General features: G+C 39.1%; 3 protein-coding genes across 14 annotated transcripts in view; all 3 read right to left on the reverse strand.

Annotated features, from left to right (window-relative positions):
- The window catches only part of LOC131245430 (protein STICHEL-like 4), a 19,748-nt gene extending 15,698 nt beyond the window's left edge, over window positions 1-4,050 (reverse strand). For 6 of the 7 annotated variants that reach the window (XM_058244894.1, XM_058244893.1, XM_058244892.1 and 3 more), the window contains exons 1-2: window positions 1,382-4,050; window positions 241-460 (exon numbers count right to left, since the gene is read on the reverse strand). In XM_058244894.1, coding sequence (XP_058100877.1) covers window positions 241-460; window positions 1,382-3,235 — 2,074 coding nt within the window. In that variant the 5' untranslated portion in view covers window positions 3,236-4,050. The remainder of the gene's footprint in view (window positions 1-240; window positions 461-1,381) is intronic. The other variant, XM_058244889.1, reaches the window with a different exon arrangement.
- Window positions 4,051-17,364: 13,314 nt separating this feature from the next.
- Window positions 17,365-37,133, reverse strand: LOC131245432 (uncharacterized). Of its 4 annotated transcripts, none has more exons than XM_058244901.1 (4): window positions 36,793-37,133; window positions 19,703-19,825; window positions 17,867-17,986; window positions 17,365-17,775 (listed from the first exon to the last, which is right to left on the reverse strand). In XM_058244901.1, the coding sequence occupies exons 2-4, from the start codon at window positions 19,749-19,751 to the stop codon at window positions 17,711-17,713; spliced, it is 234 nt and encodes a 77-aa protein (XP_058100884.1). In that variant the 5' UTR covers window positions 19,752-19,825; window positions 36,793-37,133; the 3' UTR covers window positions 17,365-17,710. The 4 variants fall into 4 exon arrangements, with proteins under 4 accessions (XP_058100884.1, XP_058100882.1, XP_058100881.1 ...); XM_058244899.1 differs by having other exon boundaries at window positions 36,814-37,131; XM_058244898.1 differs by lacking the exon at window positions 36,793-37,133 and adding an exon at window positions 36,485-36,750.
- Window positions 37,134-40,149: 3,016 nt separating this feature from the next.
- LOC131245431 (uncharacterized) lies at window positions 40,150-48,651 on the reverse strand. Of its 3 annotated transcripts, XR_009170875.1 has the most exons (9): window positions 48,401-48,651; window positions 48,228-48,296; window positions 47,901-48,071; window positions 46,411-46,581; window positions 46,101-46,310; window positions 44,492-44,578; window positions 42,296-42,384; window positions 40,616-41,528; window positions 40,150-40,531 (listed from the first exon to the last, which is right to left on the reverse strand). XR_009170875.1 is itself a non-coding variant. In XM_058244896.1 (8 exons), the coding sequence occupies exons 1-8, from the start codon at window positions 48,483-48,485 to the stop codon at window positions 40,686-40,688; spliced, it is 1,725 nt and encodes a 574-aa protein (XP_058100879.1). In that variant the 5' UTR covers window positions 48,486-48,651; the 3' UTR covers window positions 40,533-40,685. The 3 variants fall into 3 exon arrangements, 2 of the variants coding, with proteins under 2 accessions (XP_058100879.1, XP_058100880.1); XM_058244896.1 differs by lacking the exon at window positions 40,150-40,531 and having other exon boundaries at window positions 40,533-41,528; XM_058244897.1 differs by lacking the exons at window positions 40,150-40,531; window positions 44,492-44,578 and having other exon boundaries at window positions 40,533-41,528; window positions 48,401-48,650.
- Window positions 48,652-72,089: the final 23,438 nt, after the last annotated feature.

Below are 72,089 nucleotides of genomic sequence, written 5' to 3' on the forward strand. Positions count from 1 at the left end.
ATTGGCATCAAATGAGATGTATGGTAATAACACGCTAGATATTATGAACAAACTTCAGATACAGCATTTGTAGAGAAACACTAAGAAACTGTCTACTTTTCGTATGAAATGTACTTTAGAGACACCATAGCAAATAAATGGTATCAGTAACCATGGAAGAACGTATAAAGATGAATTAACATAACATATTGTGGCTAAGGGGGAAAAAAGAGGGTGGAAGAAAGAAATTTTTGGACTCACAAATCGGTCGGCAGAAAAACCTTCTCTGTACTGTTTCTGTGGTGAAGATGTAACTACCAGCAAGAATATTAGTTATTATAGTTGCAAGCTGTGACATCAATTCCAGTGGCTCCACTCCAGCTTCCATAATCTCTCGTATGTTCTTTATAGTGGTAACAGTATCTGCAGATAATGCTGAATCAAGTAGATCTACCAGTTTATCATCAGAGATCAACCCAACCTAGAAAGAAATTTACATGAACTTTTAAAACAGATCCACGTAAAGACTGAAATCATTGCTTTGAATCATAGTATTGGATTTCCTGGAGGTGTGAAGTATTTTTGCATGCATCATCTTTCCAAAATACATTTATAAATGAGATACAAAACTTGAATATACACATTACTTCAAATGGAATCATGGTTTTTAACCTTGGTAATTTAGATCGACTCGTTCAATCTCAAGTCAAGTTGCAGCTCGCCCGAGTTGGGGGTAGAGCTGTACAAAAGTCGAACCGAGTTGAGCTTGGCACAACTCGGCTTGGCTCGGCCAGCAGCCAACCCCAGCTCGAATTCGGCTCGGCTTGGTGCTCGCCGGATCGGAGGGAATGGCTGGTGGGTTAGGGTTCGGCTGCCGGCCGGGCACTAGAGAGAAAGGAGAAAGGGGGTGGGTTCTGGATGCGGGCTGGACAAAGAGAAGCAGGGGCCAGAAATTAGGGTTGTGGATGACCGACTGGGTATTTATACCCGATCAAATGAGTTGAACCCGATCCGAGAGTCAGGTTCAAACCAAGGACCAAGCTGAATTCAGTCAAGCCCGGCCCAGCTCAGACTTGGCTCGAATTTTTTCGAGCTCCTAAAAATTAGCTTGACTCAGCCTAAACCCAGTTTCGAGCCGAGTCGAGTCGAGCTTTATCAAACCAAGTCGAGCAAGTTAATCGAGCTGACTTGGTTCGTGTACAGCTCTAGTTGGGGGTGTATTGGCCCGACTTGCTCAAGTTGAGGGTGACTAAGGGGAGTGACTAATGGTACTGAACTGGATGGAGTGATGCTGAATCTGAGTCAAATCATTCCAAGTCTTAAAAACCATGAATGGCATCCGTATGTCAAACACTTTATCAAAGAAACTTTAGGAACTGACGAGTAAAAAAAATAAACATACAAGCTCCTGAACCAGAGGAGGAGAGATACTCCATCCAAGAAGACTCAGCTGATCAAGAGTCATCAAAGCATCCATTAGCGATCCACCTGACCGTGATGCTATAAGCTTCAGTGCATCCTTACCAATTTCTAAATGTTCTTTCTTCGCAACCCGCTGCAAAGTATAGATGATATCTCTATCCCTCAGTTTCTGAAAAAAGAATTTCTGGCACCTTGATATGATTGCATGAGGTAAACGATCAAGACTCGTACTGACCAGTACAAAAACAACCCATCGGGGTGCTAGGTCAATGACCTTTGAGATGGCACTCCAAGAATCAAGAGGCAAAGTATCACAGTCATCAACAATGAGCACTCTGTACTGAGATCGTAACTTGGACGTAATCATACTCTCGAGAAGACCCATAATGCTCTCAAAGTCAAAATTATGAACTGGATTCACTTCTTGTACATTTTGACTTTTACCCAAATCACGTGCAATGCATGAATCACAGATGCCGCAAGGTTTAGGGTGATCTAGAGATTGGCAATTTAGAGCTCTTGCAAATATGCGAGCACAAGAGGTTTTTCCTGTGCCACGAGGGCCATAGAACACATAAAGAAACCCAATTTTCCTTCTCAAAATAGCATTTGAAAGAGCTTGTATCACAAGATTCTGTCCCATCAGATCCTTGAAGGTCCTAGGCATGTATTTCTGTGTCAAGCTTTGATGTCTTCCATGGCAGTGCTCTCCATAGTTGCATTGGTTGGCTGAACTTGCTTCAGAATCAAGGTCTGAGTCTCGATTGTGTCTCAAATTATTATCGGAGAAAATATCAAGCTCTCCCGAATAGTCATGTGCCGGAAAAGCCATCTGTTCCAGGGATCCTGCTTTTTGAGTTAGTAAAGGAAGTTCCTCAGAATCGGGCATCAGATATGAGCTTGAGCAATCAGACATCACAGGCATATCCAAAACACCTCTTTTGCCTCGTGGAACATGGTCCTTGGCTATCTTTAACCTTGAATTAGAAAACCCACAAGACAAACTCCTTCCTGCCATGTCCATACATGTCTTACCTCTATGGTGAATCCTCAACCAATTCCAAGGAACCCTACACCGATTTCTTGGGGCCCAGCTAGCCTCAGGCTTGTCCCTGTCATATTCTTCTGCCGCACCCTTTATATAACAATTTGGGAATGCTGAACCTTGGACCAATGAATTTGAAGCGATAGACAATTCATTATTAGCTCTTAAATCTCTTGAATCGACAGAAACCCGGGCTCTCCTTGTGCCTCCAAATTTGTGCCTTTTCACCTTATTCAATTCATTGAGATACCCATGGCGATGAAAGCGAGAAGACTCTACATCTTCACTATCAGCTGAGAATTCTTTAAATTGTTCAGAAAGAGTCTTACGGTTTTGACTGTGATTTCCCTCATGTGAAATCATCTTCTCTTTCCCCTCCCTCTTCCTTGAACCCAACTCATCAACCACACCCCAATCACGGCCATATTGAGAAGGTTTCTTCCTGTCACCCGAACGACTGCTTTTGTGGTTCTTTCTAGTTTCTCCTCCCTCGTTGGAACCTGCTCTATCATATTTCTTCCTGATTGCTTCAGTCGAAGCGACTTTTGATGTTGCTCGATTCGCAACAGGCAGGGAACTTCCCATCAACCTCCTAACTTCCCTCAGGCGCTCAATGTTTAAAGATCTCTGCCTGCGATTCAATGCAGTGTACTTCTCAAGTTTCTCGGCGGAAGGAGAATTCCACAATGAAGGACTCATTGAAGGGTCTCTGAGAGATCTCGATCTCTGAAGGACGGTAAGGCCCTTCATGAGAGACCTCTCTGCCGAGACAGGGCGGTGCTTATGCATACGTCTTTTCAAGTGAGCGCAATTCAACAGATTCACATGAACACTGCAAAGATGGTCACTAGCACCACCATTCCGTCTGGGTCACGATCAGACGCCAAATGGACCCACATTAGAAATGGCACCAAATCAACACAAAGAAAGAAACCCAAAATCCACCAGCAGTTGTAACATTACAGAAACATGCTCCTCTAAGCAGTGTAATCGATTCCAACATCATTCACTACATTCAAAACAGCTGCAATTCCTTCTAAACGATATCAAAATGCAAAATATCTTCAAAACCAAACATCTAATTCACCACGATACTTCCACAAAATTAGTAAAATACAGCTCAAACCCCCTTCAACCAAAATCCAAGAAACTCGATTCTTCGACAAGAATCAGTTTCCAAAACCAGCTATTTACCAACTAATAAGATGTTCTAAAACTTCGATTCCGCTTCGAATCCAAAAAAATCAGAAGACAGAACAAAAAGAAATTCAAACCAACTCAGAGATTTTACTTCTCTGGACTTCTGAAAACTGAAACCTGAAAAAAGTAAATCTCGCAACGACCTTGCTTCGTAGTCTCCGCCTCAACTAATCGTAATCAGTCCATCTGGATTTCTACATTATCTTATTCCCTAAAAAGGAAAAAAGCAGAGCAGAAGATCTCTGAAACGTGGAGAAGCTACCGGACTGAAAATCTCTTTGATGAGAGAGCAGTTAAAGTACTGACCTGAATTCAAAGCGAATTGTCTTTCCCAGAGAGGGAGAGGTATTCGTCTCGGTTCGAACGGGGCGAAATATTCTTCCTGTGTATCGGCCGAAACGGAAAGGGACGGCACTTGGTTCTTAGAAATGGAGTTCGTTTGCCGCGACTAAGGTTCGTGCGTGTATCGTCGCCCACTGGGGCCCACAGTCTTCGTGTCCTGATGATCGAAACCGTTCATGCTGTGAGATCTATTCTTTTCTCGGAATTCGATTAAAATTATATTCAACAGGTGATTATGACCATAAATTTCTGAAGATGAATTTAGAACGATGAAAAGAACATTTCAACGGCCTTTCATTTGACTCTAAAAATTGAAGGTGAAGATCATTGCAAAGGCCTAACTAGAGGGAAATAGCTTATATGCTGTAGTAATGACAATAAGGACAGTCCAAGTCGTCAAACCATCTCAGCATGTGGGCCCCATTTGATGGCGAGACACGCTCGACCTGAGTCGCGACAGAGTCAGAACGGAATCCTGAGGAATTATATGATACGTGGAACACATCTTTGCAAAAGTATACACGTGTTCCTATTTCTGACAATTGGAAACAATGTTTTGGTAATCAAGACCGTTGTTCTGGTGAGGCCCACAGAAAAATTTGAAATACAGGATTTTGAGTACTAATGTTGGGAACATTTTGATTTGGATGTGAACTGCTATATAGATATATATATATTTCTCGTCCGTCAATATTTAGGCAATGAAATGAAGATTAAGGTTTATTTATTAGGTATATTTTTGAGTCATATTACGTTTACGGTCTAGATTAGCGATCCATTGGTTGAAATTGTCAGAATTGAAAATACGTGTATGCTGTCCAAAAATGAGGAGCCATGTACCATAAAATTACTCCTTGCTTCTTCCGGGGGAGACCGTAGAGACGGTGGGATTCATATGGGGTCGAGGAAGTTAATTATACTGGTATTTTCAGTATTGCTCGGATCCGTACGCTATGCAACGATGTAACGTACACGGATACATCCGATATATTGAAATCTGGTACATCCGGACTTTATCTTTTAAATCTGAGCCGTGTTTCAGTAATCTAAACCGTTTATATGATGTATCTCATCTTTTGCGGTGAATGAAAACATATAAAACCTGAGCTCTTTAGTTTAGAAAATAGACGGTCAAGATAAAATTTGTATAATCAAAATTTTGAAAGATTCAATCTGAGAAAATTTTGGCTCATCTCCTATCCACGAGAACCTCTATCACATAAATGGTCTGATTCATTGAAAAAAGAACCAATTCTATTAATAAATTACCGACGTATCATATTGTAATAGGTGGGGATGTAATAGAGCAAACCTGATTGTGTTATCCGAACGAGGATTGGCGAGTGTATTCGCTCGAGTCAGATGAACATGCCTATGGGATAAATGTGCCGAGTTGGGACACGTGTGATATATTTTAGCCCTTTATCAGAGCACGATTTAAGTATACTCGGCACTAATCGATCCTGTACATTCATCAGGCAGGATACGCTTGTATGAGAAGATTGAACGGTTAGATAAATAAGCAACGGATTCAACTCAATGTACCGAAGTGAGCTAGCAGACGAGTAGACAGGAGTGTTAGCTGGACAAAGCCATCTAGTTAATGAATGCGTCGATCTAAAATGTGTTTCGTATTCGCACACGTGCGGCGAAGTCTTCGATCGATATGAGGCGAGCGTGTGCGTTTAATATCTTTGAGTAAAAGCGAACAGTCTCACTCACCGACGGTTGCAATCGGTGGGCCACAGGTGCCATGACGTGAAAAGATCGTTCGTTTTGACTCCGTCGCCACTCAGGACCCGCTTATGAGATGGTACATGATTTGGACCGTCCATGTTCTTATCACTACAGGAATAGTAGATTATGGGAGGAGGAGGAGGAGGTAATGATATTAATCTTCTTTCATTGTTTTAAATTTTATCTAAAGATAGTAACGGGCACAATCATTCGTTCAGCTTCTCACCATTACTACTGTAGCACGGTCGGGAACACAGACGGTTCAGATCATAGGACAATCTGGCATGTTGGGTATTTGTGGGTGGGCGGCAATAGAATCCGAATTCTAAGTCAGAGTGGAAGCATAATGAGCTCACGTGATTGGATTTGATTGTTCTGTCAAATTTGATTAGCCCATATAAGTCATGTTGGAGATGACCCTACATATAGAGTTGGGCATAGTCGGACCAACTTAGAGTTGACTCAACTCTATCCGGTTTTGAAATAGGCCTGATTTGAACTCCAACTCGATTCGACTCGACTCGTTGCCAAGTCCAACATGCTTGAACCGATCCGAGTCCAGGTCTAGCAGACCTAGACTAATCATGACTGATTCTAACCCAGTCAAAAATACCGAGTTAATTTGAGTTGGCACTGATTTGGATCGAGAGATGAGGGAAGGAAGGAGTGGAGAGGAGAGGGGAGAGAGAGGAGGGATGGCGGTGGGTGGCTGTCAGGTTTGGAAGAGGAGGGAGGGAGTGGAGAGGAGAGAGAGGAGATGGATGGTGGTGGTGGTAGGTGGCTGTTGGGTTTGGAAAATGAGGAGGGGAGGGAGTGGAGAGGTGGGAGAGAGAGGAGGAGGGTGATGATGGTGGTTGCTAGGCTTGGAAGAGGAAGATGAAGGAGGGAGGGAGAGAGAGAGTTTGGGATCGGGAGCGGAGTATAAGATTAAAGATACTTAGGATTTTTTTTTTTTAAATTACACACACACACACACACACACACACACACACACACACTTGAATCCGAGTCAAGTTGATTCGGATCGAGTCGAGTCTAACTGGATCGAGTTTCAGGTCAAGTTATTGGGTAACTCGAACTCGACTCAGTTTGAGTTCGAATTGGACGAGGTCTATTCGGTTCGGATTGACTTACCCATTTAGTTTGGGTTGAGTCGGGTCTGAATGAGTCGGACGAGTCGAGTCAGGCAAGTCGAGTCATCTTGTGCCCAACTCTAATCATGCAAAGCTTATTTCAAAGTTGTTAAATTTAATGTACTCCTACGCCCAATCAAATCCCATCACCTTGGTTGGAGGTCCATGGTGGTAGGGTCACCATTAAATCACACCCTGGTCCATGGCTCAAGTGGTAGACTGAGTGAAAGATACCTCATTTCAATACTGAGGTCTTGGTTTGGATTCCCTAGTGGGGGTGGTTAACTGTGAAGTGTGAACTAATAGTGGGTGTACTATCAAGCTAACAAAAAAAAAAAAAAACCAGTGGGTGTACTTGACACCACTGAATTGTTGCAAAAAATATTGATTTTAATAAAATATATTTCAATAATAAAATAATATATGATATAAAAAGTTGTTTTGAAAAATACTTTTTTGTGGATTTTTGGGAATTGTCCCACATGGAAAAGAGAAGAGAAAAAACTGTGGTTTATATGAAGGATGTGGAGTATTATAATATTTACCTACCTAGTCCGTGGACTATGACCTTGCGTGTTCCAGTGCGTAGCACTGGAACACCCGCGTGCGCGCTCGTGCTCGGGCTCGGTCTCGGTCTCGGACTCGGACTCGGACTCGGACTCGGACTCGGGCACGGGCTCGGTGCGAGGGCGTGGGCATGTGAGGCAGTGTGGCTGAAAAGAGTTGTTGTAGCAGAAACTGTAACAGATGAGCCATTAGTGCAGGGTCCAGCTGTAACTGCTGCATTGCTAGCCCAACAGCTAGAAAACGGCTAGCACTTGTCTCACAACAGTCAGCATGCAGCAGCTTAATGGTCCATGCACAACAATCAGAAAACGGCCATAAAACGGCTCATTTTCCAACAGCCAGAAATCACTTAATGGAATTTAAGTCTCTAGACCATAACCCCCTAGCCACCATAGCCTATAAAAGGAGGACCTGGATGGGTTTCCAATCCATCTCAACTCACTCCAGCAAACTCATACGAACTAAGACAGACAGCCTCTCTCCACTCATATATTCTAGTGTTTCCAGCAACGTAGTAAGGCTTAAACCTTAGCTTGAAGAACAGACCAGCGGTGTGGTCTAGGACGGTTCAATTGAACCAGTGGCTGAAGATTTGAACTGACCTGTGCAGAAGTCGAAACTACTTTTTCTCTTATTTTCTTCTTCTCTTGGGATTTTTTCTTTTATACTATAATACTGCCAAAAAGTGTGTAATTGAGTTCTATTTGGTGGGCCTTCGTGTTTGCTGAACGCAGACCCACTCCAGGCTCGTCATATCCTAGAAGCTGTTTGCCTATAACCTATCAGCATACTCAATTCACTTGAGTAGGGGCAAATAACGCTTTAAGGACAACGTTTCAGACGTGCTTCAGCTTGTCCTGATTTCTGATTATTTTGCAATTTTCGGTTTCCACATTATACAGAAATACATTAATCTATATAATTTCCAACAATCTTAAAGCGTTATTTTCTGATGGAAGCCGACAGTGTTTCATCCATCAAGTTGATGAATCAGGACTTGATACGTCTTGATCGGTTTGATGGAACCAATTTTACAAGATGGCAAGACAAGCTGAAATTTCTCCTAACGGCGCTAAACATCTATTACATATTAGATTCAAATTTGTAAGCACTACCTGAAGCATCTGATAAAGACACACCTGAACAAGTAGCTGCTCGCATCAAAAGAGCCGAAGATGAACTCTTGTGTCGAGGACACATTCTGAACACTCTCTTCAACCGCCTGTACGATCTGTACCAACAGATATCATCAGCAAAGGAGATCTGGGCCGCTCTGGAATTCAAATACAAGGCTGAAGAAGAAGGTACCAACAAGTTTCTCATCGCCAGGTATTTTGACTTCATCATGGTAGATAATAAACCATTGCTGCCCCAAATCCAAGAACTACAGCTAATAGTAAACAAAATAAAAGCGATAAAAATCGATCTTCATGAATCATTCCAAGTCGGGGCTATAATCGCCAAATTGCCACCGATATGGAAAGACTATAGAAAGAAGTTGCTGCATAAAACCGAGGACTACACACTGGAACAAATCCAGAAACACCTCAGGATTGAGGAAGAATCCCGTAACCGCGATAGAAAAAATGATAACGGGAATACCTCGTCCAAGGTACATGCTGTAGAAAACACTAATAACAAACATCCCAAGAAGGACGATTCCCTGAAGTCTAATAAAGAAAAATTCAAGAAGAACACCTAAAAGAAGAACGGAAAGTTCAAGGGCCCATGCCATGTCTGTAGAAAAATCGGGCACTATGATCGAGTATGCCGCTATCGCAAATCTAAAAAAGAGGCAAGTGCAGTAGAAGAAGGCGATATCGTGGCTATGATTACTGAGGTGAATACCATCCAAGGTAAAGTTTCAGGTTGGTGGTATGATACTGCCGCTACTGTACATGTGTGCTATAACAAATCAGCCTTCAAAACCTATGAGGAATTGACCGATGGTCAAGAAGTCCAAATGGGTAATGAAGTCCGATCGAAGGTCGTCAGCAAAGGAACTGTCGAACTGATATTCACCTCTGGAAAGAAAATAATTCTAACTAATGTACTGTACATCCCAGACATGAGGCGAAACTTAGTTTCTGGGGATCTTCTGGGAAAACCAGGCATACGAGTGGTTTACGAGTCAGGTAAACTGATTCTGTCCAAAAATAAAAATTTTGTCGGAAAGAGATATGCTTGTAATAGGATAGTTAAGTTTTCTCTGAATGAAAGTAGCACTTCTGCGTATATGGTTGAATTTGCTGGACTGTGGCATGATAGGCTAGCCCATATAGGGTATAGTACCTTAAAGTTCATGGCTAAGAATGGTTTAATCTTATACACAGATAATGAAATCGGAAAATGTAAAGTGTGCATAAGATCCAAAATGACAAAGAAACCTTTTCCAAGTGTTGAAAGATCGTCTCAAGTATTGGATCTTGTGCACAGTGATATCTGTGAGTTAAATGACATTCTTACTCGTGGAGGTAAATGGTACTTCATAACCCTTATAGATGATTGCTCTAGATATGTGTATGTGTACCTATTAAAGAACAAAGATGAAGAATTAAACATGTTTAAAATATATAAAACAGAAGTAGAGAATCAACTGAATAAGAAAATGAAAATTCTCTGTAGCGATAGAGGAGGAGAATACTTCTCCAATGAATTCGATAACTTCTGTGAAAAACATAGACTGATACATCAATGTACAGCGCCATACATACCTCAATAAAACGGAATAGCTGAAAGGAATAATAGAACCTTAGTAGAAATGGTCAACTCAATACTGATAAGAGCAAAGTTGCCACTAAGTCTATGGGGAGAGGCACTGCTTGCAGCATGCCATATAATAAACAGAATTCCGTCTAAAAAATATAAAATATCTCCATATGAAACATGGAGAGGTAGAAAACCTAACTTAAGATATCTAAAAGTGTGGGGGTGTCTTGCATATTGCAGAATCCCTGATCCAAAAAGAACTAAGTTAGGACCAAGAGCTATTAAGTGCGCCTTCGTAGGGTATGCACAAAATAGTAAAGCTTATAGGCTTCTAGACATAAAGTCTAATACAATTATAGAATCAAGAAATGTTGAGTTCTTTGAGAACTCACTATCCTTGGAGTCAAAGGATAATGAAATCCAAACTCCTAATAGAGAACCAGAAAGCACAGCTCCACAGATAGTAGAAGCTCCTATTGAGCCTCGTAGGAGTCAAAGGACAAGAATAGAAAAGAGTCTAGGAGATGACTATATAGACTCACAACGTGTTATTTTTCATATTGTAGAAGGAGATAGAAAAAATGTTATAAGAAACATACCTATAGTAATAACTATAAAAGATGATTCTAAAACATATAAAGAGGCCATATCCTCTAGAGACTCAGCTTTCTGGAAAGAAGCTATAAACGATGAAATGGAATCTATACTATCAAATCAAACATGAGAACTAGTTAACTTACCTCCACGTTCTAGACCCATAGGTTGTAAGTGGGTATTTAGGAAGAAATATCACATTGATGGGACTATCCAAACGTTTAAAGCTCAACTAGTAGCTAAGGATTTTAGACAAAAAGAATGGATAGATTACTTTGACACATACTCTCCTGTAGTTAGGATAACATCCATTAGGATATTATTTGCGCTAGCTTCCATACATCATCTTCACATCCACCAAATTGATGTAAAGACTGCATTCTTGAATGGTGACCTCAACGAGGAGGTATATATGGAACAACCTGAAGGATTCGTTCTACTAGGAAATGAAAACAAAGTATTTAGATTAGTCAAATCATTGTATGGATTAAAACAAGCACCAAAACAATGGCATAAGAAGTTTAATTCCAAAATATTATCTCATGGTTTCATGCATAATGTAGCTGACAAATGCATATATTCTAAAGTAGATGGTAGTTACATCGTTATTATTTGTTTGTATATTGATAACATGTTAATAATAAGTAATAAAATGGAAGGTGTAACTGAAACAAAGAGGTTTTGATCTTCCGTATTTAAAATAAAGGATCTTGGACAAGTTGATACCATTCTTGGTATCAAAGTTAAAAAATATTGTGGGGGTTATGCTTTGTGTCAATCTCATTATATTGAAAAGATACTAAACAAGTTTAACCATCTAAATATAAAAGAAGCAAAAACCCCATTTGATCCAAGTATCAAACTAAAAGAAAATACTGGAAGAATAGTTGCACAATTAGAATATGTGATGCTATAGGGAGTCTTATGTATGCTATGCAATGCATTAGACCTGATATCGCATATGTTATAAGTAAACTTAGTAGGTTTATTAGTAAACCCAATACTGAACATTGGAATGCAATAAGTAGAGTCCTTGGTTACTTAAAAGCAACCAAAGACTTATGACTATTCTATTCAGAGTTTCCTGCCATATTGGAAGGATATACCGATGCGAGCTGGATATCGAGTGCAGGGGACAACAAGTCTACTACAAGGTGGATATTCACCCTAGGAGGTGCAGCTGTATCTTGGGGATCCAAGAAACAGACTTGCATAACGCATTAGACTATGGAGTCTGAATTTATAGCCCTGGTTGCAACAGGCAAAGAGGCGGAGTGGCTAAGGGATCTTCTATTAGAAATTCCTTCTTGTGTAAAGCCTATATCGGCTGTGTCACTACATTGTGATAGTGAAGCCACATTAACTAGAGCCTATAGCGGCACTTATAATGGTAAGTCTAGACATATTAGTCTTCGACATGATTATGTCAGACAATTGATTCATAATGGAATCATTGCTATTTCTTATGTGAAATCAAGCAATAACCTGGCAGATCCTTTCACTAAATCTCTACCGAGAGAGGTAGTAAATGCTACATCTAAAGGGATGAGGTTGAAACTCTTCAACCAAAGTTTCACCAGTGATGGTAACCCAATCTAAAGTCAAAAAATCTCTAATTTTAGGTTTAATGGGTAAGAACAAGTCACTAATATGTGAAAAATTTTCAGTACTAAATTATAAAACCTCATCCATAATAGATAAGTGCTGAGCGTTACGATAGAGGGTTGAGTCTTAGAACTCTTAATGAAATCCAGTCTATAAGGACAAATATCTTATAGTAACGGAGACACTGGAAGGATTTCACTTATATGAACGTAGAGATGGTGCCGTCTCTCATGAGAGTTAGGAGTTTTCTCTCGGGATCGTTCACGAATTAGGATAAGCACATGGCCATTAATTGTGCTGAGAAAGATTGTGAGAACTCTAACAAACACATAGCGAATATGTGTGTGGTATTTCCAATTCTGTTATCTAGGAATAACTGGTTTAAAGCTGCGGCTACTAGTCATTTCGACAGAGTTTTGAAATACTTACACTAAGGAAAGATTAAAATCGAAAGATATCTTTCTTTATGCATATAAGCTGATTATTCTGGCAGTACTGTTTAACCGAGAAAATAATTTTATAAAATCAAGTGGGGGATTGTTGCAAAAAATATTGATTTTAATAAAATATATTTCAATAATAAAATAATATATAATATAAAAAGTTGTTTTGAAAAACACATTTCTGTAGGTTTTTGGGAAGTCCCATATAGAAAAGAGAAAAGAAAAAACTGTGGTTTATATGAAGGATGTGGAGTATTATAATATTTACCTACCTAGTCCGTGGACTATAGACCTTGGTAGCACTGGAACACCCACGCGCGGCACGGGCTCGGGCTCGGTCTCGGACTCGGACTCGGTCTCGGGCACGAGCTCGGTGCGAGGGTGTGGGCATGTGAGGCAGTGTGGCTGTAGAGGCGCTAGTGACGCACTTTGCACTTCGGACGTCCGCATCGTGTCGCAGAGGGTTGCTCCTTCGCGACCTTGAGCGAACCGGAGCGAGACGTGTGCGAGTCGCGGTGCGACTAAGTGGCTATGACGGGTGACTGGTTAGCAGAGAGACTAAAGGACTGAGAGAGAAATCGCTCAGTATAAATAGAGGGACTGAAAAAGAGCTGTTGCAGCAGAAACTGTAACAGCTGAGCCATTAGTGCAGGGTCCAGCTGTAACTGCTGCATTGCTAGCCCAACAGCTAGAAAACGGCTAGTTCTTGTCTCACAACAGTCAGCATGCAGCAACTTAATGGCCCATGCACAACAGTCAGAAAACGGCCATAAAACGGCTAGTTTTCCAACAGCCAGAAATGACTTAATGGAATTTAAGTCTCTGGACCATAACTCCCTAGCCACCATAGCCTATAAAAGGAGGACCTGGATGGGTTTCCAATCTATCTCAACTCACTCCAGCAAATTCATACGAACTAAGACAACCAGCCTCTCTCCACTCATATATTCTAGTGTTTCCAGCAACGTAGCAAGGCTTAAACCTTAGCTTGAAGAACAGACCAGCGGTGTGGTTTAGGACGGTTCAACTGAACCAGTGGCTAAAGATTTGAACTGACCTGTACAGAAGTCGAAACTACTTTTTCTCTTTTTTTCTTCTTCTCTTGGAATTTTTTCTTTTATACTGTAATACTGCCAGAAAGTGTGTAATTGAGTTCTATTTGGTGGGCCTTCGTGTTTGCTGAACGCAGACCCACTCCAGGCTCGTCGTATCCTAGAAGCTGTTTGCCTGTAACCTATCAGCATACTCAATTCACTTGAGTAGGGGCAAATAACGCTTTAAAGACAGCGTTTCAGACGTGCTTCAGCCTGTCCTGATTTCTGATTATTTTGCAATTTTCGGTTTCTACATTATACAGAAATACATTAATCCGTATAATTTCCAACATGAACTCTACAGCGACATGAGGTGAGAGAATTTAATGAGGTCACGCGCTATTATCAGAGCTGGAAGATTTAATATGTAGACCTAATAAATTTCAAATGTACATAAGTTTGAGTACTTGAAATTTTTGATGGGATGACAGACGGCTATTAAAATCAACTCGAATACTTCCAAACATGACTCAGTGTTATGATCCCAGTTGTTTCAAGAGCCTAGCTTTATGCATTCAATGGATGTTAGGGCTTTTGGTATATGTATTAGTTAGGTTCTTAACAATAGGATATTAAAGCTAACACCAAAATGGAAAAGAGCAGGAGAGTGCATATGCCAAGTGAAGAGGGCTATTTGATCAAGCAGGTTAAGCAAAGTGCAGCTGTCATGCCTTGAAAATGACTACCTAAAAAAGAGGTCAAAGTGAGCACCGCTACAAAACAGGACCCCGCAACGATGGCTGTGAAAAGTGGTGAAATGCTGCAATCCTAACCGTTTAAAGAGCCTCCCTTTACACATTCCTCATTCCATCAGTGAGCTTTGAAATGCAGTGTAGCCCACAACACCAATGCCACTATTGTGGTGATGGAAAAGCTGTGGGCCCCACCATTATGTATGTATTTAAGGACGAGCTTTGAAATTTATTAGGTCTACATAATAAATCAAGTCCAACTCTGATAACAGCGCGTGACCTCATTGAATTCTCAAGTGAACCATACCATAGGAAATAGTGTAGATTGAATGCCCGATGTTGAAAAACATTTGGGGGCATGTGTTTCTCTTCATCTAGGTCTATGTGACCAAATCAACAGGTTAGATGCCAAATAATGGGCCCTAAGAAATTTTTAATGACAGGCGTTCAATTACCACTGTTTCCTATGGTGTGCTTCACTTGAGATTTGGGCTTGTGCAATAAAATCAGTTGAGAAAATGGATAAACAATAGGGATAAAACACATACACTATGGTGTAGACCCCTCCCTTTTTCTTGTTTTCTTTTTACATTTTTTTTAAATTTTTTGTTTTTATTTTTTACACGCACACTCATGCACTCATACCACAGTGTTGAAACTTGTGTCTACCACTGAGGCATGAATAAGGATCCCATTCAAATCCTGGGCCCTGCCGTGCATATACAGGCTCAAACAGGCAAGAGCAGTACCCAATCCGTGTCCGTTTCAATTATGATCTGCAGGCGTCATATCTGAAGCAGCACATGGCCCAATTAAAGCAGCACATGTCCTAATCAAAGCTCTACGTCCCATCATTTGCACATATGGAACCACCTAGAGAAACTACCACAAGGATTGCCATAAAAAGATCTGACAGGGAACATGGGTGCAGGGAAGCAGATGGGCAGGTGTACCACACACTACCAACCTAGCTGGTGTGGATACGTGTCGTTGGGGGCATACATCGAGTTGAACCGAGTTGAGCTGGCCTCAGCTCGACTTGGTCCAGTCACTAGCTGACCTCAGCTCAAACTCGGCTTGGCTCGGTCCTCGAGCCTGACTGGCCAGCTCGGCTCAGTTCAGCCAACAGCTCGGGCCAGTTCGAGCCGAGTTCAAGCCAAGATCGAGCCCAGCTCGCCATTGAAGCATTTTCACAAACACCTGGACTGCACTTTCAAAATCTCATTGTATTTGAGACAACAACAATGGTTTCACAGGTATTTTATCAAACACCTTCTAAGCAACATAAAAATTAAAAAAAAAGGGTATTGATTTCATATACATACCTTCCTTGCCACCAGGTACACTTCTTTGAGTTATTTCATCAAACACTTGGTGAGCAACATCAATGTCAAAGTAACCAAGTCACCGAACTGGTTTGATCCGAGTCGAGTCAGGCTGGGGCCAGTTGGAACTCATTTTCGAGCTCAAACAATCAGCTCGAACTCAGCTTCGAACCGAGCTTTTCCGAGTCGAGTCAACTGAGCTAGCTTGGTTCGTGTACACCTCTACATGTCGTGGGCCGAGCTGACGCTCCTCAAGCTCTGAGTAGTACTAACGGTTCAAAGGAGATCAATTGTACCACGACACAAATAACGGGGACAATAATTCTCACAGTTAAAACATTCGTAGGGCCACCATAATGTTTATTTTACATCTAATGTGTTCATAAGGTCAAAGAAAAAAACGTAAATGAAGAGGAAAACAAAATATCATATTGATCCAAAATTTCTATTAACTCCCGATAGGGTTTCAATGGTAGACGTTCAATCCCCCACTGCTTTTTACAGGATGGTCCACTTAATTTTTGGATCTGTGTCATTTTTAGATTGTGCAGGCGTCAGGTACTGTCTAAAGAACTAGATTGGAATGATAATCGGGTGGTCCGCTCTAATAGAATGAAAAGGAATAGGGAAGAAAAATATACCATGTCTCATTCATGTTCCTCGTTCCACCTGTAAATCGAGTGCACTCAAGTTCATGCGTCGCCATTTCTAGAAAGGGCTTTGCTTTCTGCCCCACCAAGTGATGATCCAGACCACTCATCTAAAAGTTCCTCGTACATTACATGGTCTACAAGGAGGGAATCTCAGGGCTTATCATAGTCAATGCTTCAGGTGAGCAAGAAACTGCTTTTCTAGACCTTTGTTTCTAAGACACTGTAAGGATGATGAGATACTTGATGAATGAGGTTTTCTTTATCCCTCCTATGGACACTGGTGGGTCCATCTAGATAAACGGTCTAGATCATCACAAATTCGGCCTTCCTCCTAGGCGAGATCCTTGCTAGCAAAGGCCTTCTTTTCCCAGTTTTGTCATCATATTCTGTGGACGGTTCGTGTCATCAAGTTTTCGCTGCTGTCTTTGGACCGCAGTCAAGCTTATCAGCCAGGTTGTGGACCAAGCTTGGTCCTAGCAAGCAAGGAACCAATCGATTTTCAGGGCAGGCTTGGTCCGGTCCCAATTTCATGTGTATTTATGTGCCCCGTGCTACAAAAATGCAAAAAGACCATTGGTTTTTATTATTATTTTGTGGTCTATTTCTTTATTCATTAGTGGCCCATGCATTCACCTTGTGAGAACCAACAAATGTAGTTTGATCAAGTTTCCGGTCGGGCTGCATCGAGCCCGGGCCCAACCAATTTTTGTGGTGCATACTAATCTAGCCCCCATGCAGGGCTCCGACCTTTTTCTGATGCACACTGCACGGTAGCAAACTCACATTTCATGGCACGCTTTCAAGTAATGTAATTGTGCAATTCATTGCAAACATCAAAAATCATAAATCTGCTTCCGAGGAAGGGTAAAACATTTAAAAAAACAAAAACAAAACAAGCAAAGTTCATTAGCGAGCGCTGCCATCCCTTGAAAGCAGCAAAACTGAATGCTGAGAAAAGCAGAGGAATGCTGTTTTTTCTTTTTTTTTTTCCTTTTCTTTTCTTTTCCTTGTTCTACTAGTGCCTTTGGTGAAACAAAGGAATTCAGATGAAGAAAGTATGAAGCAACAGAAACTCTTAACTTCAGTATAGATGTGAAAGGAGAAGAAAGTGATTTACATGATTTACATTCGTGTCTTTTTTATTGAAGGCTTGGATTCTTCTCATCTTGGTCAACTATCTCGAATCAAATTGGTGGGTTCACTCAGAACGTATTTTGGTAGTTCATATTTTGCACCTGCACCCAAAAGGTTTTGTTAAAGAGATGTTCATAACAAGATTGGATGACATGGAGGAATAAAACAGAAGCATGGCCTGCATGGATTTACCTCTTTCATCATAGCATGTTGTCATGTCAGCACTTGTAACAATGACACCCGCACTGTCCACTATTGCTTGTCCAAGGTTCAAATCTGCTTCAGCCGCAGCTCGAAGTGCATCCCAAATCTCTGAGATACATCACAAAAGGGTTAAGACTTAACCTGCTGCATTTCTTTTTGATTTTCTAGCTAAATCCTTTCAAAACTTGAGATGGGCAGTTTTCATGTGTGAGCATTTGCCCCCCTTAGCTACCAAGTTTGACAGGCTTACGAATCAGTATAACCTAATTCGAAAAATAAAATAAAATAAAAAAATCTCCCTGCTTGGAGACACCTAAAAATGAGTTCATCTCATTTTATTTAACAGTAATTATCTATTAGAGATCTTGGAAATGAGTTCATCTACCAAAAACGGCCTTATAATTTAATCCATAACAATTTTTGCATTGAACCAGTAAATGTCTGTATTTTTATTTATTTATTTATTTTGAAATCATTCGATCTTCCTCTTATATTATATCAAAGAAAAGGTAGGAAACACCTTCATTCACAATGATATCTGTGAGAGAAATAGCCTCTCTAACATAACGTCCTTCAGGTTAAACATTTAATTTGACAAGTATGTCTGTCTCAGCATCGGACTTTTCTATGCCATCACTGTTTCTTCAGACTCAGATGAAAAAGGGAAAAAATAAATAAATAAATAAAAGAGGGCAAAGGTTTCTACAAAAAGAACCCTTTTTCCTTTGATAGTACATAGTTGAAGAAGACGAAGAAGAAGACAAACCAACTAACTAATTTTGATTGTTAAACATCAGCTTGTGACCAGGTGACATGGGTGGTATCATCTAACTGGTATGTGTATTATGAACAAAAGACACTTGATAGCAAATATCAAGACTCATAGGGTGCACCTAAGTCATTGGCTTCAAGCCAACAAGAGCAATGGTTGGAATTGGAAATCCACATCCCTATAGGTTAGGCTTGATGTTTCAGGAATGAAAATCAGCTTGATGTTTCTTGTACCATCTATCTTCCAAAACTATCTTGCAAAAAAAAAAAATCAATTTCATTCCTAATAAACAATCAGCTTGATGTTTCTTGTACCTTTTATCTTCCAAAACACCGTAAAAATTCACAAACTACACAAAAAACTCTCTTGTTTCTGAAAGTTTAGATAATTCATACCACTTGGAAAAAAACAAGGGAACAGTAGAGAATGCAAAGTCTGCAGACACAACTGACAGAAGAAAGCATGAATATAATGCTAGATTTCACCTCAAGCAACCTATGAACTTGAATGATATGAGCATGAGCAAGGCTAGTGTGAAACCTCCTCTTTTTTTCGTTCTTTTTTTTTTTGGCCATAGGCATTGGGAGAAGAAAAAATCACATGCAATTGCACTTCAATATGTAACACACTGCACCGATTCAGTAATGCCTCACTCTAGGCCCATGAATAGTGGGCTTTTGGCTCTGAGCAATATGCACGATACAAGTGTTCCATTTTCCACTACAGAAGACCTAACCTTTATTGCCAATCAAAAAATAAATAAATAAATGAATAAGAAAAATGAAAACAGTGCCTTTATATTTGCCATGCAGTTCATACTATCATATTCGAGGAATGGGTTTTGCGCTTGCACCTGATCTTTTTTGCCTGTGATTCCTAAACTCTTATCTAAAAAATGTTAATACAATAACAGAGGTTTTGATCTCAATTAACACAAATCTTTCATTTTTTTTAACAGTGAAATACATGAATGTATGACATCAATACTGCTAATGATGATTATTATAAAATAGAAAAATAACAGTGTTATGTGCACACAAAGGAAAGAGTACCTTTCTGACCACCATAGTGAGGAGCCGTGTCCCAGAACTCATCACGCATCCGTCTAAGCTCAGTTCTAGTTATTGGTTGAGTATGCTTCCAAGCCTTTGGCTTTCGAAGCTTTTTAGTAGTCTCTGAGAATTTAGAGAGAGAGAGAGAGAGAGAGAGAGAGAGAGAGAGAGAGAGGAAACAATAACAGATTTGTTAAAATATTCATACATCCATAGGACATAAACAGCAAAAAGATAAATGTGTCAAAATATCAATCTCGTTTGCATTCAAGCTTCCAAACTCTAACACTAGAGTTCAACATGCAACAAAGCCAGTGTGCCTTCCACTGGCTCGATTGTAGATGTTATGTGGGTTCCATGCACACCTTTGGATGTGAGCCCAATAATTTCCTGAACACAAATGTGGCACAAAACAACAGCAACATGGATTTCTTCTCTTTCTCCGTCCCTCCCAACACCCTCTTCTCTCCCAAAGTCCCCCCACCCCCTCTCCTCTCTCTTTGGAATTTCAGGAAGGCAACCTTCTCCCTGTGGGTTGCAACTGACAACGTTGAGGTTGGGGTGGGGAGGATGTGTCACGGATGATAACAGGGAGAGCATTGGATGTGGCCATGATGAAGAAGCTGTATAGTCATGAGGCCTACAATCTATATGAGGGAATGCCTCAAAGGGATTGCAGAGACCACTGATATATTGAAATCCTGGCAAATTGGAGAGACCACTGATAAATTGAAATCCCACCATTTGCCGATTTTCTGTGAACAGCCATCCAAACTGGCCCATTGTGTCAATGTTTGGGATCGTTGAACCATGAGCCGCTTTTACAAAATGAGAACTCGAGAGTATTGTCCAAACTCTAGGGGGGAGCATCATACAATACCTCAAGAGATGAGCTTTGATCAGCATCGTGCAATTGTCATAACAAACATTCTGGTTGTTTGTAGTGGGACTGTTGCATGTGGCCAATCAAAGGCACTCTTGATTTTCACTGATGCTTTCCAATGTAATTCCAGCACCATCTGAGAAATGATATAATTAAATAGTTTTATGGGATCAACCATACAATTACTATTGGAGTGATAACGTCCCTTGATTTACATTGATACACCACACTCTGACAGCTTAAGCTTTTAGAGTAAATGGTTGTTTGACATGGTATCAGAGATGAGGAAGAAGAAAGAGGGATGAAACCAATCCTAGAGATGGGAGTTTGGGTTCCATCTGCGACTGTAACATATTGAGTGTGGGGAGAAGGAGAACAAGATGAAAAGAATTGAGACTTACTAGTCATATGGGAGGAAGCTCCATAGTCTTATGACCCAGGAGGTAGGAGAGGATGACGCAAGAAGAGCAGTACCTGACTGGGCTGAAGTTGCGTGAGAAGGCTCAGGAATATCACGAGCGTGAAGCCGCATGAGGGCATCATATGCAGCCTAAGAAATGATGAGAGATTCCCCTGAAGTAGACTGCTCAGCTGCGGGGTGGAAAACTATGTCTCAGGAGCAATTGTGGATGCAACGGAAGTAGTGGTATACATACGACGACCATGGATCTATTAGCAATAATCAGCATTGTGATTAGTTCCACCATAATGCGAACAAATGCGGGAACCATCACGTCCTCGTCCATGTCCACCACGACCACGAAGACTACAACCGCCACGACTGCGATCTCCCTCGCGGCCTCTATCACAACCACCAAAACCAGAAATGTGCCCTAAACTCAAGGATGGTGTCCAAAGGCCAAGAGAAGACTGATCGCAAACAAGATGTGTCGAACGCTCTTGTGGCACAAATGAATGAGGAAGAGTAGAGAAAGTAGCGCGTTGACACATGTTATAGACTGTCGTCAATGGGGGAAGAGGATCCTGCATAACAACCTAATCTCGAACATGAAGATAATCGGAATTCAACCTAGTTAGGAACTGCATGATACGAGTATCATCCCGCTGCTTATGGGCATGTTCATGATCATCTTTATATTTGGAAGGAAGAGGTTGATACAGGTCCAACTCATCCCACATACCCTGAAGCGTCGAATAGTAATCTTTTAATGATCTTAAGTTTTGTTGGAACCCACCAATTTCTTGAATAAGCTGGAATACCTATGAAAAATTCTGAGGTTTCGAGAAATATCATGAAGCGTATCCCAAATGACTTTAGCCGAGTATAAAAACATCATTGAGTGGCTAATCGAGGAATCCATACTATTCAACAGCCATGCAATAACTTGATCATTCTCCTTTGTCTAAGACTTGTAGGTAACATCTGTAGGGCTTGGAGATCATCCAAAATATAAGACAACTTCTTACGGGCTCTTAAAAACACTTTCACAGATTGTGCCCATTGAAGATAGTTGTCACCATTCAACTTAGTGCAGGTAATCTGCGAGGGGTTGGATTCAAGAGACCCCATGCCAAGAGATGAGGGCCCTTTGTCAGCCATAGGAGAGTGATTGATTCAAACAACTATATCTTACTTAATCCTTCAAGGTAATAAGAGATAAACATCAAACAAATAGCAATCATCCGAAATAACACAAAACTCGGTCAAAAACGGCCCAGGCCAGTGAAAATGGCCTAGCCGCACGTCCATTTGAGGTTAAAACCCTCTCAAACATGGATCTTAAGCAAAAAATCCTCCATGAGTAACTTGGGAGGAAGATTTCGGTCCATCTTGAGCAAAGAAACCAAAGAATCGTCATCTTCTTAAAGTTACTCGAACCCTTATGCTTGGTATGCACCTACCTAAACATTTTTGGGGTGATGCTCTACTAATTGCTACTTTTCTTATTAATCGTAGACCCTCATGTATTCTGTCTTACAACTCTTCATTTACTATATTGTATCCTCAGGATAATCCATTTTCTCTACCAACTAAAGTTTTTGGTTGCACATGCTTTGTTCAAATTTTGGATGGAAGTAACGATAAACTTAGCCGCATGGCAATTAAATGTGTTTTTCTAAGGTATACTCGGAGTCAGAAATGGTATAAATGTTTTGACCCATTGACTCGCAAGAAATATGTCTCTGCTGATGTAACCTTTTTTGAGGATATTTCTTTTTCCTCAGCTGCAGGCCGATCCTTCTGTGATCCTCTTGCGAGTCAGGGAGAGTATGACTCTTATCCTCTTCCTCTTTCCACTAGTGATCAAAGGGAAACTCCTCTCCCCTCCATTCAACATCCTGTTTATGGTGTGAGTGACATTGTTACCTTTACGTAAGAGCCCATTTTTGCATATCTTGTGAAGAATAAAATTAAAATATATTCTTTCAAGAAATGTTATGGTTTCCTGGAGGACTATTGTATACTTCTCCACTGCATGTGGCAATGTCACATGCATGTGCATGATTGGAGCTATCATCTGGTGGGAAGCGCCATGTATGTTCGATGGCTCAAAAATCAGCCTGGTCCAGTCATCAGTTGGGCAAAAGGTGTATGAAACAAATGTATGGCTGTAAAAAATTGACCAATGAGTCCGCATTTGATGTGCATGGCTGGCCCACTTGATGATTGTACCAGGATGACTTCACAACAAGGCATGTTGGAGTTGAGGCTAACACCATCCATCGCATGGTTCTTACACAAAAGCACATGTGAAGCATACTTTTATGGATTCGTCTTTACCATAAATTGCATGGAATTTGGGAGTTGTAACCCAAACACCATAATTACAAATCCATGAAACTTTTTTCTTGTCATCTTCACCCCCAAAAAGCTTTCTTGGAATTCTCCTTCTAAAAAAAATTCCACAAAATTAAAATTCCAGTAGAGTTTACAATCCGCACATTTAGACAAAGCCTTAAGAACCATGAGTTCTCTGGCTTCTTTTTTTTCTCCCTTCTTTCTTTTTTTTTTTTTTGAAAGGTTATGATATTTATTTAATAGCAAGGCCAAAAAAATGCCAACAAAAAACAAAAAGAAACTGCACAATAACTATACAAAAAATAGAAGAAAAGAAAGCGAAAACAGCCAACACCCAGAGGTTAAGACCCATGCAATGGAAGAACAGACTATAGAAGTTACAGGCCATTTCACAGTATACTATCAATAGGGCAGTCCTTCAACGTTGGAATGGAGGCTACCCATTCTACAAGATGGCATTTTGCCTCTAAAAGGTTATTCCCCAACCAACGCTGGAATAACCCTTCAGAGGCTGGCTCCCCAATCAAATGTCTTCACAGAATTTAACAAGCTGCCCGTCACCCACGGAAAAGGATAAATTCCCTGAAGCCCCAAACTCAACTATAGCCTTCCACAACCTTGTGGCCTTATATAGAGTTGACCTTTTTGGCCACCACTCCATCTCATTAGACCGCCCACCCCCCGGGGCGACATACATCATTCCATTTTATCAAATGAAATTTCCTCTTTACCTTAGCACCTTTCCATATATAAAAAAATCCCTTCTGAGCTTTTCCAACTTTTTTTTTTTTTTTTTTATAACGGCCATGGGCCATTTGAAAAGGGAAAAGACGTAAAGAGACAAGTTTGATAAAGCCGCGTTAATCAATATTAGCCTTCCACCTAGGGACAAAGGGACAAGTGTCTACACTTCCAAAAGGATAGCTTCTTCTCGAATCTTCCAATTAATTGATCCCACAAATGTTTCGGAGGTTTTCCAATGCAAAGCGGGGGACCCAAGCATGTGGAAGGAAAGGAGCCCAGCTTGCACCCGGCCACTATTGCTGTCCTTTCAACCGTCTCCATGGGGACGTCGATATCCAACATCTCAACGGATTAACCTTCAAACCCAATATTGCTTTGAAGCAACAAATAATCTTCCGCAAGTTATAAACAAAGGACTCATTCGCATCACACATCAACAGTGTATCGTCGGCAAACTATAGGTGCAAGATTTGAAGATAACCGTTATCAAACCCTGAACCCACTTATCACCTCCACTGCAAAGAACCTCTCCAACAATCTACCTAAAGCTTCCTCCATCACCACCACGAAGAGGAGTGGTGACAATGGCTCACCTTGTCTTAAGATTCTCGAAGATTTAAGGAAGTCTTTCAGTGAGTAATTCAAAAGAATCAAGAACCTGGCTGAACTAACACGCCATTTGTCTTCAAATCCAAGTCACCCAAGCATAGTCCAGGAACTTCCAATCCACATGGTTGTATGCCTTTTCCAAGTCAAGTTTGCATACTAGACCACCGCTCCCTTCCTTGAATCATGTATCCAAACACTCATGAGCTATTAAGGCACTATCTAATATTTTTCTACCCTCTACAAAAGCACCTTGAAACTTCAAGATAATCTTCCTAAGAACTTGCTTGAGCCTAGACGATAACATTTTTAATAGTATCTCATAAGGGGCCCCAATCAAGCTAATTGGCCTAAAATCTTTCAAACTATCGGCACCCACCTTGGGAATTAATGCTATAAAATAAGCACCAAATTCCTCTACTAGTCTATCTAATGGGGACATCTCACGCACACGCACGCCCCCGTACGCACGTAAGCAAGGAGTAGGAGGGCCCCATCATTGATTTGGATCGATGACGACACCATGGAGGGCCTCCTAGTTAGAGGATTGTATTTTGGTTCCTTGGATTGGACCCGATCATCATGTGGATACCACCATTGGATCTCATGATCGTGGCCCACTACTCTAGATGATCTAGGATTTTGAGTTTTGCTTATTATTGGTATTAGGAACATCATGAACAATTTAGATTGCATTGATTCGTTATTATTTTTGTTACTTCGTCTCTAAGTAATAAGTGCGCATATGACGCAGCTTTTGGGGTATAGGGTTTTTTTATAAATAGGCAACCCCTTGTAGGTTTTTTTCATTGAAGATTATTAATAAAATTCTGCGTTTTCCTGCTTCTCTAATTATCTTAGTTGTGAAAATCTAACTGGGTGCGAAACCCTCCCTTCTTCGATGGGCTAACTACCATGGTGTGAAGCCATATCCATCTCAAATCGTCCCCACCTCCTACCCTCAATATGCATCTTCTCCCACAGCCATCCCATCTCCAAATCCATCTCTTTTTGCAGCTAATCCTTCCTCTACAGCAGATTTGCAGAATTAAGCCCTGTAGGAGGGCTGAAACTTTGGCGTAGCACCGTGCACTAAACCGGACATCCGATCGGCCCGAAACTTGGCATGAAGGTGGACCTCCCCTGGCCGACCAGACCCAAGTTGGCCGATTTCAGATTCGTGGGCCACACACATGTGCGGCCAAGATCCCACGCACATGCGTCTAGACCCAGTCGCTGTCCACACGTGTGGATCACCTCGAGTTTGTCTCTCTCCTCTATTTCACTCCTCTCTCATCTTATTTCCCTAACCCTAGATAATCTTAAATCTCAAGTTCTATTCCACTTTTGCAAACCCTAGGCTTTTCCGATTTGAAACATGTGAATCCCTTGGATTGGGAAATAATCCTTTATATGTGTGGATGAATCTACTCTCCTTTGAGCATTGTTTAGTCTATAATTTTTAATTGATTCAGCACTAACATGTGTAGGCTTGGACCCTCGTAGATTCCCCTTGTTGAATGCTTGACTTTATGTGGGATGTGAAATTTTTGTGATTGTTTTAAAATTAGTATGATCTAAAGCCTGAAATCTTGCATATCATATTTAATTTTTACGTCCTGCATCACTGTCACTTTAAAAAAACTCCTAAATGAAAGCTATAACATCTGATTTCATTGTTTCCTAGAACACTTGGAAAAATGATAAAGGAAAGCCATTCGAACCCAACAAATTGCCCCTTGATTTCTTCCTCAATTACCTAGCCTTCGAGGTGTGGCATGTCCTCTAAAGGAGATCGGAATGAAAGGTTGTTTAGAGTAGGACTTGCCACCCCCTCCCCTAATAATTGCTTCTTATAAAATTCAACTATGACCTCTCCCACCTTATGCTTCTCTTTTACCCTGACACCATCCACCACCACACTATGGATTTTGTTAACTCTTGCCCTTGCACTAGCAATCCCATGAAAAAACTTGGTACTATTGTCCACATCCTTTAGCCAGATGGCCCTCGCCCTATGCCTCCATTTTATTTCATCTTCCCTTAAGCAACATTTGTATTCTATAAGGAAGGCCTCCCTTCTAGCTAACTCCTCATCCATAGAACCACCCCCTCCTCTTTAATATCCAGTGCTTATATGTCAGATAGTGATACCTCCTTTCTTCTTCTCTTTTCCCGTGGACCTCCGTTTTCCACATCAAAGCTTTCCTTTTAAAAGGCATAGTTTTTTAAATAGAACAAAGTCCGGATGGCCTTGCACCAAGAAAGAGTCCAACCACAGTTTCACCGATTCTTGAAAACAATCCACTTCCAACCATGCTAGTTTAAATCTAAAGGATCCAGGGCCCCAATCTTCCTCCACAACCTCAAGAAGAATCGGGCGATGGTCTGAGATAATTTTTGGAAGGCCTCACTGGTGTGAAAAGGAGAACTTTTCAATCCAAGCCGTCAATATAAGGAACCGGTCTAGCTTAGATTGAATGGGTTCAATTTGCCCATTGGACAATGTGTATTTGACATTGCCCATTGGGAGGTTGATGAACTCAATTTTCTAAATCCATGTGGAGAAGTCACCCATGCTTCGAGAAACACAACCCCCTATAGATTTTCACAGGGGAACCTGACTTTGTTAATGTCTTCACCTACGCACAACAACACTTGCCACTTACTGACAGCCACATCCAACTCAGCCCATAGTAAGCTTCACAGCTTAGGAGAATTTCGTCCATATATATTTGTGAAAGCCCATTGGACACTAATCGCCATGTCCCCTGGTAGAACCAAGACTGAAAATTCGCCACGCCACCAGTCATATTTGGTCTAGTTAGCAGAGTCCCAAATGGTTAGCAAGCTGCCCACCAACCCCTCATCATCCTACCAAACCCATTCCTTTTACTAACCCAACCACGTTTCAGATACTAACTTCTGATTCAAAGAACATAATGTTGTCTCTTGTACTGCAACGACCTGAATTTTAGCCCGCCTGCAGAAGTCACGAACTTGGGCTTGTTTCTAAGGACAACATAGTGCCCTAACATTCCAACATAGGATCTTCATTGGGACACCTTGTCGCTTGTTCCTGCCCTCCCATCAGATATTGCATGCTGATTGTAATTAATTGAGCATTTCAGCCTTTTAAGCTCCTAGAGACCCTCATAAATTTAGAAGCCAAATGCTGTGCTAATGTTGCCTATTTCTTGATGCTTCTTCTGTCCATCAATTGGAACAGTTCCACAGTCCTCTTGACATACCCCAAAAGTCAGCCCAATCATGCGACCCATGCATCTCTAACCCATCTCATACCTCTAGAGACTGAGATGTTACCAGCCTGTACTACCATCACCGGTCCTTAGTCAATCATTGGAGCCATTATCTTCTTCGCCGTAAGCAAAGGGTGGGTGATCGCAACCTGGAGAGGTGGAATGACTACTATTTTTGCTCCCTAGATATAGTCATTGGAAGCTAACTCATCCTGACCAACTGTAGCAATCACGGTCGCATCAATATCCAACAACACCGGTGTATCATAGTGCCAAATGCTATGGTTGAAATTTTCAGATTGTTGAGGGACCATCGGCCAAAGAGGTTGATTGACGTTGCTCTTTAGAGATACCCAAGAATGTTCCTCAATTGCCTTCTGAGAGTCGTCGACCCTAATAAGCGTCAAGCAAACCGAGAGACTCACCCCATACGTGTAATCACTAAAGCAAATTGTCACTCGTGTTGTGACAAGAGATATAATTACAAGAGTACTGACGCAGGACAGCCCTAATTATGATGCATGCTCATGGACATAATTAAACAGCGGAAATAAAAGGAATAAATGATCTAAAATTCTAACAGTAATCATCATAACTGAGAAAATCATAAAGGAAACATACAATGGAGCGGGCCATCACTACAACCATAGATTATGGAATTCAATTACTACTTAGGTTGGATCCGGCGAGGGATGAGACCTCCCGATCTTGCATGGTCACACCCAATCGATCAATGAAGATCACTAGTCCGAAGAACCAAGAAGTTTCTCGGATTAGGGATTTGAGAATTTGGGGGTTTAGGGTTTAGATCGGTTCTCAAGATTTTGATCGAAGAAGGATTAGCCAAAACTAGAAAATAGAAGGAAGAAAATTATTACCTTGAAGAAGTTGGAGGGGCACAAGAAGAAATTAGAAAAAGAAGATCAAGGGAAGAGAAGAAGCACCATTAGAGAGAAGAGAGGAAGGAGGCAACCAAAGGGTTTGCTTTTCATTAATCAATAGTTGAAATTCGAGTTTAGGGCTTTAGCCCACTTAAATAAGCAAATAAAGACATAAAATTACTAAAATACCCCTAGAATAAGCAAATAAAGACATAAAATTACTAAAAGACCCCTAAGTCAAAAATGTGCAAATAACATAAGTACGGGAAAGTTTGGGCGCTCGGTCTTCTTTCTTCAATCTTCCTTCACATGTGTCTTCCCTAAGTGGGGTCTTCTATATGTCCAATCACATGTGCAAGGTCTTCAGCTCCTCAATAGTCGCCTATCCACAAAGACGGCACTTGTGGTTGGCTCTTTCTTCGTTGGTACACCTTGAATGCACTTGTGTCCGCATCAATTCCCCTCGGGTGAGAAAAACTCGACTCTGACGAGTTGAAACTTTTGTAGCGCTCGAGTAGATCTGGATCAATACCCTGCAATGCGTCGCCCGACAGCCACATAGATTCAGACAATGGTTTGTTCTTTCACTTGACAAGATACCTTTGGAAACTCCCATCTCTCGTGGATACTATCTCGTCATCCAAGATTTCCTCAATTGCTTCTTTATGGGTAATGGGTGGAGGAGGGGGTGGAAGGGGTTGGGTAGCAAACTCAGAAAAAGGCCATGAAAGGGACGATGTATCAATAATGGGAGTATGAGCACGGACTAGATCTTCCACATTAAAAGTTGGATTAATGCTCATTTCAGGTGGAAGGTCAACCCGATACGCGTTGGACCCAACCTTTTGTAATATCTTGAATGGTCCAGCACTACGCGCTTGTAATTTCTTTGCAGATCCTTGAGAGAATCGCTCTGGCCTTATTCGCACCATTACAGTCTCCTTCTTGAAATTCTTGCACTCTACGATGAGAATTAGCTGAAACTTTATAATCATCATTGCTCTTATTTAACCGCTGTCTAATATGTGTATGCAAATCATGAATATGGCGTGCGAATGCATCGGCTGACTCAGAAGACCTTTGGGTAACAGACATAGATAAGAGATCTATGGGCATTCTAGGTTTATAACCACTTACAATTTCAAAAGGACTTAACCCTGTAGATCTATTAACTGACCCATTATAAGCAAGTTCAGCAGTTGGTAAAATTAGGTCCCAAGTCTTAACATGTTCACCCACTAGACAACGTAGAAGATTTCCAAGGCTACGGTTTACCACTTCAGTTTGACCATCTGTTTGTGGGTGGTAAGCAGTAGAAAATTGCAAACGAGTTCTCATAATGTGCCACAGTGTCTTTTAAAAATAGCTAGTAAATCGAACATCACGATCAGACACTATGGTTTTAGGTAACCCATGGAGACGCACCACACCATCAAAAAAGAGACGATCAACATGAGACGCATCTGACGTCTTCGAACATGGGAGGAAATGCACCATTTTAGAAAAACGGTCCACAACGACAAAAACAAAGTCGTGCTTTTTTATAGTCTTGGGAAGCCCGAGTACGAAGTCCATACTAATGTCTTGCCACGGAGCATGTGGCACTGGCAATGGCGTGTACAGCCCAGTATTTTGCTTTCTTTGCTTTGCCAGCTGACATGTTCGACACTGCCCTAAAACTTTGGCTACGTCTCGCTTGAGGCTTAGCCAATAGAAACGATCTTCCACGAGGGCAATGGTCTTATCACGACCAAAATGGCCAGCTATCCCTCCTGAATGAAGCTCCCAGATGAGGAATTCACGAAGGGATATACGGGGAATACAAAGTCTGTCTCCCTTGAAAAGAAAGCCATCTTTAAGAACATATTCACCCATAATATGCTGGTCACTAGAGAGCGACGCGTAAGTACCCCCAAAATCAGGACATGTGGGGTATTCATCTTTCAGTTGCTCAAATCCGACTACCTCTACACTCAAGGAGTTGAGCAACGCCACTCTCCTACTAAGGGCATCCGCTGGTTTGTTTTCAACTCCGGCCTTGTGTTTCAAAACAAACGAATATTCCTGAAGAAACGCTTCCCACTTGGCATGCCTTGGGTTGAGTTTCTTCTGAGAATGCAAATATCTCAAAGCCTCATGGTCAGAAAACAAAACGAATTCTTGCAGTAGGAGGTAGTGTCGCCAATGTCTCAGGGATTGCAATACCGCATAAAATTCTTTGTCGTAAGTGGAGTATTTTTATTTTGCCTCATTTAAGCTCCTCCTCCATGGCCATGAGAACGAAAGTAAAATCACTAGCTTCCATGGTGTCCTTCTTCTTTGGGATGATCACCTCTCGTGCCATTCCACAGTTGCAAAATGCCCTTTCAGATGCCATTCATCCCATTCACGTGGGAGGTTTCCAAAATAACAATGATGGAAGTCCTACAGAAATCCTCTCCTGACGCCAAAAACCATCGTTTTTTAAAAATATTTATGTTTGCGAACCTCCGTCCATCCTTCCCCTACCTCCTTATCATCATGTGGGTGTCGTGTTTGATCGGATGGCAATATGTAGATTTTTCCCTGACCTCGACTCAACGAGTTGTTGATCTGCCTTACTCTCGCCTCCTCGACCCTTCGTTAACTGATCAATGCCACTATCTTGAAACATGTCCTCTACTGCTTTTCTGGCTTCTCGACTGAAAGCCACTTGACTAGAAATCCCTAGCACGCTCCACAATCCTCTACTACTTTTCCGGTATGCTTGATATCCCCATATCTTTTTCTCCCTTAATTTTAGCATATTGTTTCCCATACAAGGGAAGTCAAATTGAAAAGAAGGTTGTGCATTCTCCTCTAAAAGAATACGTATTACCTATTTCAATCAATCAAGTTAAGGAAAGTTAACCTACTGCCATGTGACACTTCAAAAGGGGCAAGAGGCACATTGCCCATGAAGGCTACTCTAGTCCAATTTAAAATCATAATTTCGTCGGCATCAGAAAGGAAAGACAATTTTTAGGGGAAGTCTTAGAGAGTAGAGAAAAGACATCAAGAGGATCATTCTGGAAATTTCCTTTCATCCTTTATGATCAATCTTACATGAATATATTGCTATTTCTTTCAGCTTTATCTCACTCAAATAATGTAACCATCAATTTACTGAGAAAACATCGGTATGGCTACATTTGCTCAACACGGCACTTGTCATAAACAAAATTTGCCATTAATCATTGTAAAATTATCAAATCTTTCTCAAAAGTGACTACAATGCCTTTCCTCACATGAAACTCCAATGCTCATGCATTCAATTTTTATTCATATAGGAACTCTTCTCGAGATTTTGTTACAAACATCTAGAAGACACTCACAATCGATTTGGCAATTACAAAAAATTATATGTTATGGCCCAACAGCTCTCAAATACATTTTCACTCTTCCACACTACCTTTCAGTGCCAACACAATCAAATGTCTCAAAGGCAAGACAAGTTAAGAATCTCTTGAAGGTGGCAGTAACTAACACACAACATAAAGTTGTTATCATTATCATGGATTTCCTTCCATTTGTGACCAAAAGGACCCTTAATGGTCATCTCTCATCCTTTGTTGATCCAAACAGTTCCACGGACTAACCCTAAAAAAAAGCACCCTTCTGTTTATGTTTCAAACGATCTAAGAAAAATAAACAATTTTTGGGCGGAAGCGAATGCAATCAAGAGAAGGTAGGATTTCCCATTGCAAGTCAAAGGGAATCTCACCCATTTCTCCCATGAAAAGTTGGTGGTCATACAGTGAATGCTACCATGTGAAGCTCTATTGATTTTATTGACTCAAATAAACACGTCAATATTCCTCTAAATACTAAAAGTTTACTTGGTCAAAAAATCATACAGATTTGTCATGTGCAAACATGATCACTTTCTAATTTTGGTGGATTTGGAGAATCATTTCGAGGGTTTCTACAGCCCATCTTCCCATGTTCAGCTTTGGACCATGTCCTGATTGTGTTGGAGACACCAAGTACCATTCCATTTGATCTCGAAATTGGCACTGGAGATCCTGATGTCCTTTCACTGTCCAGTTTTTAGAATGGTTTTACTATGGAAGGTTGGGCTAGTTTCAAGTAGGTGAAGAAACTTCAAATGATTATGGGCAATCTTAAGGGGTTTAGGGGAATGGAGTTAGGGAAATTTAAAATTCTTTCCAAAATGGCTAGTTGCAATGGGGAAGAGAGGCGGGATGGAGAACCTAAGGTATGAGGATCAATTAATCTTAAGAAGGGAAGGGATGATATAGGGGCAAAAATATAGCCACTTGGCTTAAAGCGGAGTTTTTACCATCCAAAAAGAAAATAAAAATCCATTAGGGGGTTTTAGTTGAAGATCCAAACAAAATAGTGGAGCAGGTTGTAGGCTCAAGTGAAAAGCTATCTCCGAGAGAAGATTTTAGATAGCCCAAGCTCAACGGTCTAGATTCTAGAAGGCTTTTGAAAATTTTAATCAATTTGGCTAGAAAGAGACTTCAACAAAGATGGTGTGAAAGAGGTTATGAAGGTGGGTAAGACAATTTGGGAGATGGAGAAAGACAAAGCCCTGGGTCAAACAGTTTCTCCATCGAACTTTCAAGGTTGTTGGAAGGTCATTAATGAAGACATATTTTAGGGTTCATTAAGGAATTTCATGACAGATAAAGACTAAATCGGAGTCTTAATTCTACCTTCGTCACCCTCATTCTGAAAGTCAAAGGGACATAGGAGATTTAAGAATTCATGCCAATTAGGAGATTAAAAAGAGAAGGCCAAAAAAAAAACTATGACAAAGTGAGGCTACAAAATACAAGATTTTGGAGACTAGAAACCCTTCTCACTAATTCATCTGCTACAACATTTACATTCCTACAGTATTTTCTCCTATTTAAGATGCAGGTGGCGGTGGCAGTGGCTTTTATAAGATCCAGCATCTCCAAAGGAATTCCTCGTGGGAGCGTGAAGGGAAAAGCCATAAATTTCATTTGACCATGTAGAGATGTTCAAAATTCTAAAAAGGAAGGGAGACTCGAAGTGTGTAGGATTCGAGAAAGAAATTTGGTGCTGGTTAGCAAATGGTGGGGGTGCTTAGGGAGGAACCAAACACATTATGGCAACAAGTTATTAAAAGAAAGCAGAGCATTTCAAAGAACGAGCAGTTCCCTGGCGTAGCTTCTAGAGGAGAACTTTTGGCAGTGTGGAACTATCAGCATTGCAAGTAGGAGGAAGTTTTAAATTCTTTGGAAATGGATATTTCTTGTGCGGTGGGCAGCTTCATGAGGGTCTTTGGTACCTTGTTGGAAGTGGTAATAAAGTGCAATTTTGGGAGGAGGTTTGTATTGGAGAGGCAACTCTCACCACCTCTTTTCCTACCCTCAACTCCTTTATCTAGATGTGAAGGGGCCATGTTCATTTGTTTTATGATACTGGGTAAGACCCTACTCTGCGATGTCATCCCCCTATGGTCATAAGTGTTGGGAATCCTCATTCTTTTGAGGCTGGAAGCTTTTACTGGGATGGACTTAGATGGCCAAGGCTAACAAGATTTTCATCATGTATAACTTGCGTAAAAAGAACATTGCTTTCTTGAGTGAGTTTTTTCTTTGATGGAAGAGGAATCAGTTGATTATTTGTTCATCCATTGTAAGTTAGCCAAGGAGGTCCCTCCCGCCCTTAATTCGTTTTTGAAAAATTAATTAAATGAAAGAAAAAAAAAAAGAGAAAACACAAAAGGCTTTTCATTTGTCATTTTTTTTTTTTTTTGGTTTTTTGAAAGGTAGAAAACACAAAAGGTAAGGCACAAAAATTTACCTTTTATCAACCTGTGAAAAAAAGTACAAAACCAAACTAACAAACACATAAAATGGATCTAAGTAAACAAGGATTATGTGGACAAGCCAACCAAAAAATGTAAAGACAAGTCCATGATAAGTCAACAACATAGGTACAAGGAAGATGTGGGACATTCATCTAGTGGATCCCAAAATGTCCCATGGCCTGAAAATAGGCAGGTCTAATCATCAGTCATCACGTGGTCCTCATGCACGTATACAAAATATGGACTCTCGGTTAATTCATTAACTGAACTTTTTTACTTTTTACATGTTTGCCTACCTTCTTCTTTCGCATCATCATATAAATTTTTCCCTATTTGAAATTGGATAACCTACTAATGTTAAGATAATAGGACCCGTCTTTTTTTCTTTTTTCTTTTTTCTTTTTTTGAGATAATAGGACCCCCATCTTTTTATGCCTTCTGAATGTCTATTTCCACTTTTGCCCTTAAAAATACTAGCCATTTTTTAGGGCAAAATACCTGTAAAAATGGGTCAAATGTTAAGTTAGTCTATGACCTGTCATATGGTATGACCCATTTATGCCTTCTAATTTTTATTTCCACTTTTGTCCTTAAAGATATTTGGTATTTTCAAGCCATTATTTATGCTTTATGATTAAAATATATATATTTAAAAAAAAAAAAAATCTTTTTCCCTTAATGTATAGGGTATTTCAAGGGGAAATGCTTGTAAAATGGGTTGTAGCCTTGTAGGTTAATTGATCAATTATCTTCCTATTTATGTTCTCCTTTCCTCCGTTCCTGCCTCACTTGGATTGCTATATATGACACTTGGCTGTGTTGGCATGTGAGTCGTGTTGGTAATGTTGTATCGCTGGGTTCCCTGATTTTTATTTTTTATTTTTTTAATTATTATTTTTCATTTTTTGCAACCAAAGACTCCAGCGTGATCTTTCACATGTGGATGCTTTGTGCTTCATGGTTTGCCCAGCACTCCAAGACCCTAGTTTACTTCCTCAGAGTAAGGCGTCAACGAATAGTCGGGTGGGGGTCGATACCAGGTGAGACTGAGACAATGTTTTTTTTTTTTTTGAAAGGCAAGAATGAGACAATGTTAATGACATCTATGACCCAGCCGGATCTCACTTACACAAGAAAAACTGGTGAGTGGCCTTCAGAAATTTCCTCTTGAAAAAGAAAAAAAAATGCGTCACTCAACATGCATAGAATACCAAGATTCTCTATTATTGAGACCCATGAGCATTACAACATAAGAGGTCCAAAACAAGATGCATTATACAATGATTCGAGCTGAGAGTTTATACACTACGTTTGGGTTGTTAGTTTGCAAGGAGGCCCACAATTCTGTCAGTGATCCAAATCATTGAAATAATAGCTCCTACTGATGAAAAGTACACCAAGACTTCCAGATTGGAAGACCCTGGCTATAGCCTCTTTGGTCTTCTCTTGGTTGAATCATGAATGCAACCCATTGCTGCATTATCTTTCATAACCATCTATTTGGTGGGCCACCTGTTGAAGGATTAGGAATTTCCAATCTGGAAGATTTTCATTGCACAAACCATCCACAATGAGGCCCCATTACATCAATGGTTGATCAATGAACCATGGGCTCCAACCCCACTAGCACAAATGAAAGCCCGAAAAATACTGTCCAATCCAATGTTCTAAAAACCAGACCCAACTGTCCAGATTGACCACATTCAACCAGAACTGTACCATGGATCGGAAATTGAACCAAACCATTTGTTTCTATTAAAAAAAAATAGATATCATTAAATGATGCCACAGCGAAAACCCGTACAATCCAGTAGCCTTACCGAACCAAACCGGCAACTCCACCGGTTGGATCTCCATTGCGGCTTTTAAAACATCGGTATGAACTCTCAGCCCGAGCATTGTATAACATCTCCCAAAATAAATACCGCAGACAGGAAAACCTTCGATTTCAATGCATGCATACATGCGCCGTATTACCATTACGGATGTCGTTAATACCAAAGATTCATCAGATGCCTAATTCCCAAATTCAATTGAAAAACAAAGGAAAGGAAAGATAATTACAGTAAAATAAGCAAAATGGATATCAAGGAAGTGAAAATAACAGCGCTGATTTTCGAGAAAAGACCTAGAATTGGAAATGCCTAACCTTCTCCTTTGCTCCGCGACGATCCGGCGCAGCCCATCGTTATCTTTGTTAATAAATAGCAAAAAGTTAAAAAGAAGAAAACAGGATTAAAGAAATCAGATCCTGTCCATTGGTTGATGATTTTTTGGTGGGGTTGGGAAGGAAAGACGGATGAGGTTTTGGGGGTGGAAATTGCAAAAAATGGGGACTGTGGAGGGGCTGTTGCTGATGGTGTATGTAAATATTTGGAGAGAGAGAGAGAGAGAGAGAGAGCTGAAGGCTCAGCAACAGCTGACAGACTCGGTCGGTTGTTAGATTTTTACAGAGACGTGTAGAGACAGAGAGTCGCAATTCAACTCCACTTCTCTCTCCGTAGAAGAAACATGCGAATTGTCTGTGCCCCGCGACAACAGGAAGTTCCTGTACGCGGAAGCTATGTGGGGTCCACAGAAATCTTAATGTGAAATCCACTCCGTACATCATTTTCTCATGATAATTTTTGGATATGAGGATTAAATTTATGCAGATAAAAAACTCAAATGGGCCACACGATAGGAAACAGTTGGAATGAAATCTCCCATCGTAGAAACCTTTCCCGGCCCACCGTGATGTTTTGATACCATCCAAACTTTCGTAAGTTTATTCCCACTGGGATGAACTGAAATAAAATAAAATAATAAAATACTAGAATTATCTAAAACTTCTGTGCCCCACAGGTTTCAGTGGTGGATGTTCAATCCCCACTATTTCATTTGGTGTGATACAATTGAGTATTGAATCTAAGTCATTTTTGGATTAATGCAATATCTAGAGATGTAGAAACTGATGGGCGGAGTGGATCATACAATGACATTGTGGTGGGCTCCACACAGCTTCGAGCTACAGAAACTTTTGGTGAGGGCACAGTTTGCTGTAATACATACTGACGTATTGTAACACAATACGCAAGGACTTTAAGAGATCGGATTGCGTACTCAGTAACAATGCTTTTTCGTTCCGAGTGAACTCTGTTGGGCCGACCTTGAATTTTTGGTTTATCCACGCCGTCCATCCGTTTTTACAGCTCATTTTAGTTGTTGAATCCAAAATTGAAGCATATCCAAAGCTAAATTAACCCCACACCACATGAAAAAAGTAGAAATAATGATTTCTATCGTTGAAACCTTCCTAGGGCCCACGGTTACGTTTATTTGTTCTGTTTATAAGATCACACAGACATAAATGAAGTAAAAACACCAATAAAAGCTTGATCCAAAACTTTCATGCCCCTAGGAATTTTTCAACGGTAGACATTCAATTCACAATTTTTCATGTGGTGTGGTACACTTGAGCTTTGGATATGATTTTCAACCCTAAAATTATTGGTAAACTATATGGACGGAGTGGATAAAATATATAAATCACGGTGGGCCCCACAGAGTTTACTCAATAGGCAATGTGGTGCGGCACCCACTAGAGGGATATCCCCGTAGCACGATGCTCTGTGGAGCCCACCGTGACGTATGCGTTTTATCCATGCGGTTCATCCGTTTTTCCAGCCTATTTAAGGGCATGAGATAAAAAATGATGCGGATCCAAAGCTCAAGTGGACCACACCACAGAAAACAGCGGGAAATAAATGCCTACCGTTGAAAGCTTATTGAGTGCCGCGTATGTTTTAGATCAGGCTTATATTTATGTTTTACCATCATCCAGCAAACGATTTCTGTGGTGCGGTCCACTTGAACTTAGGAAGTGCTTCAATTTTTTAGATGCCTAAAATTAGCTATGAAAAACAACACCTACATCACGGTGGCCCCACAGAGCCCGGGACATACCGTGCCACAAGGAATCCGCTTTCCGTCTATCCAAACAGTTAATGCTACTATTCTCACATCCAACGGTGGAAAATCAACGAATAAAAGCTCGAACTATAGATTATTTTGAGCCATTGATAATTTGGTTCTCTTGATTTTAACATGACACCATATCCTTCCAATCGAAGGTTTTTCCTACCACAAATGGCTTGCGTCCTTTAAAAGGACCCCAAACAAACGGATAGAATCCCGACGAATCTTATTGCAATACGTCGAGAGGTATTCGCTTGTGGGGAGGCGGCTTCGGTGGATCCGGGGATCCACCAAGGTGGGTGGGATCTGGACTGTGGCCCCACCGTGATGTATTTTCCTTATATCCACGCCGTCCATCCGTTTTGAAAACTCATTTTAGGGTATCATCCAAAAAATGAAGTAGATTAAAATCTAAGGTGGACGATAATATAGGAAACAGTGGTAATCAACCATTAAAAACTTCTCGTGGGCCACAAAAGTTGTGGATCAAGCTGATATTTGTGTGGTATCTTCAAGCCTGTCTTTGTGACCTTATCAACAGGTTGGATTCCAGTCTTTGTGACCTTATCAACAGATTGGATGGCAAATGAACATTCTGGTGGCCCCATCAAGTTTTGAATGGTGGGGATTCAATCACGACTGTTTCCTATGGTATGGTCCACCTAAGAATTGGACCTGCTTCTTTTTCTGGATTTTAGAGCTGTCAAAATGGATGGACGGTGTAGATGGAAGGTACATACATCATAGCGGGCCGACAGTTAGGAATCCACCGACCTGGGTGGAACGGGGATTCACCCAAACCAGCGCCCTCGCTTGCGTTACTTTGCATGGCCACCGATGCCACGTGAGTGTAACTTCCATTATATCCAGTCCGTTCATCAAAAAGACGGCACCATGGGAAACGGTTGGGATGGAACACTCACCATTGTACAGCACATTGGGGTGTCTCTATCTCACCTAATACACTCATCTAAGTGATGGAAGGTGTGGATCTCATCACGTACGAGTCGTTATCGTCACTTAAGGTGTGGATCTCATCACGTAAGAGTCGTTATCCTCACATAGGAGGTAGGCACGCTTCCTGCCTACCTACGAAAGTCAGGCAAGAGTTTTCGAGGAATTACAGGATACACGAATGGAGCTTCGCACACCATACACGGGTTTCAATTCTATCAAGTGGGGCAATGATTGCGTGATCTTAACCGTTTCTCTGGATGGGCATGCCCCAAAAATACCCCAGATTAGAAGATTCTGGCCGCTAACCTTTAACTTCTGTCATTTGAATGTGGACCATTGATGTGTTTCTCATCCTAACCGTCTGTTAGTAGAGCATGAATCGAAGGGTTATGTTTACCCTAACATCGCACGTGGGAATCGACAGACGAGTGCTCCACCTGTATCCTATAATTCCCCTCCCACCTAGGATGCTTTGCTCTTCTTAGTAAGAGTTCTCGTTTTTGGCTTTTGTTCGTATCCTTGAAAAAAAAATAAAAATAATAATAATAATAATTAAAAAAAATAAAAAAAAGAAAGAAAGCTTAGTAAAATTTAAAATTTTCAATATCTTACATTATTATAATTGTTTTTAAATTTATTTTCATTTCTAGATATTTTCACTTACATTCACACTCTACCCAGGTTGAATAGAGTATACATAAGACCTCCGGTTGAAATGGAATTCAAGTCTGGTCCGGTTGAGAGTTGGGTCCTCTTGAGCCCGGGTTGACCATTAACCAAACCCAACCCACACGAGTTGTGCCCTGGATGCAATCTGGTCATTTCCATTATTTTCACTTGTTATTGCAATTCGTGTGCATCCAAACAGAGCCTGAACTCTGTATGTTTAGATGCAACTTAGTTCTTTCAATGCTAAAAGCTGGAAGGTGAGAACAAAAGCAAGGAAGACCATCCTGCAACCATAATTACCGGTGCATATAATAACATTAGTAGAATACACTAAAAATGTCCAGTCCATTTGCCAAGAGCAAACTCACCTCATAGGAGAAAAGGCCAATCCAGCCATGACAGTTATTTCTGGGAAAAGAAGTGCGGCCATGAAAGCATTCAAAAACGGAAGAGATCTTCCGTCCCAAACTTGGTCCTGATGTTGTAGTGATTGAACATTGGATCACCATAGTCCACTGACTTGATCTCAATGGGTTTCGGTTCCACCCCAGTAGCCCCAAAAACCACTTCCCCACTTTTATCACGGTGGCGGTGCCTAGTTCGATCTTTCTGGCTCTTAGAACTGAACTGACCGTACTGAGCTGCCTCACTTGACACTGCTCGATCCTTCTGGCTCTTTGAACTCAAGTGACTGTACTGAGGAGCTTCACTGGACACTGTTCGATCTTTCTGGCTCTTTGAACTCAAGGGGCTGTACTGAGGAGCCTCACTTGACACTGATCGATCCTTCTGGCTCTTTGAACTCAACTGGCTGTATTGAGGAGCCTCACCTGATCCATAGAATTCTGAGAAGTCTTGCCGCTTTGAAGACCTATGCTTACCAGACAAGGAAGGATCCTTCAACGATGCTGATTTAGTCTTCTGGGGCTTCTGCTGGGCATAGATATTACTTGCACTTGGAGCATGCAGCGATTCAGAAAGAGGTGAAGGACTTCTATGTTTTTGCACTAATGGCGGTGATTCCGCTTTGTCCTCAGGCATCACTAGAGAGTCTTTGATTGGAGTTGGGCCTTTCTTCGATCTCCAATGCTTGAGTCTGAGAGGGATGAAGTAAAGAAAGATGTTACCAAGTGCTTCGATTGCTAGTTTAAACAAATCAATGACAAGCCTTCCAAAGGAAGGCCAGCCAGCATCTGGGTCTTCTTTTAGGGTCTCCACGATGAGAGTAGGCTTCTCCATTGTGGGAGATTCGTCTTGAAATTCAATCTCCGAGGCTTCTTTCTGCATCAGTAAAGATACCCAGATTTTGGTTGTCTACTTCTTGATAAAATAAAATTAATGAGAAAAAATGCAGCTTTGGTTAATGAAATATAAAATGTGGTGGTCTCAAGTCCAATCAGTTGACCGACAAGTTACGGTCCACCAAGGAGATAACTTTCAACTTCATTGAATAGGTTGGCAGCAGCATGAGGGTCATCTTGCGCAAAAATCACCCACCATCAGACACTGTTTTCCATGGTGTGGCCTAGACGGTGCTGATTTTTGCACTCGATGATTCTCATGGTGGGGCTAACTTATTGGAAGGGTTGGATGTTACATGCACTTAATATGTTGGAAGTTATATGCTGACTTGATCCTAACTTCTGGTCCAAACAGTTGGACTTGAGACTTCCAAGATGTGCCTGCATTTTTAAATACTACTGAAAATGATATTAAAGGTATTCAATAGATGATAGACCAAACTGCTCGCTAGAACACCAGCAGTGGAGTAATTTAATACATCAATAGAATCATTCACTATGCCGTTATGTACACGTGATTTAGGGAAGCTTTGGGTAATGTTATGATATCTTGTAGGGGTAGTGATAATTGTGAAATGGTGTGACAGGCCTTTGATCAGAAAAACAAAATTCATGTGCCTTCATTGGCACTGTCGGAGGTGCCCGGCACACATGACGTTAGCTGTTTTGGTTACATGTTGGTGGGTTCAGTTAATGAGAGGGCATCTATTTTGTAATATAAGTGAAATTGCAAGGTCAGAGAAGTACCTTCTTTGAGAAAAAGGAAGGTCCAAATCCATGCTGAAGACCACAAGAAATATATCCCACCAAAACTGCACCGACAACCAGAATAATATCTGCTGGGTAGAAACCCAAGTCACATACTGTCAACACGTGGAAATGAAGTGCAATAGAAGTGCCACTATTACTAGGTTAAAACCATTATTAAGAAGAGTGATGATACAAACCAAGGAACAGATTATGCCTAACCACAACTGAAAAAAATTCAAAACAAAAACAGATGACAAAACAATAAATCAAATCCATAAAGATATTTATTTACTTTATTTTGCAATTTTAGTTCTAGACCAGCCAGGTATGAGTTATATGCGGCATGAGAGTTTTTGTAGAAATCCAAAGTTCATCTTTCACTTTCTTTGATTTTTTGACATTGTGACTGCCACTCTTCGAGTCCCTGAACCAGAAGACTCTTGTGGTATGTTCCCTACAGTGAAGCTCACAGGCAGATTTCACCAATGTCCCAGAAAAAACCCAAGTGCCCCATAATCCTTTTTATATTTTCAGAACCCAAAAATGATAATCCATATGCTCCACAATCCTCCCATCTACTTCTCTGCATTTGCAGAAGTCATTCTCACCATTTGAGCGAACCGGTTTGTTCAACCCTACAACCTGGTCGGGACCATTCAACTCTAGCTTGGGCCTAGATCGGTCAAGCAATATATCAATAACTACATGGCCCTTATTTGAATCGATTCAAGCATATATTACTATCCACCCAATATTTTGGGTATGGATTACATAATCTCCACATGAGTGTTGATAGGAATCTCATTGAACTTATTAGAGACATTCTATAGGAAACATCAAAGAAAGAGCAGAAAGATCATGAATCACTTCTAATGCACTTTGGAAGATCAAGCTATCAAAACTAACCCCTCTAATAACATCAAGAATCCCCTTCCACCAAAAGAGGACTGGAGGAGCAAGGAAACAGACAAAGGACCTCAGAAGCGGCCGTGAAGCACCACTTTCCATAAAAGCAACAGTTAACAGACCAGATTGACCCACCTATTCTAAAAGGGGAGTGCTGTAGATAGCGAAGCCCCGTAAGGGCATTTCAGTCACAGGGTGTATTTTATTGCATGTTGCAGTTATGCTGTCATTTGTAAGCCTTTAGTTCTATCTCATTTGTAAGGGGGTTGATCTTACCCAACATTTGTCTGCTATGCGGTGCAAATTCCGAATCGGTCAATCATCTATTTGTTCATTGCCCTTTTGGGACCAAGTTGTGGTGTAGTTTCTTATCCATCCTCAGTGTCTCTTGGGTCATGCTGTGTGCTGTTGGCAAATTGTTGATGACTTGACATGGTGCAGAGGTACGGCAGGAGAAGAAGGCTATGTGGAGACTATGGTTGTCGGCGGGATTTTGGGCAATTCAGGAAGAGAGAAATGGGAGATGTTTTTGTAATGTTAGACACAATGTTGAATGGGTAATAGGGAGGGCAATAGGTGGGAGTAAAAGGGTCTTTTGTCTGTGTATTTTTGTTGGGGCGTTGTAGGTTGTGTTTTGTCTGAATTCTTTGTTGCCTTATGGCGCCTTCTTAATAAAGTTTCAGTTACCTTTCCCAAAAAAAATAAATTTGTCGCTTTGATATAAGCCGATTAGATGACCCATGCCCAAAAGTTTGACCCTTTTTTTTAAAGTGCAGATCACCCACTTTTCTTAGACACGAAATAAAGGCAGGTTGCCGTCGCTCAACAGATAAAAGTTACTCTAGGGATAACAGGTTGATCTTCCCCAAGAGTTCACATTGACAGGAAGGTTTGGCACCTCGATGTCGGCTCTTCACCAGCTGGGGCTGTAGTATGTTCCAAGGGTTGGGCTGTTTGCCCATTAAAGCGATTCATTGGGCTTTCTTTCTTATCCCCAATCCTTGCTGCAAGAAAGAACCTTCCTTCGGATCTTTGGGCAGTGCTTGGACTTCACATAGCCTTCATGAGCTTATTTCGAGTGAAGAATTGAAAAACCCACAAGAGAGCATATAATAATAGCTGATGAAAAAAGAAAAAGCAAGAGGATTATGTAGCTACCTCTACTACAACATCAAAAGTAGAGAAGTAATGGTAGAGATTTTGCAACTAATTGGCATATGATTATGTATGCATTATGCAAGGCAAAAGAAGATTAGTATTAGTTTCTCCAAGCTCTGTGGTCCAAACCTGTGGCAGAAATTGAGCTATTCTCGGAATCACAGTCTTCTTGGTGAAGAGAAATCTGTCGAAGAGCCGCATTGCCTCTATAGGAAGCTTCAAAGAAAGAGCAGAAAGATCATGAATCACTTCTAATGCACTTTGGAAGATCAAGCCATCAAAACTAACCCCTCTAATAACATCGAGAATCCCCTTCCACCAAAAGAGGACTGGAGGAGCAAGGAAACAGACAAAGGAACTCAGAAGCGGCCCAGAAGCACCACTTTCCATAAAAGCAACAGTTAACAGACCAGATTGACCCACCTATTCTTACAGGGGAGTGTTGTAGATAGTGAAGCCCTGTAAGGGCATTTCAGTCACAGCAATTAACAGACCAGATTGACACCCTGATCCATAGCTCAAGTGGTAGACTGAGTGAAAGATACCTCGTTTCAACACTGAGGTCTTGGTATCGATCCCTAGTGGGGGTGGCTAACAGTGAAGTATCAACTGACAGTGGGGTGTACTAACAAGCTAACCAAAAATAAAATAAAATGTTGGAGTTATGTTGTCATTTGTAAGCCTTTAGTTCTATCTCATTTGTAAGGAGGTTGATCTTACCCAACATTTGTCTGCTATGCGGTGCAAATTCCGAATCGGTTAATCATCTGTTTGTTCATTGCCCTTTTGGGACCAAGTGTGGTGTAGTCTCTTATCCACCCTCAGTGTCTCTTGGGTCATGCTGTGTTCTGTTGGCAAATTGTTGATGACTTGACATGGTGCGGAGGTACGGCAGGAGAAGAAGGCTATGTGGAGACTATGGTTGTTGGTGGGATTTTGGGCAATTCAGGAAGAGAGAAATGGGAGATGTTTTCGTAATGTTAGACACAATGTTGAATGGGTAATAGGGAGGACAACAGGTGGGAGTCAAAGGGTCTTTTGTCTTTGTATTTTTGTTGGGGCGTTGTAGGTTGTGTTTTGTCTGAATTCTTTGTTGCCTTATGGCGCCTTCTTAAAAAAGTTTCAGTTACCTTTGAAAAAAAAATAAAAAATTTATCGCATGGATATAAGCCGATTAGATGACCCATACCCAAAAGTTTGACCTTTTTTTTTAAAGTGCAGATCACCCACTTTTCTAGAGTGTAGACACGAAATAAAGGCAGGTTGCTGTCGCTCAACGGATAAAAGTTACTCTAGGGATAACAGGTTGATCTTCCCCAAGAGTTCACATCAACGGGAAGGTTTGGCACCTTGATGTCGGCTCTTCACCACCTGGGGCTGTAGTATGTTCCAAGGGTTGGGCTGTTTGCCCATTAAAGCGATTCATTGGGCTTTCTTTCTTATCCCCAATCCTTGCTGCAAGAAAGAACCTTCCTTCGGATCTTTGGGCAGTGTTTGGACTTCACATAGCCTTCATGAGCTTATTTCGAGTGAAGAATTGAAAAACCCACAAGAGAGCATATAATAATAGCTGATGAAAAAAGAAAAAGCAAGAGGATTACCTAGCTACCTCTACTACAACATCAAAAGTAGAGAAGTAATGGTAGAGATTTTGCAACTAATTGGCATATGATTATATATGCATTATGCAAGGCAGAAGAAGATTAGTATTAGTTTCTCCAAGCTTTGTCGTTCAAACCTGTGGCAGAAATTGAGCTATTCTCGGAATCACAGTCTTCTTGGTGAAGAGAAATCTGTCGAAGAGCCGCATTGCCTCTATCAACAACTAACAAGGAACAGGTACGACCAACATATACAACGTCAAAGTCGTTAGAAAATTTTGCATGCTCGCTGGGCCCATCCCTGTACCCTGGTGCATTTGATTTCCCTCCAGCAATTGTTGTAACACCTGCAGGAATTAATTTTAAAAATGGCTTCGAATTAACAGTTTTGAATCCATTAGGACATGAACAAAATTCCTAATGCTGCCAATTTAGTTTTCACGGCACCTGCTTCTCCTATCTTTCTGATAGCGAAATTCAAAGTATCTGCGACATATACATTCCCTTTATCATCCATGGTGACACCCTTTGGATGATTAAAACGAGCGTCACTAGGTTTTCCATCTACATGGCCCGAGTAACCCTGAAATGACCCAGCAACCAATCTTGCCCTGCTATCTGCAACGCTCTTCAATCAGCTGACCATACCAAAACAAATCAACAAACAGTACTCATGCAGGTCCCGGTAAAGGCATTTTGTATATACAGCCCATGTGGAAATAAAATTGTTTTCCACTAACAAGACAGTTGGGCTGTTTGGATACATGGATTCCACACAATAATCAGTACTCTTATCCATGGTAAGAAGTCTTTGGCACAAGAAACATGGCAGTTGTCCAATGAATTTGAGGACTTTTCTTACAATCCAAACAGGCACTACATTTTTGGAATCCTATTTTTGATAGTGACCATGGAAACTATCATTGTGTAATCATTACTTTATCGATGGAATCCACCTACCCAAACACGCCCTAAATGATAACAAGGTCAACATCAACATCATCATAGGATTCCAAAGGGATCAAGTGAGGCACAATGCCACGTTGATTGCAATTCAAAAGTCTATTCATATATTCATGTAGACGATTATGCATCAAAATGCAAACACAATCTACATTTCGAAGAAGAAAAAGAAAGCATCTATGAACTGCAATTATGAATAAGAGGAACAGTAAGTATAGTTCCGCACTCGTGTTGCGTGAAAAAGAATCCCAAGTACACATCGATTGGTCCACCTAGACAAGGTAAACTTAATGAACCTCGGCAAAGTTACTTGGGCATCGATTGGTCCCTCAAGATAACCCCTGCAAAACTTACATAGGCATGTCCATTGATTAGGGCTGTTAGGTGGATCCATCAGCTGCATTTGGTTTGGTTTTCCCACAAGTGTGAGCAAGTGATAAGCACTCCTCTTGAGAATCATGAGAATAAAATGTGGGCATTGCAAAAATATAATCCTAATTCTAGAGAAGATAATTAAAAGAGTAATGAATATCAAACAATCATAGATATGAAAATGCACCCAACTCAAGAGTGCACCCCGACGGTCCAAAAGAAAGGCACATACACAAATCAAGAATAGTTGGCAAATGCTAAAATGCACCAAATTGTAGTAGCAATTCACTACAAAATCCGGATCCTAACATCATCATCATCATCACCTAAGCTTTATCCCAACTAATTGGGATCAGCTACATGAATCCTGTTCTACCATTCCACTTTACCATGCCGATCATAACATGAAAAAAGAAAAAGCATTAATTCTGGCATTCTAATTGCGACTAGTTAGAACAATCCAGACAAGACCCAGAACTGCGAATGCTAAAAACAGTCTTGATTGTCAGAATCAGAACCAAATAGATACAAACCATGAATAATCACGAACAAACGAACCAATCCCAAATACCCAAACTAATAAAGAAAGGTACAAAGCATACATTGGGATAGCGGAGGAGTTATCCGAACAATGTTACTGTTCACAGCGTCAACCGCAAATAGCTCTCCATCTGGCGAGACCCGAATGGAATGCGGCTCAACGCCAAGCTTGTTCCCTTCCTCCACAACAGTCTCAACCAAATACCCATTTTCAAACTGAAGAACATTCCCATCTGCGCAATAAATGACAAAACATTGAAAAAAGGGAAATTTTCAAATTTTGCAAGAACCCATCAAGGAAAACCTTCATAAAATCACAAAACAAGCATTTGGGTTTTCATAAATATAATCAAATTGACTTTCCTTCTCCTCCTTCTCATTCAACTGACCGATTTGAGGCGCTTTTGGAGAAGCTCTAGACCATTTGAGGAAAGAAGATAAGTGCTTTATCAGGGGTCCTGAAAAAAGAAAACCCATTAATGGAATTTTAACAAATAGCTCAAATTCGAATAAAAGGAAAGAAATTTGAGAGATAAATTAGGTTTTCTTTTTTATATATTACCTGTCGGAGAAGCTTCCGCTCCCAATTCAAGAAGGATAGGGACAAAGGCTGTAAGGAAAATGAGAAAAAACAGAGGTTTTTTCATGGCTCTCTCCCTCCCTCTCCCTTTCACTATCTATCGAGATGCAAAGTAGCTCAGAGGCGAGTTTGAGAAGATCTAGAACTGAAAATTGAGAAAATCATGAGAAGGAATGCTCTCTTTTGCATCTGGTTTTCAGCTGCTATTGGGTTGAGAGAGAGAGAGGCGAGAGTGCTCACTGCTCTTACACTTTTCTAAAGAGCGATGAGAAGGCTACTCGCGCGAGTAAGATTAGCATCATACTTCCGGACGCAGGTAGCCGGACCCGGATTGGGAACTACCCCGCCCGTCCATAGCAAGGAACGGACAGGGGCAACCATGATGTATGGGTTTTATCCACACCATAAATTCATTTTTCCATATCGTTTTTGGGTATAATACCTAAAATGAGACAGATTCAAGGCTCATGTCGACCACACTACAGGAAGAAGCGGTGATGATGACAACCACCGTTGAAACTTTCCTATGGTCCATCGTGATGGATAATAACCGTCCAACATGTTCATAAGGTCACGTAGTAGTGGATGAAGTGAAAAACAAATATCATCTTGATCCAAAATTTATATGCCCCCAAGAAAATTTCAACGATAAATGCTTAATCCACACAGTGTGGCCCCCTTGATCATTGGATCTGCCTCATTTTTCGGTTCAGTTCCTGAAATGGTACGTAACAATGGAGGGACGGTGTGGATAAAACCCTACATCACTGTAAATCCTTAGATACCCTTTCCTTGGGAACGGATTGGCTACTCCCCTGACACCAGCCATTGGCTGGTGGTCGGTGCTCTGTGGGGCCCACAATGATGTATGTGTGTCATCCATTCCGTCCATATATTTTTATATATCATTTTATGATAAAAAAAAAAATAAAGTATATATCTATCTCAAGTGCACCACATTATAGGAAACAATGTTGAATGAATTTTGACCATTAAAAACGTTTTGAGGGTCATAAAAGTTTTGGATCAAGCTAAGATTTATTTTTTCCATTCATCTGGGTCTTTATGACCAAATCAATTAATTAGATGTCAAATAAACAGTACAATGAGCCTCAGGAGGATTTTAATTGTGAATATTCATTCATTATTTTTATCCTGTGGTGTGGCCCACCTAAGATTTATATCCATATCTTTTTTGTATTAAGCACTAAAATGATCCGTAAAAATGGATGAACGGAATGGAGGAAACACATACATCATTTTGGGCCTACAAAGCACCGACCACCAGCCAGGGGGCTGGTGTCGGGGGAGTAGCCAATCCGTTCCCCCTTTCCATTCCTAGCTAGGGATTGTTAGGGGTGGTACCCAATCCGCCGCGCACATTGCCTGCGTCCCCCGCCCACAGGAACTTCCTACGGTCGGAAGGTACGTGGGACCACGGAGATGTTGAAATCCACTCGGTCCATCAGTTTCTCCAGCTCATATGGAAATCGGATTGCGTACCGATTACTCAGTACGCTCTTATCATAATGAGTAAACTCAGTTGAGCCCACCTTAAATGTACGTGGTCTATCCACGCCGTCCATCCCTTTTTCCATCTAATTTAAGGGGTTGACCCCAAAATTGAAGTATATCCAAAGATTAAGTGGATTATACCACACAGGAAATAATACGGATAATGATTTCAACGGTTGAAACCTTGCTTAGGCCTCGTAGTGATGTTTATTTGTCATCCAACCAGTTCATAAGATGATATACATATGGATGAACAGAAAAAACAAATATAAGCTATCCAAAACTTCAGTTGCCCCCCAGAAACATTTTAACCGTAGAAGTTCAAGTCAACTGTTTGCTATGGTGTGGTCCATTTGAACATTGCACATGCTTCATTTTTGGGCTCAAGCCCTAAAATTGTCTAGGGAAATGGATGGACAGAGTCGATAAAATACAGAATCACGGTGGACCTCACAGAGTTTGCTCTTACTACGCAATCGGCTTCTGCTCGTATGAGTAGCTTCCGACTGCAGAAACTTTGTGGACCGGGAGGCGCAGCCAGCCGATTCGCGTCCCAAGCTTCCACATCAATTCCCAGCATAGCGCACGTGCGTGAGATCAGTACGTTCATCAGGCGGGCCTCATCGTTTATTTGCCTTGGGCCCAAAATCACGACGAGCCATTCACCAGGTTGGCCAGATTTGTACATTGAATGTGGACGGTTGGCCATTCACCAGAACGGAAGTGTGTATTCTCTCGTCCCCAGCATACCTTACGAACCAACCAGCTTGGGCACACTGAGGGTATCATCTGAACGGTCTGGATTCTCACCACGTGTGGCATTAAGCACGTGCGGAGAGCCAGCGGACCTCATCTGAAAAATGTTCTTTTCTAGTACAAGAAAGATTGCTTTTCCTTTTGCACTTTGCAGCATCGCTCACGAGGATTGGAATTATATGTCCTCGGCCCGAGGACGCGGATTGCGTACCACCCCCGCCCGTCCCTAGCTCCGAACGGGCAGTTCTGTGGGCAGGCCCACCGTCATGGATCTGTACATCCAAACCGTTTATCCCTTTCCTCAGATTATTTTAAGTCATGAACACAAAATTGAAGCATATCTAATGATCAAATGGTCCACACCACATACTTTGTGGCTTATTATTTGGTGTGGTCCATTTGATTGTTGGATTTACTTTATTTTTGTGTTAATGCCTTAAAATAATCTGAGAAAGGGATAGACGATTTGGATGTACAGATACATCACGGTGGGCCCGCCCACAGAACTGCCCGTTCGGAGCTAGGGACGGGTGGGGTAGTACGCAATCAGCGTCCCCTCGACCCGAACATTGTCCATTGTCGAGGCTGTTCCGTCCTGAGGAGGGCCAATCTTTTGGTAGTCCAGATCATTGGCCTGTTTTATCCTAATGTGGATCGACGATGTGAAAAAAAAAGAAAACTTCAATATGATGATCATAAGCTCCCGAATTATGGTCCACAAATAGACGGTTGAAAAGAGAGAGATATAAAAAAAGTTCTAATGAAGTTGCAAGATAGCATGGTAAGACCTACCAATCTCAGAGATTTGTTATATACACTGAAACGAAACTGATTGACGGTCTCGATGACCGATGAAAGGGCCCCACTTGTTAGAACTGAAAACCCGAGTATAATGTGGTAAATCCTAGGGTCGAGGATACCATATTTGGAGAGTTTCGGGGGATCTGTAAAGAAAAAGTAAAGAAAGCGGGATTTTTTTGTAAATTCTTGAAAATCTAGCTTTAGATCAAAGCAAGCAAGATTCCTGTTGTTCCGAGAGTTATTTGATACTCTGGCGGAGAATGTTTTTGATACTCAGCACCAAAAGACTTGTATAGGTAACATATATTAACCTAAGTTAAACCGTTCAAATTGTTGATGCCGCTTTACATAAAGTATAGTAAGAAGTTTATAATGGTTTAACAAACGTATTCTCTAATTTCTGGATACTTGTTTGCCGAATTCGAACCATTGGATATTTTTCATTCCAACTGTCCATGCGTCCCCTAATTTATTGGTTGTCCAACTAATTTTTTTTATTTTTTATTATCATCCATTTAAATTCACAATTTTATCAGTTCATTTTGAGATAATGTTACAACACGTGTACAATTTCGTTGCGCCTGAGTATCAGCCATTACAGTCTGCCAGAGCATAAGAATTTTTCTGGACACGATTTGAGTACCCCCGCGTGTGCCAAGCTCGATACAGGCTGTGGTTTTATAACCACCCATTTTTTTTTTTCGTGAGAAGTGACCCTATCATCCACTTGCATGTGTCCCACTTAAGTTTTGGTTCTGCCCCATTTTTGCCTTATATCTTTTCTTGGCCAGGTCGATATGATGGACGAGTAGATTTATATTATCGTTAGTGGGATCCATCATATCTTTAAAAAAATAATAATAAAATAAAAATAAAAATTATATCCTCCGCACGCCAATTAAACCACTTTCTCTATTCTTCCTTCCTTTTCGTACGGTAATGTGTGCCAAACCCTCCCACTAAATGAAACCGTCCCATAATCCTCAGTCTTCCATTCCATTACGCACCCCTTTATAAAAAATTAAAATTAAAATTTTTTTTTTTAAAAAAAAAAAAAGAAAAAAAGAAATGAAAGAAACAATCAAATCAAAAATAGAGAGGGGGAGAGAGAGAGCTTTATAGATCAAAAGAGATTAAAGCGAGACCGGATCATCAGACTTTTAAGGTAGGTGATCTTATATTGAAGTTTATCATTTTCAGTTAATTATTATGCTTATTTATTCTAAAATTTTGATAGAAATATTATTGTCAGTTGATTATTATGTAGGGAATCTTACTCATTTATGAATTTCTATTTTATATATTTCTAATATTTAATGTTGAAATAACTTTTATATATATATATATATATATATATATATATATATATATATATATATATATATATATATATATATATATATATATATATATATAAGAAAAGGTACTATGTGCTCGACCTCACGAGTCGCTCTCGTGAGGTCGAGCTGTGTGGGCCCCACCATGATGCGTGTCGACCATCTACACCGTGCATTTGATGGGTCCCCTCTAAATTATGGGATATCTCAAAAATCAGCCGTATACGGAACTCAGGTGGGCCATACCATCTAAAATCATGTGAAGACACCGTTAAAACATATAAAAGCACTTGGTGGGGCTCACCTGAGTTTTAAATGCTTCTGAAACTTGGTCTGAACCCTCATCCAAGTGGGACACATATAATGGATGGGCTGGATTTGCAAGCCACATCTCGGTGGGCCCAAAAAATGATTATGAATGTTTTAATGGTGCACGGCCCCTCCCCACTTCTGTATGTGGTGTGGCCCACAAAAGTCACGGATTGACTTGATTTTTGAGACCTAGGCCCACAATGGAATGGTGCATCTGACTGATGGGGTAGATGTTCGAAACGCATCACGGTGGGGCCCACACAGCTCGACCTCATGAGACGGACTCGTGAGGTCGAGCGCATAGTACCTTTTCCCATATATATATATATATTTACAGAATAAAATAAACAATTTATCTAAGTTTATATTTTAATTTAGAAATTCTATATATAAAAAATATTTGTTAATATTAAATTAAAATGAACTATTCCTAAATTTTAAAGGTAAATTATTAAAAATAGAATATGTTCAAATTAAGTTATAAATTTTTAAGTCAGATGTAATATAGTATATGCAGATAGATTTTATTATTTTATATCAGAATTGTTGAATTTAACTTAGAATTATTTTTAGTAAAAAAATAGAATTAATAACTTAAATTAAATTATAAATTTTAAGCCTTATTTAATATATGTACTTAATTTCATAAGTATAATTAATTTAATCTAGTTCAAGTAAAATTTCAGATATTAAAATGATTTGTTAATTTAATTTAAAGTAAAGTAGTTACAATTAAATTGTTAACAAGCAGTTAAATGAAAATTTTAATTTTTCAGAGTTTGAGAATTAATATTAATTATACTAATTAGGAATTAAAAATTATTATCGTTGTTGTTGTTGTTGTAATAATTAAATTAATGTAAATCTAAATTTAAGATGACTTTGAAGGCTTTAAAAATAATTAATTATAATTCAAAATTTTAATTATTTGGTAAGCATTATCAACTTTGACTTGTATGATTTCTTAAATTAATTAAGTCGAAATTTAACATGATATTAATGAAAACTTCTAACTATTATTCTAATTTAAACTCTAGTTTAAATTATAAAAATAAATTATTAATAGTAATAATAATAATTTAAATATAAGGTACAACAAAACTTTTATAAATTAATAAATAGGAATTTAAATTTCGAATAAAATAAATTATTTACATTGCAAATAAGTAAATAAATTTCAAAATTCAATTTTTGAGACAAAAATTGGTATTTCAGCATTTTTAGGAGTTCTTGAAAATTTTCCAACACTATTACAGAAATTAACAATTTTAGAAACTAAATTTTAATAACATTGAATTTATGCACCTCATATAGAACCTGAATTATAGTGTAGAAATTTGATTTATTAAATTATTATTTATTTATTTTTGTTGATTTTAGAATTGTTCATGTTATTCATGCTTTTCTATTGATTATTTAATTGTGAGAAAAAAAAATATATAGTTGTATCAGCAAGTAGGGCGATCATGTCCCTTGGGTAAAAGACCCTAAAGCTAGCAAGTAGGGCAATCGTGTCCCTTGGGTGAGAGACCCTAAAGCCAGCAAGTAGGGCAATTGTATCCCTTGAGTGAAAGACCGTAGAACCCACTGGGTCCTTTGGAGTCTCCTTTATGTACGGCGTATGAGTACAATTGTGTACGTGGACATACATCAGAGCATCAGAGGTACAACTGAAGCAGTAGTCTGACCAGCTAACGTATAAATGGGTCTATCACCATAAGGTACCAGTGCATAGGCGTTAATGCAACGTGACTATCCACTTGGGTACAATGTTGTAAGAAACGATATAAATGTTACGAGTATTCATGGAAATATTACATGCATGGCATTTTCACAATTCTGTTGTTAAATTTTATTATCTGTATTCTATTTTCCTTCATTGTTATAAAATTGATATTATCTAAACATGTTAAATTTTGGGTAAGAGATGACCCTATTGGATTGTTATGCTCATTTATTAAAAAAATACACAGGTGTAGAGCTGGAATACTACGAGCAGGCGAGCCTTTACTATTAGTTTTATTTTCTAGAAAATTAGGTTTAGTTTTAATTCAATTCGGATTTTTTTTTTGTTATTTAAGTTTAGTTTATATTCAAATTTCGATGTAGAAAGGGAAGACTATCAAAAGAATTGAATTTAATAAACATTTCAGCTATATTTTTTTAGATGACGTTGAATATTTATTGAATTTGATTGAATCACGTGGATTGTAATAAATATCATTATATTATAACTCACGATCCTTAGGATTCGGGTCCCGAAGACCTTATTCGGGTACCCGAATTTCGGGGCGTGACAGGTTCCGAAGGGCCAACCATGATATATGGGTTTATCCACACCGTCCATCCATTTTTCCATATCATTTAGGGTACAACCCCGAAAATAATGCAGATGCAAGGCTCAAGTGGACCATACCACAGGAAGCAGTGGTGATAATGACACCCGCTTTTGAAACATTCATACGGCCCACCGTGATGTTTTTTTTTCCATCCAACTTGTTCATAAGGTCACATGGACCTGGATGAAGGCAAGATACAAATATCAGCTTGATCCAAAACTTTTGAAAATGGTGGGCATTAATCCCTACTATGTGGTCCACCTAAGCTTGGATCTGTGTAGTTTTTGAGTTTGTTTCTTAAAATGATATGAAAAAATGGATGAACGGTGTGGATAAAACCATCCATCACGGTGGGCCCTCAGATCTCCAGCCTGTTGCGAGCTCGGGGAAAGGTGGGGGTGTATACCCATTCGGTATCCAGTTTTTTTCCTGTTACCTTCGATTTTTTTTTAATGGAGAAATCACCTGTGATAAATTTAATTATTAAAAAATAAATAAAAACAAACAAACAAACAGAGAAGAAGAGAGAAGTCACTATCACCATTTTCCTCATCCACAGTGCTCCCAATTATTTGGGTGGCTAGGATTTTGAGTAACATGCGACGTGTAATCAGAAAAAATGCTCATTTATATCATATCTATTGTTGTTATTCAGTTCGGCCACACGAGCAAAAATGTTAAGAAACGACCTGATTTCAATTTAAATGTGTGTGAAAGTATTAATTACTTGAATGGGATCAAATTAAATGCTTGTAATCCTGTGTATAGAATTAGTCAAATTAGGATTACATACGTGAAGATTGGCTTAACTATTATGTAAAAATTAACTTAATTATTCAGTCACTAATTATTAAAAGTGATCGAATAATTAATTTATGGAGGAGAGGGTTAGTACTTATGAATGAATAAGTGCTTTTTATCTCAAAAAAAAAAAGAAAAAAAAGAAGAGATTTTCTTTCAAGAGTCTCACTTTGGATCATATTTCCTCAATAAAAAGTAATAAAATATAAAAATAATTACTTGATTGCCAATTGTATTAATATAATACCTTAAATTTTGACGATTATGAGATGATCGTGGTGACTGGTAAGTGGAACTTAACTAGAAAATTAATAAGTAAGAACTTACTAATACGGGGACCTAACAACGGAGTTGTGGATATTTATACTAACCTATCAACATACTATAATAGTGTGCTTGATAGGAGTAGAAATTAAGCTAAGAATTTAAACTAAGAATCTGCTGCAACATGGTACAAGATAGAGGTAGAGAGATTTAAAATTAAACTAATAAGAATAGATATCCACGGAGGACAAAAGAAATAAAACAACGTAGAGCAGAAATGTTTTTATGCGATTATATTGGATTTTACTTCATCCACATTATGCCCCACTGTTTGGGTGGTTAGGATTTTGAGGTACATACTATGTGTAAAGCAGTAAAAGCTCATTTGTATCATTGTTACAGTATAAATGACTTCAGCGTATCAAAGCTCTCTGTGAAACAATATATTTCAAGAGATTAGACAATTGTTTCTTGAATGATAGTGAGTATGCCCAAAATTTCATAAAACGGGACCCACCCAATGCACTATGTGCACCATGGGTTGTAGGTCCATCCATTGCCAAGTAGTCCTGCTATATGTAACTCGGACCATCTATTGCCCTCAATTTAACAAATCAGGGTTGCTTGTGTCACCAAGGGCTTAGATTGGAAGTACGTGTAGTGTGATTGCGCGGACATGCCAAAGTCTACCTAACTCAAGATTTTTTTTTCTGGACTAAATTGTTGGTGGCCCTATGCCAAGATGGACGATCGAAGATTGGATTTGGATTTAGTGTCCTCTTGACCACTGATTGATGTGTTCTGTACTCAAGTGATTTGTGCAAGGGTAGGGGTTAGCCATCACGAATGAGATTCTTTTTACCTTGTGCCGGCGGATGTAGAATCGACTGTCTTAATGACTTTTTATTACACCGGCGCTTTAATATGATGTTTTTCAATCAGAATGGAAGATTTGCACGGAAAATAAATATAAAGTAGACTAAATAAGATCGATTTTATTGATATCTTGGCCTTGTTACAATTGTTGTGATTTACAACCGTATATAAATAAAAGTGAGAAATAAAATAAGCATTGAATGCGCCTATCGGAATAAATGATTAAGGCAGGTGGTCAATGGGATATGACTGGAGTATGAACAACTGAATCGAAACTCAGATGAACATAATGATCTGGCAACTTAAGGCAGCCGCTGGACAGTAGAAAAGTGGACTAAAAATTTAAGATAGACATAAAAGTAAGGTAGATGTAAAAGTAGATAGATGTGTTTGGCATGGTGCTCTAAGCTCTTCTTCTTGTACTCCTTTTATAGCTTTTTCGAGGTAGTGAAAGCCCATCGCTGGGGTTCTAGGTCCTCTATGTGGGCTTTTCATATACATAATTTTTTTCTGAGTAATCTGGAACTTGCCTTGGAAAGAAAAGGCTTCAAACTCATTAGCTTATCGGATCTTCTTTTGTAGTTGATCCTTCGCGGAGATGTTCATGGCCCACTAAGAATTAGACTTAGGATTACCAAAGTTCCTCTGAAGAAGACAACCAGGCCAAGGTCCAAGGAGTTCAAGGGTTAATCTCTATCGAACATGGCCAGTCAACATATTTATTAATGGCCCACCTTGTCAATGTCAAGGTGTTGGTTGGTCCAGATTAAACCACCTCCTTCGTTTAACCATCTAAACAGTGATGGTCTAAAGTGCTAGAGGGATTTGACCACCTGACATTAATTTATCATTTGGATAGACTATATGTCACATTCTCTTGATTTCGATCATCGTGTAAAACAGATTTTAATATATAGGTTTAGTCGTCCCTTTACAATTTGGGTCTAGGACCATATCCAGGTTGGCTCAGATTTCAATTCGACCTCTTGATCTTCGGGATCTTTTGGATTGTTGCTGGTTCTTCGAACATCTCTGGGGAAGATATCCCATTTTAGGACTATGAGAGATAGCTTCACAGATGAAATTATATCCAATTGTAAAATAGGATATGATTGCTTGCCTCCAAGTGCAGAGGTTCGTAAGTAATATCCTGTGAATACAGGGTTAATCCCACAAGGAGATGAATTGCAAGCAGAAAAAAATTAAATGAAAAACAAACTAAGTAATAAAAACTAAATTGATGATTTGATGTTGGGATTTTTGAATGGATGTAATTCAACTAAATAAAAAAACACCCAAGCTTCAAAGTTCCACACATAGGTTAATGTTCCAAAATCATGATGACTTGGATAACACAACTAGGATCTGAGCACTATAGTCAACCTAATCGGAAAATAAAACAGTTTAAATATTTTAATAAGCGATATAAAATATTAGAAAATCATGGATTTGCACCATTGATATATATTCTCAAGCGTCAGTGATTGTAAGAATTCAATATCAATGAGATAATGAAAATCAAAGAAATATAACAGGTTGAGAACCTCTCATATCTAGGAAATCTGATTGATCCATGGTAAGCCTATCCATCAATGTAGATCTCATATGATGGAAACATATGGATCTCAGAAGAGGATAAAAAATAAAACATAAATAATAGATAACATGCATACACCATTCTTCTCATCATTAAAACAATCAATCATCATAATCTTAAAGAATTATTAAACCCATGTGCTTCCCTTCTAACTTGGGCTAGAAGGAACTTAGAAAAACATAATTAAAATAAGAAAGAAAAAAAAAAGAAGAAATAAATAAATGCAAATAGAAAAGATCTAAAAAAATGACTTATAAAACTTTAATAAAATTAAAAACTCTTTAAAATTCTAAATTTTGCTTTGGGATGCCTTGAATGATGCTTAGAAATGCCCTAAGAAGCCCTATTTATAAGTAGGGAACTTTAATTTTCGTACAAAGTTAAAAAACCCTATAAATCGCCTCAAATATACGCAGTTTCTCAAAATAGACTTTTCGCTACATAGTTTGTTTAAAATAGATTTTTTGCTGCGCATTGTTCCAAAATAGACCTCAGAGCTTTAGAATATACTTTTTTAGGACAATTTTAGGATTCTTCACTTCAAATCTTCGATTTTCTTCATTCTTCACTTGGTTTTCTTGGATCTTTGGCATGTGAATTCTTTAATCTTAGTCTCCTAAGATTCATCCCTTGCCTTGGTGATTCTTAAGCATCAAATCAATGCTTTTTAACACCTTTTTTCAATCTAAGCTCTTAAATTCACCTTGCAACACATACATGAGTAAAATAGAACATTAAGTTGATTCATGTTCATAAAACCAAGATGTAAATGGAAAAAATTATGCAATATTTGAGTCTTAACACACCTCCCAACCAGCATTTTGCTAATACCAAGCAAAATAAGCGAAGAAAAATGAAAATAAAAATAAAAATTAATTCTAGAAACAAAATTAAAATGAAAATAAAATTCTAATTACACCATTTTCGCAAGTAATCTCGATTGCATTTAGCATATGCAACAAGCCTTTAAACCTTTAAGTTTTCCCTAGTGGACGAGTTATAGTCTCATAAGGGTTTCTAGAAATGTTACCCACAAACATCGAAAACATGAAAAATAGTTCAATACTCAGAAATTTAGACAATTATACCTTCATTCATCATATGAATTTCAAAACAAAACAATACTTACCCTAAGTCTGAAGTTAGTTAGAATCTCAATTTTCTAATCCATTACATCCTTGAGTTCAGAGACCTAATCAAAATTTAGAATAATTATGATCCAATATCCTTAGGTGCTCCGTGACACTAGTCTAACTTTGAGAAATATGCATGTTCCCTATCCTAACTCCTTTCAATCATCCCAAGAATATGAAATCTCTAATTATCTCATTTTCTTCATGACATTTTTTCTTTTATCATCATATCCTCATTATTATAGACCACTCTTAGATGAAGATTCTCATCGAGTTTGCTTCATAACATAAGATATCGTACTTGTAATGGTAACAGTAATGGATACTTAGGTATCCTTACTCCGGATTACTGACACGATTGCTATGGTAATTGCATTCATGCTTTATAATAAAATTTTCTTTTTCCATCATTTTTTACCTTCAATATTATCTCTTTTAAGCATATATCAATGGTATTAGTTCATTCAACCTTATTTGAATCAAAATTTGTTATTCTAGTTCACATATCATATTCCTTACTTAGTTAATTAGGGTGTATTGTGAATTCAATAAATCAAATTATAACTCACTTTAAACTAGTGATTAGATAATTGAACTCAAGTCTATAATTTTCAATTATCAGATTTCTGACTACTATCAACCTAGACTAAGTATTAACTTTGCCTTTTGAATTCGCAAAATATCATGTTCACATTCTTGTATATAAAAATATTATTTTAAAAATATTGAAAAAATTTCCTATAAACCTAAAAAAAAAAACTTAAACCTAATTAAAACCTAAAAATAATAAAAATAATAATAAAATAAACTAAAACCTAAAAAAAAACCTTCATATGGATAACTATCCACACCCCCAACCTAAAATCTACATCGTCCCCAATGTAATGATAATGTAATGCAGAGAACAATAAAAATAAAAGAAAGAGTGGATAGTACCTACTATGAAAAACTCACCTGCTATGTGACACTAAAAAGAATTGAATATGATACAAATTTTATAAAAATGCTCCGTCAGACTAGGAGCATCATTCTGAATATACTGGCTCATGAAGAGGGAATGACTCCTCTCCCAAATGAAAGTTTTTCACATAAGGCTTCAATCTCTGACCATTAACCTCATACATATTGCCATTACGTGAATCCTCAATTTCAACAGCTCCATAAGTATAAACATTTTTCACAATGAATGGGCCTGTCCATCTTGATCTTAACTTTCCCGGAAAGAACTGGAGACGGGAATTGTACAATAAGACCTTTTGTTGAGGTTCAAAATTCTTCCTTAGGATATTTTTGTCATGAAAAGCTTTGGTCCTCTCTTCGTATATTTTAGAATTTTCATAGGAATCTCTCCTTAGCTTCTCTAATTCATTCAACTCTAATTTCCTTTGTCCATTTGTTTGGTCTATATTAAAGTTTAATTTCTTTATTGCCCAGTAGGTTCTATGTTCCACTTCCGCAGGCAAATAGCAGGCCTTCCCATATACCAATCTTTATGGAGACATTCCAATCAGGGTCTTATAAGCAGTCCTATAAGCCCATAAAGCGTCGGATAGTCTGAGGGACCAATCTTTCCTATCTGGCCTTATAGTTTTCTCTAAAATGTGTTTGATTTTTCGATTAGAAATCTCATCTTGCCCACTCATTGGTGGGTGGTATGGGATGCTTACTTTATGCTTGATGCCATATTTCCTCATTAAAGCCTCAAATGTCCTATTGCAAAAGTGAGACCCACTATCACTAATAATGGCCTTTGGAGTTCCAAATCTAGAAAAAATATTTTCCATGAGGAATCGTATGACCACTTTGTTATCATTGGTCTTACTTAGAACTGCCTCAATCCATTTTGAAACATAATCCACACCAACCAATATATAAAGAAATCCAAAAGAAGATGGAAATGAGCCTATAAAATCAATACCCCAACAATAAAAAATCTTCAATGGTAGAATTAGGGATAAAGGTATCATGTTGCGCCGAGACACTTTTTCCAACCTTTAACAGCTATCACAAACAATACAGAAAGCATGGGTGTCTTTAAACATGGTAGGCCAGTAAAAACCACACTGCAGGATTTTTGCAGTGGTTTCCTTAACAGAAAAATGGCCATCACATGCTTCCATGTGACAAAAGGAAATAATACTCTGAACTTCATCCTTTAGGACACAATATCTAAAAATCTGATCAGTCCCATATTTATATAAATACGGGTCATTCCAGAATAAGTTTCTAACCTCGGTTTCAAAACGTTTCCTATCTTGTGACTTCTAATGATATGACATTTTTCCCGTTACAAGATAGTTCACTATATCCACATACCAAGGTAATTTGGAGATCGCAAATAATTGTTCATAAGAGAAAGTGTCCTAGATATGCATCTCCTTAGTGGAATCATCTAACACCAATTTAGAAAGGTGATCGGCTACTATGTTTTCTACTCCCTTCTTATCTTTTATCTCTAAGTCAAATTCTTGGAGTAGGAGGATTCATCTTAAAAGTCTTGGCTTTGCATCCTTCTTAGATAGCAAATATTTCAAAGCCGAGTGGTCCATGAAAATGACCACTTTGGATCCCAGCAAGTATGACCTAAACTTATCCAAAACAAAAACTACTGCAAGTAACTCTTTTTCAGTTGTTGAGTAGTTCACTTTGGCCGAGTTTAGAGTTCTACTCGCATAGTGAATAATGTAGGGTCGTTTATCTTTCCTTTGGCCCAAAACAGCCCCTATGGCATAATCACTTTTATTGCATATTAGTTCGAAAGGAAGTGTCCAATCTGGTGGACAAATAATAGGTGCAGTGGTAAGGGATGATTTAATTTTATTAAAGGCACTTGCACACTCATCTGTCAACTTAAATGAAACATCCTTTTGAAGAAGATTAGTCAAGGGTCTAGTAATGCTACGAAAGTCCTTGATGAATCTTCTATAAAAATCAACATGCCCTATAAGTGATCTAATATCTCTAACGGTTCGGGAGATAAGTAGATTAGCTATAATGTCGAGTTTTGAGCGATCTACCTCGATTCCATTTTTGGAGATAATATGACCCAAAACAATTCCCTTTTGAACCATGAAATGACATTTCTCTCAATTTAAGACAAGGTGTTTCTCTTCACACCTAGACAAGACATGAGATAAATTATTGAGGCATTCCTCAAAACTACTCCCAAATGCAGAGAAGTCGTCCATGAAAACCTCAAGAAACTAACTATATTTGAAAAAAATACTTAACATGCACCGTTGGAAAGTTGTTGGGGCGTTACACAATCCAAATGGCATCCGTTTGAAAGCAAACATGTCAAATGGACAAGTGAACGTGGTTTTCTCCTGGTCTTCCATGACTATCTCTATTTGATTATATCCAGAATATCCATAAAGAAAAATATAAAAAGAGTGATCTGCTACCCTCTCTAAAACTTGATCAATGAATGGTAGAGGAAAATGGTCATTCTTTGTGACCTGGTTCAATTTTCTATAGTCAATGCAAACACGCCAACCAGTGGTGACATGTGTTGGTATGAGTTCATTATTAGAATTCTTCATAATAGTTATTCCGAATTTTTTGGGACCACTTGAGTTGGACTCACCCAAACACTATTGGATAATGGGTAGATGATTTCCACATCCAATAATTTGATCACCTCATTTTTTACAACTTCCATCATGTTTGGATTGAGACGCCTTTGAGGTTGTCTAATTGGTTTGGCGTCCTCATCGAGGTGGATCCGATGGGTGCATATGGAAGGGCTTATACCCTTGATGTCAGAAATGGTCTAGCCCAAGGCTCCTTTGTGGTCCCTTAGAACTTTCAACAATTTAATCTCTTGATCCTTCTCCAAAAATGAAGAGATCACCACAGAATAAGTTTTATTTTTACCTAAGTATACATACTTAGGCTCATTTGGTAGTGGTTTTAAATTAAGCTTTGGAACATTGGTTAGTGATGGCAAAGGTCGCGAGTCCTCGATAGATAGGATTTGAGTGCACGGTCTCCATTGGTACGTACCAATGTCTTAGGTGGTAGTGCTATCATTATCATCACAAATTTCAGTAAACACTTTTTCTAAATCAGAAATTTTCAAGTCCCCAATGACTCGAATCAATTCCTCAATTAGACTAGGTTCCAATTCCTCTTCTTCTATCAAGCAGTCCATGGAATTCAGCTCATGGATCTCATTATTATCAATGGGCTGCTTACATAGATTGAAAATATTTAGCTATAGAGTCATGTTACCAAAAGAAAGTTCATCATTCCATTGCTGTAATTTATGATTGCATTTGAAGTTGCTAGGAATGGGCGGCTTAAAATGATGGGAACTTGAGTGTTAACATTTACACATGGTTCAGTGTCTAGTACAATAAAATCCACGGGGAAGTAGAATTTCTCCACTTGGACTAGCACGTCCTTTAAAATTTCCCTTGGTACCTTAATAGAGCGGTCAGCGAGTTGAAGTATAATGTGGTTGGTTTAAGCTCGCCTAATCTCATTTGTTTGTAAACTGAATAAGGTACTAAGTTGACACTTGCACCCAAATCTAGCAAAGCATGCTCAATTTGAAAATTTCCAATGATATAAGGAATAATGAGACTTCTCGGGTCTTTGTATTTAGGTACAACCCTTTGTTGAATGATAGCGCTCATTTTCTCAGTAAGGAATGCCTTTTTGTGCATATTTAATTTCCTCTTTACAGTACACAAGTCCTTGAGATATTTAACATATGATGGAATTTGTCTAATGGCATCAAGTAGAGGAATATTGACAGTAATCTTTTGGAGTACATCCAACACCTCTTGATATTTCATGGGGATAGTTGGATTCCGAAGTCTAGATGAGAACGGAACTGGAGGCTCATATGACTTAGTCTCTTTATCCTTTTGCTGTTGTGGCTCTTGAACCATAGCTGGTTCATCATTTTCTTGAGACAGTGACTCATCCTCCGGTATTTCTACTGGTTAGGGGTTGCATTATCTTGTTATCGACCTCTTTTTCACTTCTCAAGGTAATGATGGCCTTAGCTTGATCATGATATAACTCACTTGGATTTGAGTCTCCAATGAAATGTGTATTTCTAGGGTTTGGCACAGGTTGAGAAGGAAGGGTGCCTTTTTTCCTAACATTTAGTTGAGTCTCAATCCTACTCGCAACTGTCTTTAATTCCTGATTTGATTGGATTAGCGACTGATTCATTTGAGCTTGAGAGTTCATGAATGCAGTCAATGCATCCTCCACAGATGATTGGTTTGGTGGGGGCACATAGGGTGCATTATTAGGTGCCCCAAAGAAGTTGTTTTGTGGAGGCATTTGAGGTGCATTGGGCGCATTAATTTGTGGTCCATTCCTCCAACTAAGATTAGAATGGTTACGCCAATTTGGATTACACGTGTTTTCCATTGGTTGCATAATTGACCTTTGGTAGTTATTTATAGCATTTGCTTGATCATGGTCATGTGTGATATTTTGTACAACTAAGATTATTGGACAATCCTTTGTGTCATGGTCTGTATCACCACAAATGCTACAAAAATTACGTAAGAAAGTGTTTGCTTTAACCATATCAACCTTCCTAATTTCCAAGGCTTCGACCTTTCTAGCCAATGCAACAAATTTTGCATTAAGGTCGTCTTCCTCTCTTAGGACATACATCCCCACTTTCTCTCTAGAAATGGGTCTAGTTTGGTCTGATTTAGCAGAGACATCCCATGTCTACGTATTCTCTGCTAACATATCTAGAAAATTTCAAGCCTCATTATGATCTTTGTCAAGAAAGGTTCCACCACACATCATCTCTATGAACTGATGGGTGTCCATGGTGAGTCCCTTTCGAAAAGCATCAATCACGTGTCATGGTTCATAACCATAATGTGGACAAGTAATTAAAATGTCTTTAAAGCGCCCCCAAGCTTGAAAAAATAGTTCATTCCCCTTTTGGGAGAATGACATGATTTCTTGTTTTAATGCATTTGTTTTGTGCTCGGGAAAGAACTTTTTCAAAAACTCTCTACTTAAGGCTTGCCACGAAGTGATGGTATTAGGTCTTAGAGAGTTGAGCCATGCTTTGGCCCGATCCTTTAGAGAAAATGAGAATAACATAAGCTTAAGTATATCCTTATTGCCATTATTTACTTGTAACGTTGCAATTACTTCCTTAAAGTCCTTGAGATGTAAGTAGGGGCTTTCAGAATCCAAGCCATGAAATTTAGGAATTAATTGAATCAAACCTGGTTTAAAATCAATGTTCCCTGTGTGAGCAGGGAACACTATGCAAGATGCTAAAGTTGATCTCTCAGGGTGTAAATGTTCACGTAAAGTCTGTGGTTGGTTTAACACATTCCTATGAACTTCATTTTCATCCTCAAGAGGAGAATTAGGTTGATTTTTTCTATTTTGATTTATAGTTGGATCTGACAGATTTGGATTTGGATTATCAATTGGGTCTGCTGTGGAATCCAAGTGATGTTGAGTGCCTCTTCTAAGTGAATGATCAAGGCCTGAAACTAGTTTGCCTTTGGAGGAGAGTCGATTATTTTGATCCCTACTCTAACGGGACATAAACCATCCACACCACACAACAAATACCACTAATTCAAATAGCAAGTATGATACTTAAAATAAAAATAAAAACTCAACTAACAACCCAAGCGACAGGGCCGACCATGAGGGTTCAATCTACAAAACAAAATAAATCAACAACCCAGGCGGCAGGGCCAACTATGAGGGTCCAGTTCACAAAGCAAAATAAATTAACAACCTAGGTGGCAGGGCCGACCATGAGGGTTCAGTCCACAAAGCAAAAATAAATCAACAACCTAGGCGGCAGGGCCGACTATGAGGTTTCAGTCCACAAAACAAAAATAAATCAACAACCCAAGCGGCAGGGCTGACTATGAGGGTTCAGTCCACAAAAAAAAAAAATCAACAAAAGTAAAACTAATGCAGAAATTAAACTATGCTAATCTGGAAAATAGATTCAGCAGATGATCTTTGTGATCAAACAGCAACTGTAGGACAACTATAGCACTTGGGTGATAAAATCCTAAGTAGGGCAACCTTATATCATATTTAGTGTTTGAAAGACCCAACTGAATTTACTTTCAAAGAAAAAGAAAAAAAAAAGAAAAAAAATCTATAAAAAATTTGGAGGGTTTAGTAGAGAACTTACCTTAGAAGAAAACTTACCTTAGCTATCTTGCACAGATCTGATCTATCTCAGTCTCTCTCCAGCAACGACGCCAAAAACTTAATTGCTTGCCTCCAAGTGCAGAGGTTCGTAAGTAATATCCTATGAATACAGGGTCAATCCCCACATGGAGATGAATTGCGAGAAAGAGAAAATCAAATGCAAAACAAACTAAGTAATAAAAACTAAACTGATGATTTGATTTTGGAATTTTTGAATGGATGTAATTCAATTGAATAAAAAAAGGGCCTAAGCTTCAAAGTTTCACACATAGGTTAATGTTCCAAAATCATGATGACTTGGATAACACAACTAGGATCTGAGCACTATGGTCAGCCTAATCGGAAAATAAAACAGTTTAAATAGTTTAATAAATGATATAAAATATTAAAAAATCATGAATTTGCATCATTGATATATATTCTCAAGCGTAAGTGATTTTAAGAATGAAATATCAATGAGATAATGAAAATCAAAGAAATATAACAGGTTGAGAACCTCTCCTATCTAAGAAATCTGATTGATTCAGGGTAAGCCTATCCATTAATGTGGATATCATATGATGGAAACATATGGATCTCACAAGAGAATAAAAAACAAAACCTAAATAATAGATAACATGCATACGCCATTCTTCTTATCATTAAAACAATCAATCATCATAATCTTAAAGAATTATTAAACCCATGTGTTTCCCTTCTAGCTTGGGCTAGAAAGAACTTAGAAAAACATAATTAAAATAAAAAAGAAAAAAAATAAGAAGAAAGAAATAAATGCAAATAGAAAAGATTAAAAAAAAAAACTTATAAAACTCTAATAAAATTAAAAACTCTTTAAAAACCCTAAATTTTGCTTTGGGATGCCTTTAATGATGCTTAGAAATACCCTAGAAAGCCTTAGTTATAAGTAGGGAACTTCAATTTTCGTACAAAGTTGAAAAACCCTAAAAACCGCCTCAATTATACGCAGTTTCTCAAAATAGACTTCAGAGCTTCAGAATACACTTTTTCAGGACGATTTCAGAATTCTTCACTTCAAATCTTCAATTTTCTTCATTATTCACTTGGTTTTCTTGGATCTTTGGCATGTGAATTCTTCAATCTTGGTCTCCTAAGATCCATCCATTGCCTTGGTGATTCTTGAGCATCAAATCAATGCTTTTTAACACCAATTTTCAATCCAAGCTCTTAAATTCACCTTGCAACACATACATGAGTAAAATAGAACATTAAGTTGATTCATGTTCATAAAACCAAGATGTAAATGGGGAAAATTATGCAATATTTGAGTCTTAACAGGATACGCTCATTCGGCGGGTCTTTTATATACTACCAAGCATGTTAATCGTGGCCACGTGGCACGCGACGATTCATCTCCTTAAATAGCTTGATAATAATCCATACAACTGTATTAATTACAGAATGTATAACATTGAAGGAAGATTAGATACAAATATTGTAGTATATCCACGTGGCGTTCTCCTATTAGTTCACACCAGAGCACCCAAAATGAGTGTAACACCATCCATATACTAGGAGTGGATAAGGTAAGACCTTAGACTCAACCAAGATGGGGCGGCCTATACCATGTATTAAGTGAGACCCAGGACTCACATAAGACAAAGCTGCCATACCTTGATGCATGCATTCTGTATCCACATTGTACATCCATTTTCCCATGTCATCATTTTAGGGCATTATCCTAAGAATAAAGTAGATCGAATTATTAGGTGGACCATTTTACATGAAACAGTGATGATTGACCATTAATGGGCCATGAAAGTTTTGGATCAAGATGATGGTTGGGTTTTTTCCTTCATTGAGGTGTATGCGGATAGATTGGATGACAAATAAAGTGCGGAAACAGCAATTAGACTTATGCAACCTTATCATAAGATGGATAGCAAATAAACACTACGGAAACATTAAAGTGAGCCCTAAGAAGTTTTAGTGGTAGGGCGTTCAATCATAACTATTTCCTAATATATGGTCCACCTGATAATTGGATCTGCTTCATTTTTGAGATAATTCCCTAAAATCATTGCAACATATATCTTACTTGTAGATCTTGGTTTTTATTTTTTTACAACCAGCAATCTGGCATTTTTTATTTTTTATTTTTAAATTATATGTTAGACCCACCTAATCAATGGTAAAATAGCAATATTCATAATGGAAAATAGGGATTTATTTAATTTTTATGCTCAACAGAAAGCCAACTAATTTTTCAGGTGGGCTTGCACATGTTGGGATGAGGTCATGATGTTAGGGTCCATAAGTCAACTAGTGGACCAAGCCACTTGGGTCAGTAAAATGAGCCTAGTCTGTAGATCAACTGTCTAAAGCATTCGAGCCAATAAAGTGAGCCTACTAATTCCACTTAAGATCTATAATAAATTGTTATATTTAAATTTAAATTTTGATAGTTCAACAATCAAGGGAGTGGTCACACTTCATTTCAAGGAGTAGACTAAATTTATAGTTTGAATTTAAATTTGAAATAATTTGTTATTATTATTGTGGAATGACATAATTATTTATAACCATTGAGGAAATGAAATGAGAATTTCCCTAGCAATCTTTTACTTGATTGCAAGGAGGGATGATCCATCGTTAAATTCAGACTAGTTATATCAATCATCGGTCATATCATTTGGTATCAAAGATAGGCTCGGATATGCTCAAGCACAAGATGGAAAATAGAGTGGTGATCATTAAGAAATATGAGAGAGATAAAATACGCCATGCGAGAATTCAATGAATCCGTAAAAGCTCTCCTAATCCATAATAGACTTTTAAAAAGAAAAATCAAAACTGTCACCATCGCAAAGACCATGACGGACAAGAGATTTCAAATGACAACTACTTTAGCAACGAAGGATTGGTTCGAGGTCAATATCCTTGAATTGTTTTTCCAAAATTTGTCGAGTCAGATCCAACAAAGTGAGTGCATCCACGAAACAAGTCTTTGCACTTCACCAAAAGAGGATAAGAGCTCCTTTTGTCTTTTCACTTGAAAGGTGATGGCATGAATGCATCAATCCCACGATGGCATGGGCTATGTTTACTAAAGCCTTATTTATGTGATTCGATTCCATCGGATTATGAAGACTTTAATATGGCTTTGTCAAAGCTGTGCCAAACGGAGATGGTTAGCGAGTATCAAATGCAATTTGAGAAGTTGGCAAATTGCTTGGAAGGATAGCCTGAAAAAAGCATTACTCTGGTATTTTATTGCGTGCTTAAAAGAGGAGATTTGTGTGGACATTAAGCTTTTCTGTCTAATCATGATGTTAGCCATGGTGGGTTTGGCCGGCACTTAGGAAGATCGGCTACAAAAGTTGTGCATAATTTTAAACCCTTTGAAATGGGTGCAACCTCTCCATCACATTCCCTGACCATCAATTCAAGAGAAGGCCTCCCATGAGGCACTTCAATTGTCCCAAAATACATGCTAGCCCAAGAGGGGCTTATGTTATAATTACGATGAAAAGTTTACACTGAAAGACCAATTAAAAACACAACAATGTATATTTGTTAGAGGCGGATGAGGAGAGCAAAGACATTTTCAAAGAAAAAAAACAGATGTTTTAGGACTCGACCAAGATCGCCTTTTATAGTAAATTCTTAATACCACCCTTAAAGATAAGGTTGTTGCTCATGCGTGAGGAATGTTAGTGTCTATGGGTCAATTAGTGAGCCAAACCATTTGGGTAAATAAGGTAGTCCAAATAGTCCAATAATCAAAGGAGCAGTTAAAATTAATTGTCAGGAGTAGATTCACTTTAGAGTTTGAATTTGAAATAATTTGTTATTACTACTGTGAAATGGCACAATTATTTATATATTTCTCAAGCATTAAGGAAATGATATAAGATTTTTTTCCTAACAATCTTTAAATTTAAAAAAAAAAAAAAGTGAGAAGGGTCCATTCTTGAATTTGAACTAGTTATTTTAATCATTTAAATATAGTCATATCAGTGGGCTTGCCACCCCTATTAGCCTCTTTTTTTTTCCTTGTTGCATTTTACTCCACAATTTGAAGTGGCACGTCCTTTTAATCTCAAATGAAACCATCTCATGTGTTTGAGTTGGGTTTTTGTTTTCATATTTCTTGTGGTTCTTTATCGGTCAACCATTGTACATTAATCAATAGATCACTCTCACATCATGTCACTCAACCTTCAAATCTTTTGAAAACGTTGGGCGCATGGAAAACATCCAAATCATCCACCAGGCGGGCCCCACATTGTAGAGTCTTGGCCATGGAAGGTTCTGTCACTTGCTCATACGCACACCTTGAAATGCAGAGGTGGCTGGCGCCCGCAGTCATGTTACAAACAGCAATGGAGTTAAACGGCTATGCATGTAATGCACCCATCTGCACATACTTCTCTACAATGTTATTTATTTATTATTATTATTATATTTTAAAATTTTTAATAATTACATCCATGGATTTCTGGAAGACGTCAAAGGCAATGATAGGGTCCTTGGCATTGCACCAACGGATGAGGACTAGGTGCTGCCTATACCCCTCCCTCACAGACGTGGCAGACTACTGTTAGAGATGACCCTCTGCATGTACTTAACCACTTTCAAACGTAAGAAATTTGATTGGCCGTGTGCAGCTAGGCCACATTCAACATGTTTGAAAGAGGTTCAGTAGAGTACACGCACGGCTGATCCAATGAAATCTCTCTACATCAGAGCCTTGCCAAACTCAGTGTTCCTCAGCTTTACCGTTCAGCTCCTTTGCAAACA

This window comes from Magnolia sinica, chromosome 5 (assembly GCF_029962835.1).
Source record: "Magnolia sinica isolate HGM2019 chromosome 5, MsV1, whole genome shotgun sequence".
Classification (NCBI taxonomy): domain Eukaryota; kingdom Viridiplantae; phylum Streptophyta; class Magnoliopsida; order Magnoliales; family Magnoliaceae; genus Magnolia; species Magnolia sinica.

What these genes read in the sequence shown, in the direction of transcription:
- LOC131245432 (XM_058244898.1), bottom strand. Translation starts at nt 36,644, where the DNA reads ATGGTAATACGGCGCATGTATGCATGCATTGAAATCGAAGGTTTTCCT. An exon ending in TCACTATGGTGGTCAGAAAG is followed by an intron (nt 17,987 to 19,702) that starts GTACTCTTTCCT and finishes GATGTATCTCAG; the next exon opens with AGATTTGGGATGCACTTCGA. An exon ending in AACATGCTATGATGAAAGAG is followed by an intron (nt 17,776 to 17,866) that starts GTAAATCCATGC and finishes TTTTGGGTGCAG; the next exon opens with GTGCAAAATATGAACTACCA.
- LOC131245431 (XM_058244896.1), bottom strand. Translation starts at nt 48,485, where the DNA reads ATGAAAAAACCTCTGTTTTTTCTCATTTTCCTTACAGCCTTTGTCCCT. An exon ending in AGCGGAAGCTTCTCCGACAG is followed by an intron (nt 48,297 to 48,400) that starts GTAATATATAAA and finishes TTCTTTTTTCAG; the next exon opens with GACCCCTGATAAAGCACTTA. An exon ending in TAGCTCAATTTCTGCCACAG is followed by an intron (nt 42,385 to 44,491) that starts GTTTGGACCACA and finishes TCTACCCAGCAG; the next exon opens with ATATTATTCTGGTTGTCGGT.